Source organism: Chelonoidis abingdonii, chromosome 3, assembly GCF_003597395.2.
Source record: "Chelonoidis abingdonii isolate Lonesome George chromosome 3, CheloAbing_2.0, whole genome shotgun sequence".
NCBI classification, from domain to species: domain Eukaryota; kingdom Metazoa; phylum Chordata; order Testudines; family Testudinidae; genus Chelonoidis; species Chelonoidis abingdonii.
Window position 1 is genome coordinate 191,051,581 of NC_133771.1, and position 52,819 is coordinate 191,104,399.

The 52,819-nt window shown below is 43.5% G+C and overlaps 1 protein-coding gene across 2 annotated transcripts; it reads right to left on the reverse strand.

The window, feature by feature from the left end:
- Window positions 1-18,299: 18,299 nt before the first annotated feature.
- STON1 (stonin 1) lies at window positions 18,300-44,457 on the reverse strand. 2 transcript variants are annotated; one of them, XM_032787121.2, is made up of 4 exons: window positions 44,386-44,457; window positions 30,894-32,867; window positions 22,543-22,745; window positions 18,300-21,643 (listed from the first exon to the last, which is right to left on the reverse strand). In XM_032787121.2, the coding sequence occupies exons 2-4, from the start codon at window positions 32,815-32,817 to the stop codon at window positions 21,569-21,571; spliced, it is 2,202 nt and encodes a 733-aa protein (XP_032643012.1). In that variant the 5' UTR covers window positions 32,818-32,867; window positions 44,386-44,457; the 3' UTR covers window positions 18,300-21,568. The 2 variants fall into 2 exon arrangements, with proteins under 2 accessions (XP_032643012.1, XP_074920507.1); XM_075064406.1 differs by lacking the exon at window positions 44,386-44,457 and adding an exon at window positions 33,416-33,478.
- Between the last annotated feature and the right edge of the window lie 8,362 nt (window positions 44,458-52,819).

Sequence of the window (52,819 nt, forward strand, 5' to 3'; positions counted from 1 at the left end):
AAAACACATCTACGCTCCACAATGACCCAAGACAGTCTGGTCGTCCTTGAACCAGCTCAATAGAGCATGAGCTGGCCCAGACTGTGGACCTTCAGGAAGCAGTTCAAATCTTTGCAACCAAGAAGGCACAGAAAGAACTACTTTGATTATTCAAACAGATAAAAATGCCAGTGTTTACTATGCAGACAAGAAAAGTTATATTTGCTGTTCAGTATCAGAGGGGTAGTCGTCTTAGTCTGGATCTGTAAAAGCAGCAAAGAATCCTGTGGCACCTTATAGACCAACAGACGTTTTGGAGCATAATGCATCTGACGAAGTGGGTATTCACCCACGAAAGCTCATGCTCCAAAACGTCTGTTTGTCTATAAGGTGCCACAGGATTCTTTGCTGCATTTGCTGTTCAGGCATTTGAAAGTTAAGTGTTACTTAAAATTTTTGAACAAGGCATTGTAAGTTGTTAGTTCTCCTTTATTGGGGTAGATAGTAGAGCAGTGCCATGAGAGGAGTAGAACAGGAAGAAGGCAGAATTGAGATCTTTCAAAGTGTTGACCCAAGTGAGCGGCCATAGGGGTGTCATTTGAGCTCCCCATCTCAGGTGCCAAAATGTTGTGGGCTGGCCCTGTCTGCAAACTCTGAAGCCATGTGTTAAATGTGCTCTGGGGCTTCTACTCTGAGTTTTTGAGTTGAGGACACACACACACACACACACACAATGTGAAACCAGGAGAACTTTGTCTGTTTCTACAGGGCTCTGTTTCACTTGCACAGCATGGGTCCTCCTAACCTAACCACTCATTTAAAATACCCATAACCAACCACTTGATGTTTTACTTTCCTTCATATTTTTGGTGTTGTCACTTGTTTGTGGTTTTGTTTGCTGTCTGCGTTTCTTTATTACTTATTTTTACTGTTCTATGTGTGTGTAGTGTTAATCAAATTAAGAGTTGACATCCCAGAGAAATTTTATAAGCCTGAGTGAATGCCTTTTACTCTCCTTTCCAGTATCAGAAATATTATAATTAATATTTGCAATGAGAGCATGACTATTTCTAGATTTCATAGATTTGTTTAGCATCTTAAAGCTGAGCTATGTGGGCAGATAATATGCATGCAAGAGGGATAGTTTTGTGAACTTCAAAAGTGCATAGCATGCTAGTGTTTCGACAGATGCTTCATTTTTTGAGAGCAGCTTTCCCTGAAGATTAAGTGGTCTGTGGTAGAGTAGATTAATTAAATTGGGCCTTTGGTGCATATTTTTTATGCTTTTACTTAATGGCCATGCCTTTGTTTTATTTATATAGCTGTTTTCAGTATGCCACATTTTGGTGTGTTTGTTAGCTTGAGATGTTAGAAAGGATGATAAAATACACGTACTCCAAGGGCCATGTTAATTTTCTTTTTATTTGATTTCATATTAAATAAACTTCTTAAGCAGTGCACCTTGTTAGTTATCCCTTGTTTTAATATGCTTTCTTCTATACCTATGAACTGTTTAAAAATATATATTATGTCTAGGGTTTTTGTTTGTACTGGTGGCACACATCTGCACATTACCTCGATATTGGTGCTGTACATAACAAAATTCATTCCACACATGGATGAAAAAAATTACAGGAAATGTTGGGCGAGGCAGGTGTTGGGGTTCCTTTAGCTATTTTGCATCAGTTCCCCCCTACCCATACTATCCCTCCTCCTCATGGGCCTCCGAGGCCAGGCCTCTGCCTCATCAGCAGCCAGGTACTCCATGAATTTGATGGACTCTGCCAGACTCCACAGTTAGTGCCACTGCACCCTTTCCTTTCCCCTGCCTAGGAGGATCTGAGTGAACTGTTCCAGGACCACAGTTTCTACCACCTGGGTCCCTGAATGTTTCTCAGGTTCTAACCACCACCAGGTGCTGTCTCGTAGACATGCTACTGCTCCGGGCCTGGCCCTCGGGGAATACCTCTCTTCGCAAAACTGGCAGTGGTAGGTGTCATGGTTGATCCCTGTCTGGTCCAAGATGGGGGCTTTTCCTGTTTTGTACTTCAGGAAGTCCTGGGGTTCTAAGCCCAATTCCCTGAGGGACACTGGGTGGCGGTGGCCACCTGTTCGAATGTTACCAGGAATGCCTCCAGATCATCAACAGGTCCCATTTTTGCCAAACGCAGAGAAAGACCAGCAGGGAGGGCCCTGAGTCTTGTCCATGGAGAAGGGTTTGGCTTCTCTGTTGGGTGCATCATGGTGGCTAGTTGTTGGATCAAATACTCCTGCTGTGCTTGATGTTGCACTGTCAACTCCCTCATCAGCTGTTGCTGCTGGGTCATGATTTGCTGCAACAGCTGGGCCTGCTGTTGGGTGGCCTGTTGTTGCTGGCTCTCCAAGAACCATTTCAATATTTTCTCCATCTCGGGTGAGGAGGCGGATGGGCAGGCAAAGAAAGGCTGCCCTCTTGGTACGCTCTTCCCGCTGGGGCCTTTCAACAGGGTCCGGTCGTTGCTCACATTCTCTACCACTTGTCCCCTGCCAAGGTGGATAGTTAGTATGTGGACACTGTGGTTACTATCTAACTGTCCAACTGTATTGAACCTCACCACACTGAGGTCCAACGGTCAGAGCGAAAGCAGCAGCTCTTGGGTCCAGGGCTGCATGGCCTAATGGCCAGAGTCAATACAGCAGCCCTTGAGAGCAGGGCAGTATGGCCTAGCAGCCAGAGTCAATACAGTGTCCCTTGCCTCAGGACAGCATAGCATAGTGGCCAGAGTCAATGTAGCAACCCTCAGATACAGGGCAGTGCAGCCTAGTGGCCAATACCCAAGGTAGTGAGGGCTGGGACCACTCAGGGCCGTAGCAGTGGCAAAGTGGTCCACCACTAGGTCAGCGGGGAATCCCACCAAAACACACTGACCTTACACAGGTGGGAAATATCACTCACTCATCCTCCCTGGGTCACTTCCTGCCATGCCTCCTGAAGCTGCAGTTCATGGGCTGTCAGGGTCTCTGGGCTTATCAGTGCAGGTAATTCCCTAGGGCTCTGTTGGCCACAGATCTCTAGTCCAGCTCTCAGGATTTCCAGCTCATGCATGCAAGGGCTGGAGGCTCCACCAAAGGTCCTTCCTCTCCAACAGTCAGCCCAGAGTGAGCTGAGCTGCTCCCTTTTATACTAGCATAGCACTTGGTACATACCCAGTATGGTCTGAGGGGTGTGACTTTCTCTACCCATAATGTGGGTTAACCCCTTCCAGTCCAGTGCTGGGTATTCTCACCCCTTAACAGCATCATACTGACACAATGACACTCTGTGTCAGCATCATACTGACACACTGATGACATCAGCAAACCTCTTTTGATGACATCACACTGGCACATTGTCACACCATGATTATGGCTTCTGGTTTTGAGTGTTAATCATTTCATTTTTCGGAGTTTATTATTAGCAATTTTTGAGTTCTATGTAGGTGATCAAAAATCTGTATATTCACATAGTACTGTTTCAAACAGTAATATGTTAAAGCACATTAGTAAATCTTTAGTGTGAACCAACAAGGTTTACATGGCTCAATCAAAGAACAATATGTTAGTGCACTTTAGAAATCACCCCCTCTTAGTTTAAGTTACCGCTCCATGTAGACAAGCCCTTAGATGCAAACTGGGTTGCAGGGACATTGCCTATATTAAACTGCACTTCAAATGGAGTGAACTCAGCATGAACTAAGTAACCATTTCCAATGTTCTCACAGTGTTTATTCGATAAACACCAATTTCTTTGTGGGGGAGGTTTCTGGGGTGTTTTATTCATTGGTTAAAACCTAAAATCAGAAGCCTCAACTATGAGACACTGTGAAGACACAATGCAGTTACATCAGCACACGTTTGTATGATGACATCACGTTGACACATTGTCACACCCTGATGCATTGTGATGGCATCACACTGGCATACACTGGCATGCTGTGATGGCACCATGCGGTCACATCGCATATCACTGTCATATGCCTTAAAATGGCTCTGTGCCAACACATCCTGAGGTTGCATCTGACATCATATAAGTGAATTCCCAGTGGACTAATTGGTGGTGAACAGTGTGGATCAACAGTTAATTAATGTTTATAAAGCACTTTGTAGAAGATAGCTGCTATATATATGCAGTATTATAGATTGCCAGTCTTTTTGCATATTTCAGCAGTGCAAAAATGAAGCAGGAGGAATGATGAGAAGTATACTCACTGTGGAGTCATTTACTAAACATAATAAAGCAGGCACTCATAAATTCACACTGCTGAATAGGAAACCCATTATGCATTACCACAGTTTGTAAATAAAGAAGCTATAAAAATCCATTAAATACATCATTATGAAATGTACTTTGTTCATTTATTTTGACAAATGTAATTTGGTTTCAATTACACTGCTCTACAGCCAAAATGCTTCTGAAATAAATGTAGTCAAACTTTACTAATTCTGGGTCACTGAGAACGAAAATGATGCTTAAAATTGTTGATTGGCTCTAGTCTAGCTGTTGGGCTCCAGACTACAGCAGTGGAATCTCCTGGCAGGTGATGTTAGGGTTTCCATGTTCCGTGACCGTCAAAAGGATCTTGTCCCATTCTTCTTCATGGAAGGTGATCTTGTAGCCTGCAACAACATCGATGGTGTGATGGCAGCCCTCAACATCGTTCACGATCCAGATGAGTGGAGACTGTTCATTGATTCATCGAAGACGAGTCTTAAAGCTGTTTTGCTGCATAATGGCAATGTTCTGCCATCAATTCCAGTTGGTCATGCAGTCCATATGAAGGAAACCTATGACAACATGAAACAACTTTTGAGATGCATAAACTATGACCAACATCAGTGGCAGATCTGTGGCGATTTGAAGGTTGTTGCTCTCTTGCTTGGTCTGCAGACTGGATACACAAAGTACTGCTGTTTTCTCTGCGAATGGGATAGTCGTGCAAGAGATTCCCACTACATCAAGAAAGATTGGCCACTCCGACAGTCATTGGAGCCTGGGAGGAAAAGTGTTCAGCATCCACCACTTGTTGAATCAAGGAAGATTTTGTTACCACCCTTACACATCAAGCTGGGTCTGATGAAGAACTTTGTCAAGGCCATTGACAAAACACAAGCAGCTTTTGAGTACCTCCGTGGAAAATTTCCAAGGTTAAGTGAAGCTAAGATAAAGGAAGGTGTCTTTGTTGGTCCTCAGATTCGTGAACTTCTTCGAGATGATGCATTTGACCATGCACTGCGTGGCAAGGAAAAGACGGCATGGAAAGCCTTCCAGTTAGTGGCAATAAATTTTCTCGGAAACAACAAGGCAGACAACTATAGGTTGTTGGTGGAAAACCTCCTCAAGGCATACAAAAGCCTTGGTTGCAACATGTCACTAAAGATACATTTTTTGCACTCTCATCTAGATTTTTTTCCACCGAACTGCGGAGCAGTGAGCGACGAGCACGGCGAGCGATTTCACCAGGACATTGCAACAATGGAGAAACGCTATCAGGGCAAATGGAGCCCATCAATGCTTGCAGACTATTGCTGGACAGTGACAAGAGATGCTCCATTTAAAGAATACAAGAGACAAGCCAAGAAGCGCCGAGTAGACACTGAATAGGACTAAACTATGTACATAATAGTTTTTTGCCTTTTGTTTCATAATAAATTTTATTTATATAACCCTTTTGCTGATTTTTAAAGTGTTACATAAACAGGACAGGTGAAATATTATCATGTAAAGCAACCATAAACACATGAAAAGACCTAGGTTTACAATTTATGATTAAAACTCTACTATCTACACAATATACATAGACATAAAATGTAAAAACTTAAATATCTTAGAAACAGTAGCCAATCAGTTGTTTTAATTGTCATATTTGAATTCAGCACATCAAAATACATAATAAATAGCACATTTTATCTCTGAAGCAGACAACTTCTCAAAAACTGTAGATTAGTGTTATTTATAATACTTTTTACCAGGATAGGTGTAAATGTACTGGAGTATATTTTGCCTAAGCAATGGAATTGTGGCAATATAAATTCTCATGATAGCTGCTGCCATTGAATCTTTGCTGAGAAGTGCCCAGGCCTGAGAGCTGACTTTTTTTCTTTTAAAGTGGATATTTATAGTAGCTGCAGATGAGCAAAATTAAAATTTAGTGAGGTTGTATTATAGCTAGTTCAGTATTGCTGACTCTCAAACTTTTATCATGAGTCTCATTATATTTTTTTTTCTTGAAGCCCCAGCTCCTAGAATTATGTGATTGTGAGTAAATCTCATCTTTCATTTTTTTTAAGTACATTTCTAGCCTTCATGGTTGTGGAGAAAAACTTGAAAACATGACCCAGGTGCAACCTAAACACTCAAAAACCAGAAAGCATATAAAAACAACCTAACAAAACATGTATTTTTTTTAAACATATGATTTTTTTAAGCGAATCTCATTATTTTTGGGGACCTGGCTCATGATCTTTTAATGATTAGAGTTGGCAGTACTACAAGTTTTCTTACAGTAACTTGGAATATGAAAGGGAGTGAGCTATGTGCATACTAAATGTTTCTTCCACGTATAGAAATTTGCTAGTGAAAAAATAATATTTAATGCATTCTAGAAAAAGAGGGAGTGTTTTTGGGGAGTCACTAAGGGGCAAATTTTGAAGGGCTCCTCTGCAGCAGAGTTGGTGTGGGTTTGGTTTGCCAGGATAGGACTTGAGGTGGGACAGGAGTTTTTGAGCTACACTGATCCTCCCTTTCCCCATCAGTGTGGTATAAGGGCCATGGTTATAGTTAGTAGAGTGTCTGAGAATCAGAATTGCTATTCCCCAAGAAATTCTGGTATTTGGACATCTGTTTCTATCTCAAATTGGGATGGGAAGTCAAAATATCAATTTTATTCATGGAGTGGAAAGCTCTGAACATTTTTTATTTGAAACAGTCAAAATGTTTGGCTTCAGCTTGATTTAACGTTGAACTGCATCAGCTTGATCTGCTACAGTGCCTCACACTCTCATTCTCTTCTAAGGGCTGGGCTCCCATGATGCAATATGACAGTTCAACCAGAGGAGAGACCGTGGCACATTACAGGAGATGCAGTGCAGCCTGGAAGCCTGACCCACAGAGGAGAATGAAGGGCTTGAGGCACTTGAACTGCAAATCCCATGAGGTACCAGGGCAACTCAGGCAGACACAGATTAAATCAAACTAACCCATGTGCCACATTCGGCACGCATGCCATAGGTTACCTAACCCTGGACAACTGGAACAAGTCCATGGTTCCAGATCTAATGCATACAAGGGTGCTGAGGGAATTGGCTGACGTGATTGCAGAGCCATTCGCCATTATCTTTGAAAACTCATGGAGATCGGGGGAGGTCCTGGATGATTGGGAAAAGGCAAATATAGTGCCCACCTTTAAAAAACGGAAGAAGGAAGATCCGGAGAACTACAGGCCAGTCAGCCTCACCTCAGTCCCTGGAAAAATCATGGAGCAGGTCCTCAAGGAATCAATTCTGAAGCACTTGGAGGAAAGGAAAGTGATCAGGAACAGTCAACATGAATTCACCAAGAAGAAGTCATGCCTGACCAACCTGACTGCCTTCTATGATGAGATAACTGGCTCTGTGGATGTGGGGAAAGCAGTGGACATGATATATCTTGACTTTAGAAATGCTTTTGATATGGTCTCCCACCCTATTCTTGCCAGCAAGTTGAAAAAGTATGGATTGGATGAATGGATTATAAAGTGATGTGATGGGGCAAGGCCAGATGGCTATAGGAAAGTAGTGATGAACAGGTATGTTAGCCCCAGGCTAAACAAATCCCTGATACCATGGTAACCAAATGGCAGTTGCTCCAGGTTAATCCAGACACCTGGGGCCAAATAAGAGCCTTCTAGAAAGCAGTGGAGATAGCTAGGTTGATTGGGACACCTGAAGCCAATTAAGGGTTGGCTGGAACTAGTTAAAAGCCTCCCAGTTAGTCAGTGAGGCATGCGTGTCAGGAGCTGTAGGAGGAAGCTGTGCTGCTGGAGAAACTGGGCAGTTCAAAGCCTATAAGGCACAAGAAAGGAGGCCCTGAGGTAAGGGTGAAGAAGATATTGAGGAATTGTGGGCTGCTGTGGGGAAGTGACCCAGGGAATTGTACTAGTCCTGTTTCAAAATGTCAGCGACCAATAGCTGCTACTATTAGGGTCCCTAGGCTTGAGCCCAGAGTAGAGGGCGGACCCAGGCTCCCCACCCTCCATGATTAATCACAGAGATGGTGAGATAACAGAGACTGTGCAAGGGAGAGTTGCTTCTTCCCACCTCCCTTGCTGGCTTATGATGAAAATGGCTCAGTAGGCTGTGACACTTGCCTCTAGAGAGAGAAGGGCTATCTGGAAGGTCACAGTGAGCATCTGAGGCTGGCGTAAATCTGCCTGAAAGCATGGGACCCACTGAAACAAGGTTGGAGCTTTGTCAAAGTGGATAGAAAGCTGGCTAGATTGTTGGGCTGAATGGGTAGTGATCAATGGCTCAATGTCTAGTTGGCAGCTGATCTCAAGAGGAGTGCCCGAGGAGTTGGTCCTGGGGCCAGTTTTGTTCAAATCTTTATTAATTATCTGGATGATTGCACCCTCAGCAAATTCACGGATGACACTAAGCTGAGGGGAGAGATAGATATGCTGGAGGGTAGGGATATGGTCCAGAGTGACTTAGACGAATTGGAGGACTGGGCCAAAGAAAGCTGATGAGGTTCAATAAGGACAAGTGCAGAGTCCTGCACTTAGGATGGAAGAATCCCATGCACATCTGCAGGCTGGGAACTGACTTGCTAAGCAGCAGTTCTGCAGGAAAGAACCTGGGGATTACAGTGGATGAGAAGCTGGATATGAGTCAGCAGTGTGCCCTTGTTGCCAAGAAGGCTAATGGCATATTGGGCTGCATTAGTAGGAGCAGTGCCAGCAGATTGAGGGAAGTGATTATTCCCCTCTATTCAGCACTGGTGAGGCCACATCTGGAGTATTGTGTCCAGTTTGGGCTTCCCCATTACAAAAGAATGTGGACCATTGGGAGAGAGTCCAGCGGTGGGCCAACAAAAATGATCAGGAGCTATGGGAACATTGACTTTTTTACGAGGGAATAAGGGCCCCCTGGGAATTGTTTAAGTACCTTTAGAAGAGAAGAGTGAGGGGGGAGTGATAGCATTCCTTCAATCTACCTGAAAGGGCAGGTATCCGAAGAGGATGGGCTAGGCTGTTCTCAGTGATGGCAGTGACAGAGCAAGGAGCAAAGGTCTCAAATTGTAGTGCGAGAGGTCTATTTTAGATAGTAGGGGAAAACTATTCACTGGGGGTGGTGAAGCACTAGAATGGGTTACCTGAGGGAGTGTAGAACCCATCCTTTAGAGCATTTTTAAAGGCCCGGTTTTGACAAAGCCCTGACTGGGATGATATAGTTGGTGTTGGTCCTGCTTTGAGCAGGAGGTTGGACTAGATGACCTCCTGATGTCTCTTCCAACCCTAATCTTCTATGATTCTGTAACACCTCCAAGCTGCCTTCCAGCACATAAGGGAGGTGGGAGTAACCGTTAAGGCCAAAAAATGTGAAATAAGCCTAAACAGGGTAATGTACCTTGGACACCAGGTGGGTCAAGGAACTATCAACCCCCTACAGGCAAAAGTAAATGCTATCCAAAATTGGCCTGACCCAAGTCAAAAAGCAAATCCAATCCTTCTTGGGCTTGGCCAGGTATTACCAATGTTTTGTACCAGACTATAGCCAAATTGCCACCCGACTGACAGACCTAACCAGGAATACACAGCCAAATGCAGTGCAGTGGACTGAAAAGTGTCTAAAAGCCTTTAACCAGCTTAAGGCAGTCCTTACGTGTGCCCCTGTACTAAGGGCCCCAGACTTCGAGCAACCTTTCGTCATAACCATAGATGCGTCCTAGTGTGGTGTAGGAGCACTTTTAATGCATGAAGGACCAGATCAACACTTTCATCCCGTCATGTTTCTCAGCAAAAAACTTTCTGAGAGGGAAAGCCACAGGTCAGTCTCAGAAAAAGAATGTTATACCGTTGTGTATTCTCTGGAGAAGCTATGTCCATATATTTGGGGATGGCGTTTCCACCTGCAGACTGACCATGCTGCACTGAAGTGGCTTCACACAGTCAAAGAGACTAACAAAAACTTCTTTGGTGGAGTTTACTGCTGCAAGACTTTGATTTTGAAAAACTCCGCATTGCAGGAGCCTCAAATAAAGTGGCTGATGCACCCTCCTGGAAAGGTTTTCCAGAATCAGCTGGGTAAAAATGTCTTGTATTCTAAGTGACTGTAGTCCTTGAAATGTGAAAAATACTGTTTAGTTCTTCCTGTAATTAATAGTAAAATTAGAGGTTCATGTATCTTACTAATTCTGTTTCCTAAACCTCCAGGAAGAAATCCCAACCAGTGTGGACCAGGCCTGAACCAGGCTCTCCAGCACCCATCTGTGATTTAGGGGGGTGTGTGATAAATGAAAGGGGGGGAAGGGGTAACTTCCTTTTATGGACAGCCAGCCAGCCAACTTTAAAATCTCTCTTGGGATCAAGCTGTTCTCTACTTGATTTACCTGTAATGGGTTAAAAAGTCTGACTGCATGCATAGGTAAAAGGAAGTGAGTGGGCTCTGGCCAAAAGAGCCTATGGGAAGGCTAGAACTTTTAAAAATTGAAACGAGAGTTCTCTTTTGTCTGTCTGTGGTTGTTCTCCCCAAGAGCAGGGACAGAGCTGGACTATGCTGTAAGACCTTGCACCACGTATGAAAAATCATTAAATCATACCTAGAAACCCCAGATAGGTAAGTAGATCACGAAATGTCTAGGAAGACCGGATATGGTTATCGTTTTTATTACTTTATGGCTTGTGGACTTCTCTGTTCTAACCCCCAGATGCTCTTGTTTTGCTTGTACCCATTAAGGTGGACCTCAAGAAAACCATTCTTGATGCTTAATTATTATATTTGCTTTTCTGAAATCTGGCAATAGCCTAAATTCCAGATGTATTTTCTTTCTTTTTGTTTTTAATAAAATTTACCTTTTTTAAGAACAGGATTAGGATTTTTGTGTTCTAAGACTTTTGTGCATGTTGTTTTATTAGCTGGTGGCAACACCTGATTTCCTTTGTTTTCTCTCTCAGCTGTTCCCCAGAGGGGCTGGTGGTGAAAGGGCTTGAGGATACCCCACCGGGAGGAATTCCCAAGTGCGCCTTCTTGGGTTCAAAGGTTTTTTTTTTTTCACTTGGGTGTTGGCTGCATCTACCTATACAAAGTCAGAGAGAAGCTGTAACCTTGGGAGTTTCATACAAGCCTGGAGTGGCCAGTATTAATTTTTAGAATCCTTGCGGGCCCCTACCTTCTGCACTCAAAGTGCCATCATGGGGAATCAGCCTTGACAACAACATGTCATGTTTATTATTGCAATAAATTACACATTGCTAGTGCCGCTGAAGTAGAATAATGGCACAGCTTGTATCAGAAAATAAAAGTGCTCCAAAAATAAATAGCTTAACCTGTTTATTTGTATTCCAGCAATTTCACAGCACACTTTTCCACACACCTAATTTATCACATAGCTCACAGAGATTTATAAGTAGCCCACATTGCGTAAACATCAATTGTGATCTTGTACAGCTCTTGGAACATTGTGGCCCCAGGCTCTACTATAATGCATATAAAAGATGAATAGTAATAGCAGCTTTTTCATGAGAGGGTCATGCTGAATAAACTGCCCCAGACAGTGCTGGTGCTAATCCACTGAGGACCATAAGCAGGAATATTTTGGGGAGCCTGTGGTGGGTTTTGTACCTCGTCAACCCCTTCGATTTAAGGGCGAGGTTAACCCCACCTCCCTGCATCTACGTTGGTTCTACTACCTCCCTGCTAGTCAGGGCTGTATGGCCCAATGACCAGAGTCCTTCTAAATCTCTTCCTCTGGTGGGATAGCGTGGCCTAGTGGACAGAGTCCCTATAGTGCGCTCCTAAAGCAGCATGGCCCAATGGCCAGAGTCTCTCTAAACTCTCTTCCCCTTGTAGGATAATGCAGCCCAGCAGCTGGGGTTCATCTATCTCCTTGAGGTAAAAGAGGGGCCGATGAACTATGTCATCACCAAAAAGGATGTGTGTGTGGCGGGGGGGTAAAGACCAACGATAGTGAAGCCCAGGCCCACCCGCCTTTACTGAGCTCCAACCCAGGGCCCTGTCAGTGACAGTGTGATCTGCCATGGGTTAACGGGGAATCCTACAGCAACACGCTGCTCTCAGAATGGTGGGAGAAACCACTCCCTTCCCTTCCCTTCCCTTCCCTGGGTTACTTCCTACCAGTTCTCCAAACATAGCAGTCCCTGTGGCATCAGGGTGTCCAGGTTCTTCAGCATGCAGTGCTCCCTGGGGTTCCAACAGCTGCTGTCCTCCGGTCCCAGTCCTGGCTCCTCAGCTCTCTCCGGTAAGGGTCGCAACTGCTCCTGGGCTGGACCTGGCTAAGGGCCCAAGTTTGGGTTCTGGGGGGTATAAGGCAATCATAAAACCCTTGCAGGCCTTCCACACCTTCAGCAGGTTTACGTGGTATACTTGGGTGTCCCTTCAACGTCCAGACAGTCGGATCTTGTAATCAATGGGCCCCACCCACCAAACCACTTCGAGTGGCCCCTGCCACTGGGCTAATAATTTACACTTGGAGAGGGGCAGTAACAGAAGAACTCAGTCTCCCAGTTCGAAGTTCCTTATCTTTGTCCCTTGATTGTACTGGATCTCCTGGTTGCGTTGTGTTGTAACAGGTTATCCCTGTCTCGGGTGCCCAGTTCCTGAAGCTGTTCCCTCAAATGGAGGATATAGTGGACCGAACTTTTGACTCGGGTCTCTTGCTTCTCCCAGGTTTTTTTCAAGAGGTCCAAAATCCTCCAGGGTTGCCTCCCATAGAGGAGCTAGAGTGGGGAGAACCTGGTGGAAGCTTGTAGCACCTCGCATACAGCAAAGAGGAGTGCTGGCAGGCACTTGTCCCACTGGTGGGGCTCATCCCCCACGAATTTCTGCAGCAGCGCCTTCAGGGTCCCATTAAAGTGTTCTACCAATCCATCCATCTGGAGATGGTAGATGGAGGTCGTAAGAGCCCGGAGGTTCAGTAGTCTGCAGAGCTCTGCCATCACCTTGGAGGTTACATTAGTCCCCTGGTCTGTCAATATCTCTCATGGCAATGCCACCCAGGAAAATATCTGTAATAGCTCATTGGCGATAACGGAGGCAGTAGTTGTTCGTAAGGGTACTGCCTCAGGATATCTAGTTGCATAGTCTACTACGACCAGGATGTATCTATGTCCCGAGCTACTTTTATCCACGGGCCCCACCAGGTCGAGGCCAATCCGTTTGAAAAGAGTGCCAATCACTGGTAAAGGCACCAAGGGGGCCCTGGGTACCCCCTTCAGGCTGGTCCTCTGGCATTCTGGGCAAGAGGCACAGTAATCCCGGACCTCTTGGTGTATGCCTGGTCAGAAAAAACATTGGGCTATTCTTAGGAAGTTCTTTTCTCATCCCAAATGACCTGCCCAGGGGACCATGTGGGCTAGGCGGAGTAGCCCTCTTCAGAACCTTCGGGGAACGAACAATTGGTGCACCAGGGCTCGGGTCTCTGGCTCCTGGGTCACTTGGTAAAGTAAGTCTTTGTGGATCTCAAAATGGGGGCCTTGGGGCCGACATTGCTGAGGATGGGCCTCTCCGTCCCAGCTGACCGCTTGTTCCTAGGCTCGACTAAGGCTGGAGTCCCCTCTCTGTTCCTCCAAAAAATCTCCATCAACATCCAGCCACCTCATCTCTTCCACTGTCAGACCATCGGTCGAGGCCTGGCTCTTCTTGGCTACTTTGGGCCCTCTCAATGTCCCCTCCAAGGGGTTATATGGCCCAGGTTGGCCCAACAAACTGCCTCCCATAGCAAGCTCTCTTCTTCTTCTCAAGCTGTCCACTCCACCCTCATATAAGACCGGCGAAATCCCGCCAGTCGCAGCCCAACACCACAGGGTACGCTAATCTAGGTGCCACCCCCACTAAGCAACACAACTTCTGTTGGGCAACCTCCAGTTGCACCCAGACTGTGGGGTAAGGCTTCATGTCTCTGTGTATACATTGTAACTGTATTGGGGCCCCTGTGGGAAGGGAGTCCTCTACCAATCCTGTGCGAATGACAGTTTGGCTGCACCCCAAGTCCACCAGTGCTAAGGTTGGGGTTCCTTCCACTCGCACCGGGATCACCATCTTCGCCGGCCCATCCTTCTGGGCTCCTCTGTCTGCCGTCAGGCCCTGCCCATAATTACAGTCCATGTAGGGGCACTCTCTCCTGAAGTGCCCCCTTTGTCCGCACTGGCAGCACCTATTCTGATCCCCCTCCATGGGTAAGGTGACTTGCAGGAGGCTTGACTCCCCAGATGGGTCCTTTTGGTCCCGGGATAGGCACACCCCCGAGGGGCCCCGGGGTTTGTTGGCAACCCCAACTGTTGGGCTGACAAATGGGGACCTCCCCCACTGGTCTTATGCACCATCCCTTCTGGGAGGTTGATCTCCCCCTCCTGAAGTCCTTGTCTTAAGACCCACTCGCTCTTCCGGCTTTGCTGCCATGTAATTTTCGGCAAGGCACGTAGCCTCTGCGAGGGTCTTTGGCCAGTGTTGCTGCACCCACTCCTTCCCCTGGTGGACAGGATCTGGAGGAACTGCTCCAACATCACAGCCTCGGCCACCTGGCAACTACTACAGCGATCCAGCTCTAGCCACCTCCAACAGAGGTCGCAGACCTTCTGGGCTACTGCCTGCGGCCTGGCTCCTGGCAGATATTTCTCTCGACGCAGTCTCTGCCAGTACGTCTCCAGACTGATGCCCATATGGTCCAGGATGGCGGCCTTAACCTTCTCATATTGCAGCGCCTCCTGTGGGTCAAGATTGCGGTAAGCGGCCTGCACAGGGCCCATTAAATATGGGGCGAGAATAGTGGCCCGATGTTTGAGGGGACACTAAGTGGCCATAGCTACCCATTCAAAAGTTACTAAGAAGGCCTCGAGGTTGTTCCCAGGCCCCATCTTCATCAGCTGCACCGGTAGTCCCCCACAGCCCTCCCGTGGCCCTCCTCTGCCTGAGTTGGGGGGAGGACTGGCTGCTGTCTTCAACAATGTCGCCACCTGTTGGAAGAGTCGATCTTGACTCACTTGCTGCCGGGTGGCTAATTCTCAAACCAGCTGCTGCTGGGATTTTTGTTGCTTTGCTGCCTGCAGTTGCTGCTATACAGCCAGTTGCTGTAACAGCTGCATCTGCTATTGTTGCTGTTGTGCAGCCTGTTGCTGCTGGTTTTCCAGCAGCCATTTTAGGAGCTTGTCAGTCTCCATCTTGTACATGTGGGTCCTTCTAGCAGGCCCTGGTCGTTGCCCACATTCTCCACCACTTTTGGCAGGTTTTGTACCTCATCAACCCCTTCGATTCAAGGGGGCGGCAAGGTTAACCTCACCTCACTGCATCTATGTCAGTTCTACTACCTCCCTGGTAGTCAGGGCTGAATGGCGCTGTGGCTGGAGTCCTTCTAAATCCTCTTCCCCTGGTGGGATAGCGGGGCCCAGTGGCCAGAGTCCCTATAGTGCACTCTTAAAGCAGCATGGCCCAATGGCCAGAATCTCTCTAAACTCTCTTCCCCTCATAGGATAGTGTGGCCTAGCGGCTGGAGTTTATCTATCTCCTTGAGGTAAAAGAGGGGTTGGTGAACTATGTCATCACCAAAAAGGGGGCGGAGGGTTATAGACCCCCGGTAGGGGAGCCCGGGCCCACCTGCCTTTACTGGGCTCGAACCCAGGGCCCTGTCAGTGACAGCGTGATCTGACACAGGTCAGTGGGGAAGCCAACTGCAACATGCTGCCCTCAAAGTGTTGAGAGAGAAACCACTCCCTTCCCTTTCTTGGGTCACTTCCTATCAATTTTCCAAATGTAGCAGTCCCTGTGGCATCAGGGTCTCCAGGTTTTTCAGCCCCCAGCGCTCCCTGGGGTTCCAATAGCTGCCGACCTCTGGTCCTGGTCTCTGGCTTCTCAGCTGTCTTCGGTAAGAGTCGCAACTGCTCCTGGGTTGGAGACTATACTGGGCGTCCTCCTTCCTCCGCCACCAGCCCTGACTGAGCAGCTCTGCAAGCTTTTATACTTGACTCCCTGTTGGAGCATACCCAGCAGAGCTACAGTGGACGAGAAGCTGGATATGAGTCAACAGTGTGCCCTTGTTGCCAAGAAGGCTAATGGCATTTTGGGCCCCACACTACAAGAAACACATGGAAAAATTGGAAAAAGTCCAGTGGAGGGCAACAAAAATCATTAGGTGGCTTGAGCACATGACTTACGAGGAAAGGCTGAGGGAACTGAGATTCTTTAGTCTGCAGAAGAGGAGAATGAGGAAGGATTTGATAGCTGCTTTCAACTACCTGAAAAGGGGTTCCAAAGAGGATGGATCTAGACTGTTCTCAGTGGTACCAGGTGACAGACCAAGGAGTAATGGTCTCAAGTTGCAGTGGGGGAGGTTGAGGTTGGCTATTGGAAAAACTTTTTCACAACTAGTGAGAGTGCGATAAAGCACTTGGAATGGGTTACCTAGGAGGTTGAGTGGATGGTCCTTCCTTAGTAGGTTTTTAAGGTCAGGCCTTGACCAAGCACTGGCTGGGAATGATTTAGTGTGGGATTGGTCCTGCTTTGAGCAGGGGATTGGACATAAGATGACCTCTCTGATGCTCCCTTTCCACCCTGAGTATTTCTATTCTCTATGAGAACAACTGTGATGAATATACAAATAGTTTCATCTTCAGGAAAATTCTACAGGTATAGTTTCCGGTAGGTAGTGAGGAAGAACTGTCCTAACTGGGTCTCCTGAATTTGCAGGTATAGAACTGATAACCATTTCTTAGGAAAATTAATCCCTGGTTTTAGTGACTGAATTATTTAATTATATATCTCAGAAGCTTTCTTCTCTAGCGAGCTCTGTGAGAAGTGGGGGGTTTTCTGGGGTTTTCTGTGTTTCCAGGGTTTGCATGCACAGCGGGGTGACTTAAATGTACGCTGAGTGTTACTTGCGTTTTACCGAAGCGTGAGGGGCGCAGGGAGATTTGTTGTTACAACGAGGACCAGAGAGGACTCGGGAGAGGGACTTGGGACCCCAGCTCAGGAGACACAACCGGTTCTGGCCAGTGGGAGGACAATGGGCTGCAGAGAGAGGACCCCGGTGACCTGACCAGCCGGTTCCAGCCAGAGGAGAGCTGCGAGGAGAGGAGACCCAGGCCTTCCTGTTTACGACCCTGTTTACCTGGAGAGAAGGCTGGGGATATCAGAGGCCCAGCTGGGAAGCAGGGGGGCTCGGGGGCTGGCGAGGGGAAGTAGGCAGAGCCCACCTGGATGCAGGGAGACTAGGATGTGCTGTTATTGTGAGAAGCCAGGCCTGAGGCCCTGAAACTTTCCTGTGCTGTATTCAACTCTCAATAAACCCTCCTGTTTTATGCTGGCTGAGAGTCACGCTGGTCTAGAGAACAGGGTTGCATCAGCCCCTTTGGGGATGAAGAGGCCCAGGGAGTCCAGAGTGCGTGGACTTCTGGAGGGGGCCCGCGGCAGACAGATGTGCTAAGGCTCAGAGAGGTGCGGCTCCAGGAGGCGTTGGGGCCTGACCCCGAGAGAGAGTGGATCCCCTAGAAGGGCTGTCTCACTGAAAGGGGCACCCCCCACAGACCACACAGGGCCAAGAGTGGGCACGATCTGTGAGTCCGTGACAGAGCTAAATTCACCTTGGGAGTGCTATTCAGTTACATTAGTAACACTGATGACCTCTCTGTGCCAGGAGTAAAATTAGCCCCTGGTGTTTGTTTTGTTAATTCAATTCTTTGAAGTCTGTGCCTTCAAATCTCTGAATATTCACACATTTCCACATGGTAGTACTGGTAGGCAGTATTCATTCCGTGTTGTCCATATAACTGGTCAAAATTTTAGGAATTGTGTGTTCATTAGGTTACATTCAAGTATCTCAGAAAATTTGGAGAAAATGTTGGCTAGAAGGAGTCATGGTAGTCTTATTTTTAGCATATCGTGCTAAAAGTCCAGCTACCCAATGATCCAGTTTACCCAGCAGTATTTAAAATCTAGGTGGAATGTCCCTATACTCATTGATACAGAGTGAAATCTCTTAATGGTGAAGTGCTATACATAGTTGTAAAGAAAACTGTTGATTTTAATTCTATTAAATATAAAATCACCTTGATAATATATTCAATGAAGGAGAACAAAACAAATGATAGTTTGAAATACAACTTTAATTTAAAAATATCAATATGCCGTGTACAATGTTTTGTTACAAGATTATCAGCTTGATTTGTTTTGTACTTATACTGACAGAACAAAATGATATTTTGAATTAAGCATAATATTGATTCAAAGTTATTTATAAATGATCAAAGTGATAGCTGAATATTACTAATGTCAGTAATTAGTTAGAACTGTTGGTCAGCAAAGACAAATACAGTTAAAAAGATATATGGAAACTGGTACTGTAATTGAGTATTATGTCATGTCAAGTAGGCTTAACTAAAAGGAACACTTGAAAGCATACTTTTTTTCCCAAATGTTTGTCAGCTTTGTACACTTAATGTTGCATAATCTAGAAATATGCAAAAAACAGCAGCTTGGCACTACAATTAATGGAATGCATTATCAAATTCCTCTCTAGAGAAGGGCAATAGAAATGCCAGCTAGAGAACTATCCACAATCATTACAGGGTTTCTACATGGATATCCAGTAACAATCAGTTTCCTCTCTTGTTCTCTTTCCTGGATGAACCACACAAGCATTGCAGGATGTTTATTTACAAGCACCAAGAATTTCCTGCTGTGCATTTCTTTGTCCATAACTACTAATTTTTGTTTCTCCTTATTGTTAGAGACCCAGACCCAACTCCCATTTTGTCAAAGATTTCCATTGACTTCAATGGGAGTTTGACTGAGCCCATAACCACTGTATGTCAAGTGATCATCACACATAGCAATGCTGTGAGAAGAAATCCAGTTTGTTACCACCTGTCTGAGAAAACAGAACTTGTGTACCTGTTGTAAATAAAGAAATTTAAAATCTTAATTAAAACTAATGTTAAAAAAAATTATATAATACATAGGTTAGGAAAAGCGCGTCTGTACATCTGGGTATAGTGCTTAGATTATCCACAAATATAAAGTTTGTTTTTAAAGTCATATGATACATAGAATACATAATCAGCAACAACCCAAATTTAGGTGAATAGATTTAACAATACAGTTTAGATATTAGAATCCAAATACTCGGGTACATCACTCATGAAAAGTTGTACAGAGATTTGGTTGTGGAAAGCAAAATATGTCAATGAGTGGAGACTGTCACTCAGTAATTGAGAATTATGTTGGTTGTCCATTTAGAAAATACAATCCATGAGGAAAGTATTTGTTTCTTTCCTGACTGCTCTTCTCATAGGCAGTCTAGTTCATTCCTCCTGGTATTGCTGATGTCCAGTGATGTGTTCTATGTAGGTGTCCCTTGACCACCTGACGGCATCCAACACCATGAGTTGCCACATCAGCCAAGCGTAGCGTTGACTGATTCAGCATTCTTTCAGCACTCGCTTGTTACTGGAGTTTGGACCTAAGGCTCCGACAATCAGTGCATTTGTCTGGACCTGGTAACTCTTAGCTCTCAAGGTTTCAGCCAAAGGGGCACATTTCTCTAAATTTCGAGCTCGGGCATCATGGAAGGCTGGAGTCCTGTTCTCGAATGGCATTGTGACTTCCACCATGATGATCTTTTCCTGGTCTTCATAGGTGGTGATGATGTCTGGTCGCAGTTGGCTGCCAGTTCCAGGGATGGCGGAGGTTACGGTAACCTTGCCCATGGGTGGTGGAATGGCTCTGGCCAGGCAATCTTGGATTGCGTTGTGTTGCAGCTGAATTATACTAAGAAAATACCCTACTCTGCATCAGTGATTTCTGCTCCAAATGTAAAACTGACCTGCAAGATTGCAAAATTCTGCTTCCACTTGGCAAAGGAGCAACAGTAATTGCTCTTTGGTAATGTTAGTAAATGTTGACATTTTAAGTGACCAATGTAGTTGAATGAGTTTAAGTGCCCATAGCATTAGCTGGAGCCAAGCAAAAGGCAGACATGCTGTGCTAGCTTCCCCACACAATTCTGTCAACATCATCAGTAATGACTTGTGCTTCCAGTCCTGAGCCACTGTTGAGTAGACACTGATCATCATGTACAATTATACCAGTGGTCCTAATGTGTATTCCCGTCTGCCCCAAGCACTTAGCCAAACCACATATGAACCCAGATAACTTCAGTGCACATTTTTAAACAATTAAGGCTTAAAAAAAATCAGAACTTTGATCATAACAAAATAAAGCCAGACAAAAAAAATTCTGGTTAAAAAACACAAAATTCCTAAAGGATATAAATCCCTAAAGCCTGGTATATAAATATACCATCAATTTTCCTCTGTATCAAATTCCTTTTTAGATGGCAATGTAAGGATAATTCTAACTTTCCCTGTACGTTTGCATTCCCCTCTGCCTTACAGTTCAAGGCAGTGATCCCGTACAGGCTCTAGTTTCAAACCAATATCTGGAATTTGAGTCTTGAAAGACATCCAAAACAACAAAAAACAACAAGTAGTGATTAGCCACCTTTATAACTCTTAAGGCCAGATTCTCAACTCGTGTAAATTGGCAAAGCTGCATTGAACTTAATGGAGCTATGCTGATTTATGTCAGCTGAGGGTCAGGCCCTGTTCACCGAGGCACTGAAATAATTTAGCCTCACCTTGGCATAGGAATTTCAATCAAGATTGCCTGAGATTTTGCATTCAACAATCTCAGAGGAAACAGTGACAGCAACATTTACAATCCCTGAAGGGAGACAATTAGCAGTTTTATTCCTGAGGAATTCTCTCACTCTACGTTATGTGGAAACTCTTACTGAGAAATAAGCGTATTCTTGTGCTGTTCACAAACATGGAGATTTACGAACTGCATATTTACAAACTGCACTCAAATATGTAATTAATCCTGCTGCACCCGACCCAGGTGCTGATTTGTGCCATAAGTATTTTGGATGTTTTTATTGGTAAATATTGATAGGGCCAACAGACAATTTTTTTCGAATAGTGATATTAGTTCTCAACATGGAGCATGAGATCATTCACATGTAATAGATACTTTGCAGAGAAATATATTGCAGTCTGTACACTAAGGGCTCAGTCCTGCAAACCTATAACTGTACAATCAGTGCTTACTCACGCCAGTAATCCCATACTGGGCTGCTCATTTGAATTAAGGCTAATTAAATGACTAACAATTTGCAGTATCAGACCCAGAAGCATTACAAAAATTGTGAACAGTGGATTTTCTACTACTGTATTTATTATACATTAGATCATTGCACTTCTTACAATAAAAAATATTTACTATGGAAATTAATTCCCACTAACATTTTCCTTCATTGTTTTCATATTTCAAGAACACATAACCATGTATTACAGTGCCTCGTCTCCTTTTACTGCATTAGGCAGTTGCTAGCCTTATCTGGGTCTTCTCCATCAAGCCTGATCCACTTCTTTTCAATTTCAACCTGCGGTTAGAAAATATACATGTACAACATTAGCAAATGATTAGGTATTAGAAGTCTGATCGCGCACTACTGAAGTCAGTGGGATTTTTGACATGGACTTCAGTGGGTGCAGAATCAAGCCCTACAGGTGGAAGCCGGAAATACAGGACTTGAGAGCCAATGAATTTCAAATCACCACACCCAAAATTTGTGTGGTGGGGAAAAGGGAAGTTGGTTTAGCAGGTCTGGTTTGGGCCCCATTTCTAAAAATCATGTGTTCAGGTCAAGGATATTCTTTTATTAAATAATTACTGGGTTCAAAGCCATTAAACCAACAAATAAATGCATGCAAGATCATATGCTTAAAATGTAAGTCACACATACTTAGGGCCTTACCAAATTCACCATCCATTTTGGTCAATTTCATGGCCAGAGGGTTTTAAAATTGGTCAGTTTCATGTTTTTAGATGTTTACATCTGACATTTCAGTTTTTTGTGAGGGTCCCAAACTAAAATGGAGGCATGAAGCGGGTCGCAAAGCTATTGTAGGCTGGGCATGGCATTGATACCCTCACTTCTGTGCTGCTGCCACAGCTGGGAAGCTGCAGAGCTTCCTGCAGCTGGGGGAGATAACCAGAGATGGGTCTGATCTCCCCCCAAGAGTGGTCATGCAGGGGAAGAGGAAGTCCTGTCCCTCCCCAGCCTGACAGACTGGCAGCTGGAGCCTGGTGAATGGTAGAAGCCCCTGACTGGGGTGCCCACCCTGTCCTTCCCCTCCAAAAAACTACATTTCATGGGGGAGGTCTGATTTCACAGTCCATGACATGTTTTTCATGGCGGTGAATTCGGTAGAGCCCTACACATACTTTGTAAATGGTGTATCAGAACAAAAAGACTGCAGAAAGCAAAGTGAAGACTACCTGGCAGTTGTAGCAAGTTTTCTTGTTCAAATGTTTCTGGGGCTGAACATCACACTCTATGCCCAGTGATTTTACTTCAGTCCCCGAGGCACACACATCAAGCACGTCAAACTGTACAGTTGCAAATGGATACCAGTCAGAAGGTATTTCCTGGTCTGATCCAAGTTCTAGTTTGTAAGACAGACTGTGTGGCTGATATGGGCCTTTGAAAGGAAAAATCACAGTTCATTATTTTCTCTCCATTTTCTCTCCATTATTTTCTCTTTCTCCAATTAACATGGTTAATTTGTTAACTGGGTATAGTAATGCTATTTTTTAATAAACTGTAGTTGTTACATAATGCAAGATTACTCTATCATCTGTCTAGCTGTTTATAAAGCGCCTAATCACTTGGTTTCTAGGCATAAGATTACATCCGTTATCATTTTCTGCCTGTTTCAACATATTTCTATAGCTGTCATCATAGTTCTTTCAAATCAATTTTCACAAAAGTCACCAGATACATTGAGGGCTGGATTAACGGATGGACACCATAAACCTGTGTCTAGGGCCATGGCTCCTGGATTTAAGTGATTACATTAGAATCTTAGCTTTCATTTTTAAAATAATTCAGTTTCTATCTCGCATGGGTGTTAAGAAAAGCTTGAAAACATGCCCCAAGTATAATCATACTGTGCTGTCTGCCAACAGTCTGAAAAAATAGCCTTCCAATGGACAAATTACCCCATGTATCTCAATGGGGTGTTAAACTCTGAGGTCTGGTCTACACTTAAAATTTAGATCAACATAGCTATGGCGCTCAGGGGTGTGAAAAATCCATATCCCTGAGCGCCATAGCTGTGCCAACCTACTGCTCACTGTAGACACAGCTACGTTGAATGCTCCCAGTCAAACTAACTACTGTTGCTGGAGGACATGGAGTTCCTACAGTGGCAGAAAAACACCTTCCATTGCTGTAGTCTACATCTATGCTAAGAGTGTACAGCAACATAGTTATGGCGTTGTCAGGGGCAGCTCCAGGCCCCAGCACGCCAAGTGCGTGCTTGGGGCAGCAAGCGGCTGGGGGCACTCTGCCGGTCGCAGTGAGGGTGGCAGGCAGGCTGCCTTCAGCGGCTTGCCTGCGGAGGGTCCGCTGGTCCCGCAGCTTCGGTGGACCTCTGAAGCCACGGGACCAGCGGACCCTCCGCAGGCAAGCCACTGGAGGCAGCCTGCCTGCCGTGCTTGGGGCGGCAAAATACCTAGAGCCACCACTGGGTGCTGTCACTGTGCTTCTGTAGCGTCTATTGTGTAGACATGGCGTAAGACCCACTGCTCTGGGCAGCTTGCCAGCACTCCCTTAACAGAATATAATGTGTGTGGCAGTAGAACAAGAGAACAGTACAGAACGCCACCCATCCAAGCACGTGCACCTCAACTGCAGAGATAAATGTGTGGGGACCTACTGCTACCCTGGTCTCTCTAAGATGTGGGGGAGCTCTAAAAATCCAAAAGGCGGGGGAATCTCATGCCACCATCCCTGACTCTTTACAATTGCATGGGCCCCCCAGCTGCTGCATGGGTGTAGAGCCATAGTGGGGAGGGGGTATGTGTTGCAATATGCCCCCAAATTGCCTTAATATGGCCTTGGATCCTATACATTCAGTTTTTTTAAATAACTTAGGAGAAGCAGGGGAGTTCATTTTTCCATCCCTTGGCACACAAGCACTTCAGGATGAACAGCCTGTGTAGTATATCAGTATAGAGAGGAACTGTGTACTTTAACCACAGTTTGGCTTCAGGCAGGAAAGCACTGTTACAAAAAGGACTGACCATACTTTGTGAAGGGGACTGTAGGTTTAGATTTAATCCATTACAGTGAATGACATGTCAACCTGCAGCATAAAAGCGCCTATTCTTTATGAATTTACATTTCTCAGTGGCAACTGCTAAACAGGGAGGATAAAACTAAATTGATGTGAAGGTAACGAAAAAGATTATATGCTTAGCATTATTTGTCATGTGGATGTCATCAACGCACAGTGCACTACATTCACAACTTCATCAGCAATTCATAAGGCAAAAATGGACTTTTGAAAGAAAGTAGACAAAGCAATTACCCACAGCATCAATGCATTGTGACAGGGTAAACAAAAACTGATTTACCTATCTTAATAAAATAGGAGGAGGGTAAATAAAGTGACCTTTACTTTGTAAAGGTAATCACTGTCATCAGGAAACAGGGTTTCTCTCTTGTTAGTTCTGAATATCTATTACTTTTATTAATCAGTTCTTACAACCTTAGACTGTCATGTGGAGTATAGATATACTTCAATGTAACATTTTAAAAGTATTTCAGAAATCTTGAAGTCTTACTCAAGACCTTGTTGTTAACCAACTCTTATCCTGAATCTTTTACTGAGACAAGATCATTATCTATATTTATGGCACTATAATTAAATCTTAGTCAGAACTTCCACTACAGGTCCATATTTTCAGGATGTTTAGTTTGGTGTGAACACAATCCAGCATGAAATGTGGCATATAAAATAGGATTTTCAAAAGCACTCAGGACTGGCCTAACTCTGCACTCGCTGAAGTCAATGGTAAAATTCCCAATGAATTAAAAACTCCACCCATAATGTCTCTAGCAAGGAGAACATCTTAAAATAATTTTTAGAAAATAACACATATTTGACCAATTTTGATGGCAAACTAGCAGCTGGAGCCCAGTGAATGGTACCCCCCGGCTGGGGCACCCCCAGTCCTGCCCTCTAATAGCTACATTCCGTGACATGTTTTTCACAGCCATAAATTTGGTATGGCCCTACCTATCATAGTGGCCAATGTTGTCTCCTTGTTCTCTCATGTCAGTCTTTATTCATCTGTTGTCTCTTGTTTTATACTTTGATTTTAAGTTCCTTGGGACAGGCTCATTTTTTGCTCTGTGTTTGTACTGCACCTACCACAGCAGAGTCCTGGTCCATGACTAGGGAACTTAGGTGGTACAGTAATACAAATAATTAACAATAATTTCTATCCCTCCCTCATGTTTCTTTCCATCTCCAGTACTTTCTCACAGCCTGACCTCGGCTGCTTCCTCATCACCCATAGCATTTGCTGACGTTGCAACTCCTTCCCTTTCCCCTTGCCAACTGCTCGACATTCTCTAGCCCCAGTTCCATCCCTCAATTTCCTCGGTCTCTCTCACTGAACACAGGGAGGCTCCCTGAAGGCTGGAAAGGCAGAGAGGGGAGTATCTGTCATGAAACCCAGTTACTCTGGCAGATAGTCAAAAGCAGAGGAACTGAAAGGGGATGCCAGGAAGGAACCATAAACCATGAGTCACAGATCAGAGCCAAAAGTTAGGCACTTCTAGTAGAAAATTGCTTCTCAACCCTGTATACCTTACTAGAATCTTCTGTGTGGTAGGTACAAGCAACATTCTGGGCCAACTGTCCTTTTCTCATCCAAACACTGATAGACCATTCTAAGTTGGTGAATAGATTCATCACACCAAGCAGTTTCTGTCTATCTGCTGAGTCTTTTTCTCAGGAGTGTTTATAAAACAAAGAAAAATAAGTTAAGCTGAAAAATTGCTCAGGAGATATTCACTCCAGTCCTGTGACCTTTGGGCATGAAGCCCAGCCTTCTCAAAAGCACCATGTGTCATGTCTTTCTAGCCAGACACTCTTATACCCTTTCCCTACTCAAACGGAGTGGTGAGCTAGGCTGGAATGAACCCGATATCCTCCCTGTACCTGAGTTTGTGGGTCAGTCTTTCTACAGTGGGTATCAGTGCCCTGTAACAGATGAAACGCCAGAGCTACTCAAGTGTGTGAGATCTCACCCTTTAGTGACTGCAGTCTATAAAGTATAATGCCTCTAATTCTACCAAATGCGCAAGAGTATTTAATGCAATGTCATTAGTTAACATACTTTTAAAAACAATATACTAATCTGATTCTTATCTGCTGGTAACACTGTGATACCACACGTTCTCACAGAGACTTTACGGCCATAGGACTAAATCCTGTGCACCTTATCCATACAGTAACCAGAATTCTGTTCACATTTAACGTTTTTTCACTTGGGAGAGGGGATTGGGTATGGGAGGACATATTTACTAAAAATCTATTTGCACATTGTTTTCCTAATGTCATCAGCACCTTTATTAAGAAATGGAACACATTTTCATTCATTCTATTCTACTCCATTTTCAATGGGTAGCACTTTGAAAGAAAAGAGCTATCCTAAACAGAAAAAGTACATTTAGAGATGATATTTCAAACAGTAGGCAGGTGCATATGTATTCCACATACAGGTTGAGGCAATTGAAATTTAATATTTCCCTTCTTTTTATCCTCACACACAACTATTTCAAATTTGATGACAATATATATCTCCAGATCAGTGGCACCGCTATGGGCACCCGCATGGCCCCACAATATGTCAATATTTTTATGGCCAACCTGGAACAATGCTTCCTCAGCTCTCGTCCACTCATGCCTCTTCTCTACCTATGCTACATTGATGACATCTTCATCATCTGGACCCATGGGAAGGAGACTTCTCTGAAAAAATTCCACCACACGAATTCAACAGCTTCCTCCACCATCAACTCAGCCTGGACAATCTACACGGGGGTCCCACTTCTAGACACACGGAGCAAATAAGTGATGTCACATTCACCACCCTATACCGAAACCTACTGGCCGCTATGCTACCTTATGCCTCAGCTTCATCCTGGCACATCACACGATCCATTGTCTACAGCCAAGCACTGAGATACAACGCATTGCTCTACCCTCAGACAGGACCAACACCTACAAAATCTCCACCAAGCATTCTCAAAACTACATACCCACACGAGAAATAGGAACAGATCAACAGAGCCAGACATGTACCCAGAAGCCTCCTACTGCAAGACAAACCCAGAAAGAAACCACAGGACTCCACTGGCATCACATACGATCCCCAGCTAAACCCCTCCAATGCGTCATCAGGGTCTACAACCCATCCTGGACAATGATTCCCACTTTCACAGCCTTGGTGGCAGGCAGTCCTCGCCACAGAAACTACCAACCTGAAACATATTCTCACCAGTAACTGCACACCACACCATATACTCTAGCTCAGAACTAATCCATGCAACAAACCTCGATGCACACTCTGCCCACATATCTACACCAGTGACACATCACAGGACCTAACCAGATCAGCCACACCATCACCATTCATTCACTTGCATGTCCACCAATGTAATATACGTCATCATATGCCAGCATGCCCCTCTGCTATGTACATCGGCCAACTGGACAGTCTCTACAGAAAAGGATAAATGGACACAAATCAGATATTAGGAATGGCAATATACAAAAACCTGTAGGAGAACACTTCAACCTCCCTGGCCACACTATAGCAGACCATTAGGTGGCAACGTGCAGCCAAAACTTCAGGACCGACTTCAGAGAACTGCTGAGCTTCAGTTCATCTGCAAATTGACCATCAGCTCAGGATTAAACAAGACTGTGAATGGCCTGCCAACCACAAACCAGTTTCTCCTCCCTAGGTTTTCACACCTCAACTGCTAGAACAGGCCCATCCTCCCTGATTGAACTAACCTCGTTATTATAGCTTGCTTGCATATAACACCTGCCCCTGGAAATTTCACTACATGCATCTGACGAAGTGGTATTCACCCACGAAAGCTCATGCTCCAAATATCTGTAAGTCTATAGTGCCACAGGATTCTTTGCTCCCTTCTTTTTGTTTCTTGTGTATTTGTTATTTGTGTTATTTGTGAAATAGAACTATTTCATTCAAGATCTCTCTCTCTATCTTTCTTACACACACATAATATCAACTGGAAAATTAACATCCTAAATTATTTTAAGCCATGGGCACGCTTATAAAGGACTACAGATATAGGATATAAAAGTTTAAAATGGGAAAGAACTATTTAAAAAGTTTATTTGCTTTTTTAAAAATAATTTAGAATTTAAACTTTTGAGTGATGGAGGGTCTAAAGGGAGAATGTGATTGAAGTGGTGACTTGTACTTAAGAATAAATGAAAGCTGCACTTAAGTACAAGAGAACGTAAGAACGGCCTACTGGGTCGGACCAAGTCCATCCAGCCCAGTATCCTGACTACTGACAGTGGCCAATGCAGGTGCCCAGAGGGAGTGAACCTAACAGGTATGATCAAGTGATCTCTCTCTGCCATCCATCTTCATCCTCTACAAACAAACAGAGGCTAGGACACCATCCTTACCATCCTAGATAATAGCCAATATGGACTTAACCTACGTGAATTTACTAGTTCTTTTAAACTCTGTATTAGTCCTAGCCTTCACAACTTCCTCAGGCAAGGGTTCCACAGGTTGGCGTGTGAAGAACTTCCTTTTATTTGTTTTAAACCTGCTGCATATATCTCTCTCTCTCTCTCTATATTCTATGACAGTATGAATGTCTCTCACTGAGTGTATACACTACATCAGGGTTCTGTGATGCCTATTATACCAATATCCTCCTTTAACACGAGGCACTCTAGTTCACCCATCTTATTATTTAGACTTCTAGCATTTGTGTACAAGCACTTAAAAAACTTGTCACTATTTATTTGTCTGCCCTTTTCTGATGTGTCAGATTCTTTATGTCAATGTTTCTCGTCTGATCTGTCCCATACTTTATCCTGGTCCATCTTCTCCTTCTGACTAGAACCCAGAGAATCTCTATCAATAGACTCTCCTCTAAGAGAAGTCTGTGTCCGATGCACGTGCTCCTCTGCAGCAATCGGCTTTGCCCCATCTCTTAGTTTAAAAACTGCTCTGCAACCTTTTTAATGTTAAGTAAGTGCCAGCAGTCTGGATCCACTTTGATTTAGGTGGAGCCCATCCTTCCTGTATAGGATCCCTCATCCCAAAAGTTTCCCCAGTTCCTAATAAAGCTAAACCCCTCCTCTCTACACCATCGTCTTAACCACACATTGAGACTCTGAAGCTCTGCCTGCCTGGCCTTGTGCGTGGAACTGGAAGCATTTCTGAGAATGCTACCATAGAGGTCCTGGATTTCAGTCTCTTTCCTAGCAGCCTAAATTTGGCCTCCACGACATCTCTCCTACCCTTCCCTATGTCATCGGTACCTACATGTACCATGACCACTGGCTCCTCCCCAGCACTACACATAAGTGTATCTGGATGCCTCAAGAGATCCGCAACCAGGCAGGAAAGTCATACAGTTCTCCCAGTCATCACAAACCCAGCTATCTATGTTTCTAATGATCGAATCTCCCATTACTAACACCTGCCTTTTCCTAATGACTGGAGTTAAACAGTTAAAGTTTTGCTGGGCTTTTTCGGGATGTAATTTGAATTTCTTGGTGGTAAAATATAAATTATCTTGCTATTTTGATCAATTTGTTAATCTACCTTCTTGCACCCATATTTCTAGAAGGCATAATTTCTGGAAATTGTATTACATACAAGAGAATGTAATAGTTGTCATTGCCTTGCACAAAATATTCCAAACGCCTCACATAAACAATGCATATCCATATTAATGTTTTTAATTGCTTGACAGCCTTAAATTAAAGCATAGTTGTCCCCCCCTTTATTTATTTTGAAGTGGGCATTTATTTAATGTATCACCACCACAGAGAAGGAATATAACCCTAGGCACTGTGATATCACTGTAATATTTTTCTGTGAATACAAACTCAGAATATTAGTTAGTCCACAAACGTGGTAGTAGATGGCTGTGCTTTGACAAGGAAAGTGAACACGTCAAAGTTGAAACTCAATAGACCTCTGGACTCCAAGGGAGACTGACCACAGCACTTTCTAACTACACTGACACTATCTCTTGGCATGAAGATGCTATAAGCTTAAGACTCCTGGGTTCTAGTCCCAGCTCTGCCACTGACCAGCTCAGTGACTCTGCTCTGTTTTTGATTCCCATCCCATCTTTGTCTGTCTTTTCCCTTTAAATTGTATGATATTCATGGGCAGGAACCATTTTTTATTATGCATATACAGAGTGTTTAGAACAATGAGGCCCTGGTCTCAGTTATGGGCCCTAGCCACTACTGTAGTACAAGTATTGAAGAAGCTACTGCCATCAAGATAAAATTGCTCATTAGAAAAAACATTTAAGGCCAAATTCTTCTCTCATTAAAAGGCCCAGTCCATCTCCCACTGAAGACAATAGGAATTGGACTGGTACTGGGCCCTTACACTGGTGTAAATTAGGAGTATTTCCCCTGACGTCAGTGAAGTTATACAAGTATAAGAGCAGCGTGAGAGAAGAATCAGACTCCTCCAGTAGAAGAGCTGTACCCAAAAAATGCTATTTTGATAATGCAGAATATATTTACTTGAGCTTTTATCCGGAAGTCTGTCTATCTTCCACACTACAGCCCTATAGGCACTTTCATATTTTGCTGTTCCAATTGAGACCTGAATTACAGGATCAGATTCAACTTCATGTAAAGAACCAAGGCATGCTTTTCTGTTCATTTTTGCTTTTAGGGACTTCTGTCTTTGGAGATTCATTGTCCAAAGTGCTTTGATCCACTGTGCAGGAACTGGAAAGCGTATCATGACATTTTCACAGTATTTCATGGAATGCAAACGTGCTGGAATCAGAGAAGTAGAAGACATGTTTATAAAAGCCTGAAGTTCAATGTATGCTCCTTGAACAACTACTGCAGCCTTTAAAGAAAATGGAAGGTCTTGCCCATTATACAGTGTTTTGAAGCGCATCAGTTCTAACTTACAGGCATCCAGAGGTGTAAACTTAATAATTCTAGATTGCTCAAACTCATGTGTTTTGACACACTTATGGAAATGGTAGTCAAGAATATCAATCCATTTCTTCTCCAGGTCCTTGTCAAAATAGCGTTCATCTCTTTTCTGAAGCTCTAGATCATTTAAAGTAAAAAAGCATTCAGTATTGCCATTCACAAAACACATACAATAAATGTGTGTGATGACAGCACTTTCTACAAGTTTTCCTTCTGTTTTAGTGATTTTTCCCCAAAACTTATCCACTATTTCTAGTATAATTTCTTGTTCCTCATAATTTCTCTTTTGCTTACAGATGGCTGGAAGCTTCATTAACTCTTCCTCAACTGTTGCAAGGAAGTCAGTGAAGTCATTGTAATCCGTGGTTCCTAACTTTAGCATCTGCTCCACCTCTGGTTCATGGACCACTTCTGCTTTGGGGTGGAATTTTCTTTTCTCTGTATAAGACACATATTCAATCTTCACGGTATGAATTTTTCCTGAAACACTACAGTTCTCTAGCTTGGGTTCTGACAGTTTACAGTATGGTTGGAGCTGGAATTCTTTGAAAGGTTTTTCAAGGCCCTTCTCGTAGTACATTTGTAAAATGCCCCCAGGTAGGACTTTAAGATAAACAGGACCCCACTGCCGAGATGACATCATATTTTTCTTCTCGGGAATTCTTAGCATGAAAGGCCAACCATCTTTTTTCTGGCTCCTGAAGAGACTGTGTGGAATGAAAGAAGAGAGATTATGCCATGGATGTATGCTGGAGGCAGACAGGCTTCCCAAAGTATCAGTTTGCAAATGTTCAAGCCTTTCACAGATATAACTGAAGGAATTCTGATTGAGACTTTTCTGATCATGGCAACTGTCTTTTTCTTTAGGATGGCAAATACTTCTGCAAAGCTTTTTATCCTTTCTTTGCGCGTCAACATTATAGAGAGACATGCTAGTTGAACACCTTTCTTTCCAAAATAACGTTGAAAAAGCACAGTCATTCTGAAAATATTGGAAGCATTCCAATTCCAACTGATCTTCTAATTTATTGCAGCTTTCTTGGTAAGTAGGATTTATTTCACCCGGGGCTGCTTGTTTAGAGAATAAAATCTTAGGTGGATTATCATTAGCTGCAGTGCTCAGTTTCTGAAAAGCCAAGGAAGAACAAGTTCCAGGTGGTGGGTGAAGATTAATGTTTGATGACAATTCAGGAATAGGATAAAGAATGTGGATTCCTGATTTGGGGATACAGGGACTTCCTGGATACTCTTTGGTAGGTGTAGAAAGTGGAGAGTTACTAGGAAATCCAGGATTTAAGTAAAAGTCAGCTATAGGAGAAGAAAGTGGGGTGCTGCTTGTAGAAGATGACCTACTGGAAGATTCATGCACATTAGCAAGATTGAGGTTAAGACCATTTGCTGTACAGGTATTATGCTTTTCCACTGATTTTTGAGGAGACTGAAAGAGAGGTTCATCATCAAAAGTGACCCAGTTTGCTGGATATGTAGAACACATCTTGTAGAAAAAAACTTGAAACACTTATACAGGTATCACCTCTGAGTCATCTGTTAAGAAATAACACAAAACAAGAACAAACGTGATAAGAAATAAATGAATTACTTTTGAAAAAAACTTATAACAGTCACATTTCATAATGCCTACATTTTCATGAGCATCCAGTTTTGGGCGCCTCAATTTCTGGATGCATGACTTGAATCACCTAAGGCTTGATTTTTAAAGTACTGAGCACCCATAAACCTCCAATTGATGTCACAAATTCGGCACCCAAACTTAGCAGACAGCTTTGAACATCTGATATACACACCCACACACACTGTAAGTGGAGCTGACAGAAATACCAATAGGTAAGGTTGCCTAACATTTTCCATTACAAGGCTCTGTTATCTTTGGCAAAATAACTGTTTGAGCTGAAATTTTCATGCTGGGTATCTGCCTCATGATGAATTTTTTGGAAAAGTTCAGTAAAAATGGCTCGTCTGTTTCCAAGATGGAGTCTAGAGGGAAAATGCATTGCTTTGCCCATATTAAAAAATTCTTACAACTGTTTTGCTGAGAAGCTATAGCACCTCCACGCTTTGGGGCAGAAACTTACCATTTGGAAGAGCAACATGTGTGCGTGTGAAGGAAGCTGGGTTCTCTCACCTATGCCCTTTTTCGGTCTCTGAAATTTCACCCAAATTTGGCTGAGTTATAAGCCTCTGAAAATATAAATTTACATATCTCAGAAAGCAGCAAAGAATCCTGTGGCACCTTATAGACTAACAGACGTTTTGGAGCATGAGCTTTCGTGGGTGAATACCCACTTCATCAGATGCATGTGTAAGTGGAGCTGACAGAAGTTCATTGTGGCTGGCAGAAAAATTCCCTGAACATTCCATCTGTACTGAGCCTGATCTACCCACACAGAGTTCTGTGCCAGCCACAATTCACATGCTCCAACAAGAGGCTGAGCAGAACTGAGGCCAGGGAGCCTGATGCCTAGGCAGCATGGAGGAAAAGGAAACAGTCAAACTCAAATGCATACGACTAGGTGCAGAGGAACAGGACGGAAGGGTTCTATGGAGGAAAAAAGTAATTAAACACTGTCATATTACATAATCATAAAGGGACACAGTAAACTTGCACAGGCAACTTGAATTCTGGCATTTCCTAACTTTTGAGTGCTACACTTTACAAACTTAAAACATTCTTAACTAGGGCTGTCAAGCAATTAAAAAAATCAATCGTGATTAACTGTCCTGTTCAACAATAATAGCATACCATTTATTTAAATATTTTGGATGTTTTCTACATTTGCTAATATATCAACTTCAATAACACAAAATACAAAGTTGTATTTGTTGTGCTCCGTTTATATTTATTTTGTATTACAAATATTTTCACCGTAAACCAAAGAAATAGTATTTTTCAATTCACTTAATACAAGTCCTGTAGTGCAATCTCTTTATCATGAAAGCAACAAGAATGCTGAGAAGACAAAGATTTCAACTGAGGAGACTGGTTGTATTGAGACCTGTGTATTAAGAATTGTAACATCCAATTGGGTAAGAAAATTGCTCGATCTAAATACTGCCTAGTGTAATAAAGTTTAAGATTTAGATTATGTGGTTATCTTTCATTTTCTGTGGTATCTATTTTGCTTGAAGTGCCTGGGAAATCTCAACTCAGGTTACAAAGGCTAGGGCATGATCTCTCCACATTGAGGGTGGGGTGGACTAGGTAATAAACTTACACTGGTTGGGCTTCTGACCAGGGCAATACAGTACAGCTCTGGGGTGTAAGGCTGGGAACTGGAGGGAATTATCTTGTGCCTTTCTCTGAGTGATTTCTGAGTGGCTCTGGGAGCATTCATGCAACCTAGCTGGGTGTGGGGATCCACATGCTGTTGTGCTGATTGATAACAGCACCTGGAGGGGTTTGCAGCTTGTCACTACCAAAGCACTGTATCTTCAGGGAGAGGGACACGGGGCTGCAGAGAGACAGGGACAGGTGCTGAGTCAGGGAAGACACAGTCTATGCCTGAGGTAACAAGGCTTGAATTCTGGTGGGGATAGGTGCAGAGGGGTACAGAGACAGGCTGGAAGGGCGGGGGGAGTCAAAGACAGGCAGTTGTGTGGCATAGTGGCAGGGAAGGAGAAACAGGTAGGTGCATGCTAAGGGACAGGGAAAGAAGGGTAACCACTTGAGCACAGTTCCCTTCCAAACCTGAAGTGGAACCCAGGATTCCTGACTTTCAACTTCCTTTTGGTGCCAGCAAAGAGCTGTGAATCCCACTAGCAAAATGTGTCCTATCAGCCTCTGGTGGCTGGTCCACAATGAGATAACAGCCTTGTACGACCATCTGTTACTCCATTAGCGTGCTAGGGATCTAGAGGTCCAAACTCTGCTAATGACCTCTGAGGAGGAATTGGGGGGAGACAATATGGTAGATACTTTTGACAGTTTTGGCCTTAATCTCTCTGTGCATCAGTTCCCCAGCTGTAAAATGGTTATTATAATTTCTCCATTATAACACCTACTGGTGTTGTGAACATAAATTCATTCATGTTTGTGAAGTGCTCAGATACTATGGCAACAAGTGCCACAGAAAAGCCAATGAGGAAATTAATAATTCTGTATTTAGTGCAGGGTTTAGATGGTGAGCAGTAAATAAGGCCTGAAGTCACATTTTGGCTAAAAAGAAATAATTAATAACTACTTATTCAGTGAGCACCATCCATCCTGTGCACTGAATGAGACAATATATTGTGGAAAAATTAGTATATGATCATGTAATTAAAACTGTATCAGAATACATTACACACAAGGAGATGAATTGCCTGTGCAATCTTAACCCTGGAATTCCTTAGCTTGTGAAGGCTTAACTGTACAACCTTAAACAGGTTCTATAAACAGTATTTATTTTGTGTGTAGATTGGATTTTGCTTGTAATTTGTGGGATGACTTTCATTAAAAGAAGTGAAAATCAGATACAGGGAACTGAAGATTATGAGAACAGCCAACAATACTCAGAATTATTTCAGCTTCTGATTTAATCTGCTTCCTGTAGAGAAAAGCTCTTTTTATTTATAATATTGTTCTATTTAGGCCATTAAGCTAATGTAATGCTTTTGAACCTAATGAAGTAATTTTAAACGTAGTTTAGAAAACACGTTAGCACTGCAAATGTAGTTTCGCCATATAGCACTCTGTTCAACTTATTGTTAAAAAGGACACTAGCAGATAGTTTAGCCCACAAAATTAGTTGTTTCTTTGAGAGGGTGGGGGAGAGTTTTATAATACCAAGTAATAAAAATTAGTCATGTGGGGCTTCTTTGTTTTTGTTTTTAACCTCAACAGATTATTTCATAGATTTCAAGGCAAGAAGGGACCACTGTGATCATCAACTCTGACATCATAAATATTACAGGACATAAAATTTCCCCAATTAATTCCTAGACCAGATCTTTTAGAAAAACATCCAATCTTGACTTTAAAATTGTCAGCATCCACCATGACCCTTGATAAGTTATTCCAAAGGTTAATTATTGTTAAAAATGTACACCCTATTTCCGGTCTGAGTTGTCTAGCTTCAGCTTCCAGTCATGGGATCATGTTATACCTTTCTCTGTTAGACTGAAAAGCCCATTATTAAATATTTGTTCCCCATATAGGTACTTACAGACTAATCAAGTCACCCCTTAACCTTCTCCTTGTTAAGATAAATAGATTGAGCTCCTAGTCCATTGCTATAAGGCATATTTTCTAATCTTTTAATCATTCTCATCACTCTTCTCTGAACCCTCTCCAATTTACCAACGTCCTTCTTAAGATGTGGGTACCAGGACACAGTATACAAGCAATATAACCTCTCTATTGCTACTCGAGATAGCTCTTTTGGCACCAGTCACACTGCGAGCTTATGTACAGCTGCTTATCCACTGTGACCCCCAAATCTTTTTCAGAGTCATTGCTTCCCAGGATACAGTGCCCCATCCTCTAAATAAGGCCTACATTCCTCGTTCCTAGATGTTTACATTTAGACATATTAAAATGCATATTATTTGCTGATGCACAGCTTACTAAGCAATCCAGGATGCTTTGTATCAACTACTTGTCCTCTTCAATACTTATTACTCCCCTAATCTTTTCTCATCTTTATCGGTGATGATTTTATGTTTTCTTCCAGGTCATGAATAAAAATGTTAAACAGCCTAGGGCAGAGGTTCTCAAACTGTGGTCTGCAGACCACCAGCGGTCCGCGAGCTCCATTCAGATAGCCTGAGGATAGTTCTCTCCAAGGTGCATGCCTGGGCAGCCGCACACAGAAGAATGAAGGGCCACCCACCTAATTAGTGACTCCACTAATTAGGTGTCTGGACCCTGGAGAAGACGCACATGTAAGGTGAGGTGGTGGCTTTGGGGGGAATAGGGGGAAGGTGGGAGGGGGCAGTGGGGAATTTGGGACTGCAGAGTTGCAGCAGCCAGAGAAGGAGGTGACTTTCCCCAGCTCCAGGGCTGCAGCTGCCGGGGAGAGATGGCCCTTCCCAGCCTCAGTTCTGTGGCAGGGGAGATACCTGCCTCCTTCCCAGCCCCAGCTCGGGGGCTGCCACAGCGGGAGAGAGAGGACACATCGACTGCATTAGAAAGGTAAGACTACTGATATTAAAATATGAGTTGTGCGCTTTTCTTTATAGAATAAAAAAAATTTAATTATTATTAAGGGTGTTTTTTATTTAGAGCTTTTATCCAAAGCGCTTTACAATGGTTAGCTAATTGTACAAACAACATTTGGAAAGATCTTTAAGTGGTCCGCTGAGACCCTCAGCAATTCTCAAGTGGTCCGTGAAAAAAAAAGTTTGAGAACCACTGGCCTAGGGCCAAGAACCTATCTCTGCAGGACCCCTCCAAAAACACACCCATTAGATAATGATTCCCCATTTATAATTACATTTTGAGAACTAGCAATTAGCCAGCCTTTAATCCATGTAATGTGTGCCATGTTAATTTTACAGCTAATTTTTCAATTAAGAGTCATGCATTACCAATTCAAATGTCTTACAGAAATCTAAGTATATTACATCAACACTATTACCTTTATCTACCAAACTTGCAATCTCACCAAAAAAAGATATCAGCTTAGTTTGATGGGATCTATTTTCCATAAACCTATGTTGACTGTCATTATTTTTATTATCCTCCTTTAATTCTTTATTAATCAAGTCCTGTATTGGCCATTCCATTGTCTTTACAATTAAACATTCTTCTAGAAGAGGGGACGGCAAACTATGGCTCACGGGCCGCATCTGGCCCATCAGAACTTTCAATCCAGCCCGCGAGATTGCCAGCCCCCAACGCAATGGGGCTAAGGCAGGCTCCCTGCCTGCCCTGGCCCCACACTGCTCCCAGAAGCAGCCGGCACCATGTCCCTGTGGCCCCTGTGGGAGCAGAGGGCTCCGTGCACCACCCTTGCCTGCAGGCACTGCCTCCCGCAGCTCCCATTGGCCGGGAACAGGGAACTGCCTGCCCTACCCCACATCCAGGAGCCACTGCCAGACCTGCTGGCCACTTCCGGGAATGTCGCCAGGCCAGAGCAGGCAGGGAGCCTACCTTAGCCCCACTGCATGCCACTGTCACTCTGGAGCTACTTGAGGTAAGCGGCACCAGGCTGGAGCCCGCTCCCCAAATCCCTCCTGCACCCCGCACCTCAACCCCCTGCCCTCAGTCCCCTAACCCCCTGCCTTGAGCCCACCGCTGCACCCCAACCCCTTGCCCTGAGCCCTCTCCTACACTCCACACCCCCTCCCACACCTTACACTCCCTCCCGCACCCCAACCCCCTGCCCCAGCCCTACATTCAAGGCCCTCCATACAATTTCCACACCCAGATGTGGCCCTTGGGCCAAAAAGTTTGCCTACCCCTGTTCTAGAAGAATATTAAGGATCCAAACACTTAAGCACCGGTGTAGTGCATGAGAACCAGTAATTGATAATTGTGGAGGGAGAGGAGGAGGGGAGGACAACAACTATAAAACTGGCCTCTCAGCTGGTATTTGTACTGTCCAAGCTGAGTGATGTGCAAAACATTACGAACAGAATAAATGACAAAAAGGATGTTTTTAAAATGCTTCCAACTTTAATAATCTACAGCAAGCTGTTATTAATAACCAAGTTAAGGAAACTATTTAATATAAAGCTCTGAACTGGACAGTGTTCTTGTAGTAATGTAATATGCTACTTTCTCATGCTATACAATAGTCAGTTTTTGAACCGGCATTTCAAACTATGCCACATTTTAGCAGCCAGGAGGAAAATGTAAAGTGCTAATATTTTTTTTTTACTGGCTAATACACTACTTCATGCTTGTACAGCTTTTTCAGTGTGAAAAGCACTGTAGGTGGGCTATAATTAATATTTTCAACAGATCAGTGCTCTCTCCTAAACTACACAGGAACACCACAAGTGCCCTCCTTAAAGCCTTTAAAACAGTTATCACAAGGTGTACTAGTATGAGAGGAAATCTGCACAATTACATTATTACATGTTTAATTAGATAAATGTATAGCACAACATTTTTACATTTACTGACAATGGCTTCTTCATAGCCTTCACTCAGATCAAATTTGTGATGAGTGCACTATCAGTAACTGTCAAAACTGGTCCCCAGAAGAGCCTAATTTGGATTCACATCCAGATGTATACTTTGCTGTTTTAGTTGGGGTGCAGATGAGTATGTTTTTAAGCGACATGTTTGCTGCACTGACTGGCTTAAAGGCAATAGGGAAAGTGATATTTATACCTATCAAGAAAACTTTAAAAACTGTAGGTGCCTGACAGTGTTGCTCTTATAACGCTTGAAGTGCTTTGAAATCCCTGACTGGAAAATACTATTGAAGAGGAAAGAATTATTTGGAGCAATAAAATCTCATTTCTCAAATATATGAAGCAAGGGGATGTTCATTGTGGAGTTCTGCTCTTTAACTTAATTAAGTAAGTCTACCACTAGACTAATATTCATATGGGCTGCAAGTTCAATGTCTAAATATGGATTTAGAAGCTTAGATTTAGGCAGGCCTGCCTGAAAATTCAGTCCATTAAGATTGCAACAAGCCAAAAAATCCAGAATTACAGAAATTCTGTGTTCATGTTATTGAGGGGGAAAAAGTTCATATGTGTATGTTATTTAAGGGCAGAATGTCTGCCTTAACTTGGAATTTCCTGTTGGTTTGATTTATAATCCTAATATTGCTTCACTGTAACTTCTGGCCATACCCTACGATGGCCAAACTATTTTTATGCTCTCAACCACAGCTATTTATACTAAGCGCTCATTTCCATCAGGGTACTCATGCAAATATTCAAAGACGTAGTTTGATTTTATGTTGTTACATAAAAGCCACAAAATGTTTTGTTGCTGTACACATACTTTCAATGCTGCAGACAAACAAAAGTTTATTCTTATCCACAAACTTACTTTTTCCCTCCCTTAAATTGTAATAATTTTATAAGATGCGCAGCCTCCAGATGGGGAAAGAAGGCTCTGACCCTTAGTTTCCTATGTTGTAGTATATGTCTTCACTACCAACATTTGGGAGGAGGGATAGCTCAGTGGTTTGAGCATTGGCCTACTAAACCCAGGCTTGCAAGTTCAATTCTTGAGGGGGCCATTTAGGGAACTGGGGTAAAAATCTGTCTGGGGATTAGTCCTGCTTTGAGCAGAGGGTTGGACTATATGACCTTTTGAGGTCCCTTCCAGCCCTAATCTTCTATGATTCTAATGCGCTGCTGCAGCAGCACTTTAACATGGCTGTGTAGTCATGGAATCATAAAAAAACAACCCCCATGATGGGAGAAGCTTTCTGCACTGTCACTTTATAGCACTGAAACTTGCATTGCTTGGGGAGGCGGGGGAAAAGGTTTCACACCACTGAGCAAGAAAGTTTCAGCGCTGTAAAGTGGCGGTGTAGACAAGGCTTAAGCAGAGCTCCAAGGTTCGATACTAGCAGGTTTAACATGGCTAAAAGAAAAAGTGAAAGAAGCTGCTGTTTGTAGCAATTAAGTCTCCAGCAGCCTTTGACAGTCAGGGTCTTACTATCACCTGTTTGTTGGAAGAGCAAGCCACCATCAGTTTTCCAACAAATGGACAATGAGACCACTTACTCGGTGTCCAAATATAGACTTAGGAACTTAATTTTAGGAATTCATATTTGAAACATTGTATCTAATATTTTTTCCCAACAAGTTTAGGAAACAAGTCTTTTATTTCCCAGAAATATCAGAACACTATATAAGCAAAAAGAATATCCCATCTTAAGCATACATACATAAGCAAAATGAGTATTCCACCTTAAATCAGTAAAACTAACCCTCTGGACCTGATTCTGCAAGGTGCTCAGCACCCAAACCCTCATCGACTTCCACAGGAGTTGAAGATGCTTGGCACTGAATGTAATCAGTTCTTTTTTCTTTACCTTTCTGTAATAAAAGTGGTAGAACAAAATTCTTAACAATTAGATTTTTAAATCTATACTAAATAAACTCTCATGCCAGAACTACTGGCTACATTTTAGCCACCATGAAAATTTCGCTAATAATGGAAAATGTTAACAATTTTAACTACAGCCAGTAGCACAAACACTACTGTGCTAAACCTTGTTTCTTTCAAAGCAAGCTGAAAAAAGTTGAACTTTTACTGAATACTGAACACGCAAGAAAGAAACCAAGGAATCTGATTAATCATTCTCCAAGTATGTTAGTGGGAAGTCTAGGCTCCTTCATTACTCTGCTTTCATGATATTCTCCAGGAAGCAGCCTCCTTGAACAGTGGAAGGCAAATTCCCTGCTGGTGTAACTCCACTAACTTCAGTGGAGTTATTTCTACAGAAAATATGGCCCTGGAATTTTTTATTTGAAGTCCAGAAGCTGACCTCGCATAAACTGCAATATTTGTTTGTTCCCCACAAGTTTGGCACGCTGGTGTAGTTCTTATAAAACAGCACAAAAATAAAGAATTTGGAAACATTTATGCCAGAGCTGGCAATATGGCAGATAAGCAATTGGTTAACATAATTTAAACTTTGGACCATAATTAAGTTCATCATCATTTAAAATAGGAGAGATTTAAGAATGACATCCTTTGGCAAGTGTAAAGATGAGACAGGCAGAAAGTTCTGCTCAGGGCACCAGTTAGGGGGTCAGGGGAGGGCAGAAGCCCCCCCTTGAGTTTCATAAAGAAGGTGTGCAAGCTCCCAGGCGGAGCTCTTAACTACAGCACAGTTTTAGGGCTAGTCTACACTGGTCACGTTGGCTTGTGTAGCTGCGGAAGCACTCCCAGCACTCTAAAAAACCCACCTCCACGAGGGGCACAGCTACCAGCGCTGGGAGCACATCTACACTGGTGCTTTACAGAGCTGAAATTTGCTGTGCTAAGAGGGGTGTTTTTTTCACCCCCAAGCAAAGAAGTTGCAGCACTGTAAATTGCCAGCGTATACAAGTCCTTAGTGTGAAATGTAAGTGCTGCAGAGGAGAGGTGCCCCTGAGGCAGGGAGTCAGTACTGTGTTTAAAAACAGAGACAGGGTGATTAAAGTAAGGAAGGGTTGGTGATTAAGGATATGGAAGTTTAGCCTGTAAAAGAGGCTCAGATATTTAAGTATGACATGTATAGTTATTGACCACACGTTATCAGATGTTCATTGTGATGTTTACACCTGAGTGGAGGCACTGATGGCAATAGAAATTTTAGTTGATTAAGGACTAGAAAATTTGACCCTCCAACTTTCTTTCTAAAGGAAGAGCTGTCCAGAGCTCCTGTGCCTGTTTATTTTCCTTCCCTGCCTGCAGTGGCTCTGATGTACCTCAGAAGCTGTTTTTTCCTCAACTTTAAAATATAAAATTTTCTTGGTGTTTGGTTTTAAATATTCTCCTGTGAGAATTGCAACTCAATCACTATAGTGTTATATTTAAGAGGCTTCTGGAAAGTAACTAGCCTTTAAACAGAAATAAAAGCAGTGTTGCCAACTCTCATGATTTTGTCATGAGTCTCATGATAATTGTTTTCCTTAAAGCCCCAGCTCCTGGAGTCAAGTGGATATGTGATGATTTCAGTCTTCATTCTTAAAGAAAAATGAAGTTTCTAGTCCTCGTGGCTGTCGAGAAAGCTTCAAAATGCGACCCCAGTGCATACTAAAGGTTCAAAAAGCAGAAGGCAAATAAAAAGAATTCCAAATCTGTTATTTTCACATAATCTCATGATTTTAAAGCCAATCTCATGATTTTTGGTGAGCCTGATTCATGATTTTGAACATTTTGGATTGGCGGTACTGTGAAAGTGACTTGAAAATGTCAGTTTCACTCCTGTTTAAGGTTAGCTTCTAGGCTGTTATTTGTAGTGATGTGACCCTCTAGAGCCCCAGGCAGGTGCAGTATAAACTCATGGGGGGCCTTGCCCTAGTAAGATGTTTCCAAAGTTAAATGATCTATTCCAAGTTTGGTGAACTGCAAAAAAAGCAATAGAAAGTAATCTAGGTTTGTCTACAATTGTTGTATTCAAGAGTTAGTAATAAGGAATATACACAAAAATTTTAAACCTAACTAGTGTAACTTAAGTGACTTGACACAAGATGTGAGAACATGTTAGTATTAGAGCTGAGTGGGTCTAATATTCATAAAATCCTCTTTTTTATATAGGAATTAGATACAGTGCTATCAGCTAATTTCCAAGTTATCTGGGAGGAAAAAAAAATCTAGAGTTTTCAGGTCCCTAAGCAGTCCCTAGAATCAGGATTAAAGTTGCCCCTCCCCCCGCCCCCTAATCTGAAATGGCGCCCCTGAGCTCTGACTTTGGGAACAGCAGCCTTTAGAAAGAAATTCCCTGGCATTTTCCACCAGCCAGGGAGGAAGGTAGTAGTTAGTGCAGTTTCTGTTAGTATACAAGCTACACTACACTTCTCAACAGCTACTGGGAGAGTTTGCACTTTGCATGAAGTTCAACTTGCTGCAAATTACAATTTTCAATCTTGTGAACAGAAACAAACGATTTGCCTGACTAGCCCGCAAATATTCAGCGAACGCAAGAAGCCTAATCATAATCAACTAGTCCGAGCCAGCAGCGGAGGGGACCTTTCCCACTACCAGGATCCTAGAGCTCCGCCCCCGAGCCCCACCGCCTCATTCCCACCCTGGCCAAGGGAGAGGGTCCAATGGGAAGCCCACGCAGGCCGGCTGGCCCAGGGCCCAGGGCCCAGGCCTGGGCCCGGCAGTGATGAGCTCAGCTGCCGCGCACACCAGCTCAGCCCTGCCCGCAGTCTCTCCCCAGCCCAGCTGGCCACGAAACAAAGTAACTCACTCTGGAGGTCTCCCGAGTGCCCCGGGGGCGAGCACTGCAGAAAGCTCCCGGGGCAGCAGTCTACCTCGCAAGGGGCGGGGGACTGTCGGCTTCCACCTCCCCCCTGTCCGCTCCGGCTGCAGTCGGACCCGGTGCCAGGCAGCTGCTCACTGCTTCAAGTCGGAGTCAGCCCGCGGTGCCCCCTGCCCGGCGGGACGTTGCTGCCCCTGCTGCCCCCTGTTGCGCTGGGACCCCCTTACCCGTGTGCGCTGCACGGCGCCCGGGATCGCAGCCTTGGCGCCGGCCACCGCCGGGGAGGACAGGCTTCTAGACTGGCGGAGGGGGAGGAGGGAGTCGGGGCCGGCGCACAATGCAGGAGGCTGGAGCTGCCTCTACTCACAGCCCTGCTGCAGGGAGGGCCCTAGCGGCTGCAGCCCCACAGGCTCGGCTATGGGACAAGCTCGCAGCTTGGATCGCAGCTGGGGAAGCTGAGTGTGCCCCAGTCTAAGATGGACCCAGCCCAGGGAGGAAGCAGCAGTGGTCGTAGGCACGCAGCGTTTTTACACATTTAATTACTTGTAAGCATAGTTGAGTGTCTGTAATCTCTTGTTTTGCACTGTGTCTAGAACTCTGGTTGAACAAGGTAAACTTTAGCATCCTAAAGGCCAAAAAGCCTCTTGGTAACCTAAGAACCTAAATCTGATTTTCAAAAGTGATTTAGTCACTTAAGAGCCAAGATTTCATTGAAAGTCAATCGGACTTAGAGGCCTAAGGCCTGGTCTACACTTAAAAATTAAATCAACCTAGCTGTGTTGCTCAGGGCTGTGAAAAATGTTGCGCCCTGAGTGCCATAGTTAGGTCAAGTTAACCCCTACTGGAGACATAGCAACCTGGACAGAAGAATTTCTCCATCATCCTAGGTACCACTGCAGAGAGATAAAAAACCCTCCATCAGTGTGGGAAGCATAACTGTGGTGCTAGAGCAGCACAGCTACAGCGCCATACCTGGTGTAGACATACGCTCTGTGTGTTTTGAAGATGGGACACTCCCAAGACACTTAAGTGCCCTTGAAAATGTTATTTTAAGTGTCTAACTTTCTGGCAACGGGACTAGTCACATCTTTAAAGTTAATCATATGCTTAAGAACCTTGATGAATCAGCCTTAGCTAACATTGGGAGATTAGATGAGAGATGGTGTATGAGCCATAATACATTATCTTAAGTTTGCAATTTTTTGCACCTTTTATCTTGAGGAAGTGAAAGATTCCACATACCTCAGATCCCTTTAAGTCATCCAGATCAAAATAGCAAAAGTGACAAATGGAAACCCTTAGTCCCAAATGAAGCATTAGGATGAGCCTGACAATGAGTATAGTACTAAGAAAATGATGCTGTTCAGGTGACACTATGTCAAGGTCTGTTCAACCCATCTCTGGCTAATGTTCTGGTGGAAGTTAAAGAGCTTATGGCAGTTTTCATAGAATAAATTGGTGTAATGATTAATATCCTCTCTCTATAAAATAGATCAAAACAGCATCCACTTGAAAATCATATTTTCTGATAATTTTTTATTTATACCATGCCAAGTAACACCTATTATTGGTATAACAGAGAAGTTAGCCAGAAAAGACTTTTTTCAGTTTACTTTGTTCTTTTTGAAAGCACTTTGTGTATTCACTTTTGTTGGTTTGTTGATTATTTGCACTTTCTGTCTTATGCACTTTCACGATGACGTCACTTTCACTCTTTGTTCTGAGACAGAATCATAGAATATCGCTGCAAGAGGGTTAACCACAGGCTGACCCAGGGGCAGCATGTCTTAGCTTCCTACTCAGATTTGAACCTTAGCGTTCATAACCTGAGAAGCTAGCATGAACCCCTCTAAGCTTAATTACCAGATCAGATTTGATCTCGCTGCCACCATCCAAAAATTCTAGGGTTTTGGCTCCCTCTGGTCTCCCCAAACCCTTCCCTGGGGAACCCCAAGACTCAGAAGCCTTGAGTCTTACCACAAAGGGAAATAACCCACTTCCCTTCCCCCTCTCTCTCCCACCCAGACTTTCCTCTCTGGGCTAACCTGAGAGTTACTGATGCAATCCTCTTTACATACATACACAAGAACCATGATTCACTCAAGTATTTCACAAAGAGACATGAAACCCCAAAATCACAAGAAACAAAGAAAATGATTCTATCTCTCTTCCACTCCCACAATCCCTAGGTGCTGCAAGAGCTCATTTACCTCCGTAGAATTAACACAAAGGAATCCCTTCCCTTCGATTGCACTTGGCCTAGCCAGAGAGAAAAACTCACAAAGTTCTTTAAAAGAACGCTATATAATAAAAAGAACGAAAAAAACACCCAATGAACTATCCTCTGCATCACAGTTGACAATTAACAGAAGCTGATTACTTCAAATGAAAACTATGAAATAACAGATTTCAAAGATAGATAACCAATTTCAACATTCAGCAAACTACACCGCATGATAAATACAAAACAAAACATATAAAAGCCTATTGTTTTGCTACCTTTGTACTCACAACTTTGAAACTGAAGATTAGAAGCTTGAAGATAGAAAGAAGCCTCCCATAGCTGAGAGACAGACAAAAGACTCAGACCCAACAGTCCCTCCCTGAGTTTTGAAAAAATCCAGTTTCCTGATTGGTCCTCTGGTCAGGTGTTTGGTTCCCTTTGTTCCCTTTACAAGTGAAAAAAACATTAACCCGTAGCTATTTGTTTATGACACAGCACATCAGAGCCCTCTTTCCTGAGCAAGGCATCTACCACCATATTTTCTTTCCCCCTTAAAAAGAAACAACCTGTTTTGTTACTTTGTCTGTTTACACTCTCCAGGACACAGTATCAGACAGTATCCAAAATTTCTCTTAGCAACTTGTTACACACTTTTCACAGTGACATTATTGACCAGTGCATTATTAGATTTCAAACAATATAGTACATGTCACCTTTTAAAGAAATATGACACCTGTGTGCGAGATGTAGTGAGTACGTCAGGCCTGATAAGATATGCTGACAGAGAGGGAACCACAAATGGGCTGTTGTGTCACACCTTCGCTCCAGTTCCCATTGCTCCCTGGTCCATAAAAGGATCTAGTGAAGAAAGTACCAAACTCCATAATCCCCAGCTGTGATATTATATGATTTAAATATGACCATGTATATTGTTGTTACCATGGTTATACAATTGCAATAAATTGTTGCAAGGTATGTCATGTAAGGTGTCAATGGAAAAGTTATGATTTGCTGAATATGATTATCTATTAGTGTGCATGTATCATTTTCATATCAGAAGTTATGAATATTGACTGTATACCTGTATTTCAAATGTGTTTGCTCCTGGGTAACACTCGCAAGGTAGTTTACATCCAGTTTAGCCAGAACTTTGTGAATTGTCAATTCAAGTTGATGACCCATCAACAAACACAGTGGGTCATGGAAGAAGCTTATTCCCACCTAATGGACTTTACTGTGGATGTTGCAGTCAGAATATGGGTAATGGCCCCTGCTATGACTCATCGAAGCATGCAAGAGCATGTGACCAGCTCAGGTGATACTGGACTCCATCTTCTGCCTGTACTTTTCCACTGACTGAACTGAGAACAGAGCCATCTTATGTCAGAAAGTATAAAAGGCCCTGGAAACGTCTTCATTTTGCCTCTTTCCTGCTCTAATCTCTGGACTATGGATTTACAGAAGCATTCTAATCAAGGAACTGAGGTCCTTCCAATCATTTGGAAGACTCAATGCTTCAAGCATGATCCACAAACTTTGCAATTATTGTATATATTTGATTCCTTTAACCAATTTTAATTCCCACCTCTCTCTTTTCTTATAAATAAACCTTTAGATATTAGATACTAAAGGATTGGCAACAGTATGATTATCGAGTAACACCTGAGTTATATATTGACCTGAGTATGTGGCTGGTCCTTTGGGATCAGAAGAACACTTTAGTTGATTAAATTGGTTTTAAATAACCATTCATTAAGTCTAGTGTCTGGGAGGTGAAACCAGGGCTGGGATACCTAAGGATACTCCATTTCTGATTTCTTGTCAACCAGGGTGGTGAGACAGAAGTTTACTTTTGTTCCTGGTCTGGTATATCTCATGGAAGAATAACCACCAGTTTTGGGTGTTTCTGCCCTAATCTTCTAGCAGTTTGTCCTGAATTCTGGTATTCTCAAGTTGGTGACCCCAGTGAGATCACCACGTCACAGCGGGCTTTAACAGGCTCTCTGATTCTAGAGTAGGGACGATTGCGCTCAGGGTGCCATCGTCCTCGCAGTCTCTCAAAACGTTCTGGGCAACAGGGTCACTATTTCTGGGTCATCCCATCAGCTTCTAATGCTCTCAGGAGTCCTGAGACGCTCATCATCTTGCCGCCAACCTCAGAACCAGGCAGCAATCATGCTGTTGTGTTCCTGAAAAACACCCTCTTCCAGCGGCGACGGCAAAAACCACTCCATAACAATTTAGTAAACATATTGTGTGTACCAACAAACACATTAGTGTGCAGGTTGACACTAAGCTGGGAGGAGTGGTAGATACGCTGGAGGGTAGAGACAGGATACAGAGGGACTATGACAAATTAGAGGAATTGAGGCCAAAAGAAACCTGATGAGGTTCAACAAGGACACGTGCGGTCATGCACTTAGGATGGAAGAATCCATGCACTGCTACAGACTAGGACCGGTGAGCTATCGGCAGCAATTCTGTGGAAAAGACCTAGGAATTACAATGATGAGAAAGCTGATATGAGTTATACGATGTAACCCTGTTACCAAAGAAGCTAACGGCATTTATGGGCTGTATATAGGGGCATTGCCATAGATCGAGGAATGGATCATTTCCTCTCATTTCGGCATTGTGAGGCCTCACCTAAGATACTTGTGTCCGGTTTTGGGCCCCACACTACAAGAGAGATGGGAAAAATTGGAAAGAAGTCCAAGCAGATGGCGAAAAATGATTAACGGGCTGTGCAAGCACATGAAATTCATGAGGAGGGCTCGAGGGAACTGCGCATTATTTAAATCTGCAGAAGGAAGACAATGAGAGGGGATTTATAAGTGCTATCAACTACCCGAAAGGGGTTTCCAGAGGATGGATCTAGACCTGTTCTCCAGAATGGCAGCCAGAACAGCAGCAGGAGTAATGTTGTCTCAACTTATAGTGGGAGGAGATTTAGGCTGATCTTGAGGAGAATCTGGAAGGTTAACCTAGAAAGGTGTGGAATCTCCTTACCTTAGAGGTTTATTAAAGGCCCGCTTGACAAAGCCCTGGCTGGATGGAATTTAGTTGGTGTTGGTCTGCTTTGAGCAGGGGGCTGGCACTAGATGACCTCCTGAGGTCTCTCCATCCATCTGAACTTCTAATGATTCGTGATGATAGGTAGCTTGCCTTCCGCCCATCTATGTAGAAAAGAAGATCAGCAAAGATCTTAACAAAGACAGAGAGGAACACTTTTTAAACGTTTTATAAATTGGAGAAGATGCTACTCAAGGAATGACTCCTATTGCAAACTAGAAATTTTGGGGCGTAAGTCCATTTAAAAAGGGTCAGGCTGAGTGTCCCTTTATTAGGGTATTATTTTCATCTTTGAAACCAGTGATCAAAGTGACCTTACCTGCATTATAGGGTGGGCCTATCTCCTGCAGTTTTAGGACATTTTCTTGCTAGTTCATTCAGTACTTGAGATAGGATGGGATTAGACTGTACTTATCCACAGGCAAGATACCACATATAATGGAGAAAGCAGTTAGTACCTGGGAAAAAACATACTTGCTCTTCCAGTGTTACTCAGCACTGCCCCACAGGTCAAGTCTTTTGTAGGTGCAAGTTTGTTATATCAATAAAATAAAAACCAGCAGGATTTCATTAAAGGGGATAAGGCAAAATGCCACGTTTATTGTGAATACAAAAAGAATCATAGTAAGCAGTCAGTTATAGCTATAACATTTTATTTAATTTTATATTTATTTACACATTTATTTATATATACACAAGTATCTGAATTGTTACAATATACAAAATATTTGTGTGAAGGAGATACAGGGTTGTTATTATAGTTACCAGCCTTAGAGTTGCTCATGCCAAGCTACTGGTCAGGTGTCCTGGAAACGAGGATGGAGCCAAGTCTTGTCAGATGCGCATCCGATGCTACTGGAAGGTGGCTGCAGAATCAGACTCAAAGTTCTCAGTCTTCAGAATCTGTCTTTATAGGGATTCATTTTCATTTAAATGTATAGTGTTTGCTTTGTTATGCTGCTTTTATGTTTGAAGTGATAATTAATCACTGTTTTTACATTTGAAGTGATAGTTTATTATTGAAATGACCCAACAATGACAGCCTGTTGTTATTTTGTTCTTTAGGTTTTTGGCTCCCTTGTGCTTGGGGCCTTTGGGGGTGGATTCCGGTTTGTCGTATGGGGTCATTTGGTTATTTTCATTTTGCGTCCGAATGTTCCTGTGTAGTTATTATTTATTAGGCTGGCACTTCAACCTTTTATTACTTATTTAAGCATTCAAACATACATTTACAATTACACCCTATTTTACTTAATGTAACTATTTTTAAATCATTGGGGCATGACAGACTCCAATGAATTTATTTATGCCATTTGTTACACATGAAAAGAAAACAAGCAAGATGGGAATGTAAAAATGGAGGAACAACAAATTTTGTTCTTGAGTTTAGAAAAAACATTTGTAACATAGTTATTTTATTACTTTTAGGACAAACGTTGTCTTTGAATGTTTTTTTTTACAATTAGCACAGACCTTGCAAACTGGCAGGCCTGTTTCAATTAGCACAGACTCAGCAGGTTGAGAGAGGAGGCTGAGAGACATATTTCTTTCTAATGGTCAGGCCAAATCCTGGGGTCTGCTGTGGAGTCACTCTTTCTTACATTTCCCATATCAGAAATATACCAAGTACCAATTTAGTCCAACAAGTTAATTTCTTACACTATATGCATTCCAGAGATTCCTTTAAGCAATTTTCTCCTCTCCTGAAAGTCAAACAATAGAATTGGATCTGCTAAAAAGTAAAACCAGCAGAGCCATTAATCTGCAGTTACATCCTAATCTTGTTTCATTTCCTGTCCTTTCCCCAGTTTACAATAAGTGTACAACCCACTGAACCATCAAGTCACTAAATCTTTATGGTTTTAAATAAGTCTTTTGGTGAAATTGCAATTCTATTCTGGTTAAGTCTCCAGCATTTAACTAATTTCTCCAGAGGATATAGGCCCCTTTTCAGTGGGGGGGAAATCATTTATTTATTCTAGCATGCATAATTTATTTTAATTTAAACAGAGGACTTACTTTCAGACTCGTTTGTTAGAAGAACAATACCAGTGCCTTTCTCTACCCATTTTCCTTTTTTAAAGATGTTGTAGCTTATGTGGGATCGAACTAACACGATGGTCCTCCAGGGCCCGGAACTCCTCCCGCTTCTCCCGGTATGCTCCGCAGATGGATCCCTGGTGCTGGGGGCCAGATGCCTCTCTAGCTTCAAGACCTGCTTCTCCAACTGCCCTATCACCGCATCCCTCCGCCGGCTGGCATCCCAGGTACAGTCTCAGCAGAAGAGCCGGGTGCGCACCTTCCCCCCATCCCAGCACCACTGTGCCAAGGGAAAGGCACATCGCTGCCCCCACCAGGCCATCCAGAACTCCCGGAAGGACACCACGAAGCTCACATCCTGGAGCAAGCTATTATTAGAGTGCCAATAGGCCCACGCAGGCCTCTTCGAGCTGAGAAAGGCCATCACCTTGACCAAGTGGTGATCCGAGAATGGGGCCAGCCAAACATTGGAGGAGTGGGCCCATGCCAGATGGAAACATGATAAAGAAACACAGTCCAATCACCCTCCAACCAGACGTAGGTGAAGGTGGTATCATCGTCTGGGTTGTGGCCATGCCAGATGTCCACAAGGGAGTGATGCTCAGTGATCTCCCTGAGGATGACTGCAGTAGCCTGCCTGCTCTCACGCTCCGAGCGCTCCCAGTCCTCAAGGATGGTATTGAAATCCCCACCCAGAACCAGGCACTAACGAGGATCCAGGGTGCTGAGGAAGGTGGACGCCTGCTGATAAAAACGCACTCACTCCGGGCCTGTGTTTGGGGTATAGCCGTTGACTAGATTCAACATCAACCCCTTCACAGAGGCCTGGACATGGAGCAGGCGACCCAGCACGACCTTGACGACACCCAGCACCCTAGGCCGTAGGTCAGGGGAAAACAGTACCCACCTCAGCCAAATGGGTGCTGAGGTGGCTAAAGTACACCCCTCCCCCCACTCCAGCTGCCAGCTAGCCTTAGCGGCTGGAGCCATATGGGTCTGCTGAAGGAAAATCAGAGTACCCCCCCCCCAAAGAGAGAGATCCATAAAGCCCTTTCGAGTCACTCGCCTCCAGTGATATGTCCCCCGTCGGTAGGCCTGCCTGAATTCCTGGTCCCAGATGTCTCTGTTTGCTTTTGGCTGTATTCAGAGGCATGTTTTTCGAATGAGTCCGAGCTAAAAGAGAGAGATCCATAAAGCCCTTTCGAGTCACTCGCCTCCAGTGATATGTCCCCCGTCGGTAGGCCTGCCTGAATTCCTGGTCCCAGATGTCTCTGTTTGCTTTTGGCTGTATTCAGAGCGCATGTTTTTCGAATGAGTCCGAGCTA

Excerpts from the sequence above, each read along its gene's own strand:
- STON1 (XM_032787121.2), bottom strand. The coding sequence starts at position 32,817 with ATGTGTTCTACATATCCAGCAAACTGGGTCACTTTTGATGATGAACCT. Across the intron at positions 22,746-30,893 it reads ACTTCCGGATAAAAGCTCAA|GCCCATATCAGCCACACAGT; the intron begins GTAAATATATTC and ends TTCCTTTCAAAG. Across the intron at positions 21,644-22,542 it reads AAACTTGCTACAACTGCCAG|GTTGAAATTGAAAAGAAGTG; the intron begins GTAGTCTTCACT and ends TTCTAACCGCAG.